The sequence below is a fragment of the Bubalus bubalis genome, chromosome 23, assembly GCF_019923935.1.
Source record: "Bubalus bubalis isolate 160015118507 breed Murrah chromosome 23, NDDB_SH_1, whole genome shotgun sequence".
NCBI lineage: Eukaryota > Metazoa > Chordata > Mammalia > Artiodactyla > Bovidae > Bubalus > Bubalus bubalis.
Genome location: NC_059179.1, coordinates 49,711,536 through 49,783,333, shown reverse-complemented (window position 1 = coordinate 49,783,333; position 71,798 = coordinate 49,711,536). Strand labels below are relative to the sequence as shown.

At 51.3% G+C, this 71,798-nt stretch overlaps 2 long non-coding RNA genes and 1 other non-coding gene across 3 annotated transcripts; all 3 read left to right on the top strand.

Moving 5' to 3' along the window:
* The first annotated feature begins 8,927 nt into the window (after positions 1-8,927).
* LOC123331361 lies at positions 8,928-9,469 on the top strand. Its single transcript, XR_006547944.2, has 2 exons — positions 8,928-9,023; positions 9,318-9,469. It is a non-coding gene; the product is annotated as an uncharacterized LOC123331361 (long non-coding RNA).
* Positions 9,470-29,828: 20,359 nt separating this feature from the next.
* Positions 29,829-44,785, top strand: LOC123331391. The gene is made up of 3 exons (XR_006547999.2): positions 29,829-30,049; positions 39,246-39,406; positions 43,693-44,785. It is a non-coding gene; the product is annotated as an uncharacterized LOC123331391 (long non-coding RNA).
* Positions 44,786-55,432: 10,647 nt separating this feature from the next.
* On the top strand, positions 55,433-55,504 carry TRNAF-GAA. Its single transcript has one exon. It is a non-coding gene; the product is annotated as a tRNA-Phe (tRNA).
* Positions 55,505-71,798: the final 16,294 nt, after the last annotated feature.

Genomic DNA, 71,798 nt, shown 5'->3' with positions numbered 1-71,798 from the left:
TGCAACCCCCAACCCAAATGGACAAGGGGGTGGAAGGGGTGCGCGACTCTGAGGCAGGGGGAGGGGGGAGGGAGGAGGTTCTCCACGACACGGAAGGGGCCTGAGAGGCCCTATAGGCACCCCCACACGTTTCCCAGAGGCACCTGCCAGGGAGCAGCAGTGGACACCCGCCACTCAGAGGGCAGGTGCCAGAGAGGCAGCCACAGCCTGCAAACCACACTGACTGCAGCAGGCGGCTGGGGACGCTGCCCCGCTGCAGCCTCGCAAACCAGTGGACAGAGCCTGGGGCCAGAGCGGTTGGGAAAGCCTGGACCACGCTTCTCCCCGCGAGGCTCCCCGGGGCCTCCTGGAGGTGGGGAATAGTGAGACTGGAGCTCAAGCTGGGTTCGCTCGGGCTTTTCATAAACAAAGTGACCAGAACGCCTGCAGGAGGGAAACGGGGCAACACACAGCTGAAGACGGTTCTTAGAGATGGCCGTTCTTGGAAAACGTACTTAGAAAAGGACGTTTCATGGCCGTACTCCACGGAGTTGGTCAGCCAAATGTTAGTGCTCAGATCACTGGCAGATGGAATTGAAAACAAACAGAGTCAGACAAGTAACGTCCACCTGTGCTGGGAGCTGGGAGGCCAGGGAAGCCCCGAACTGAAGACTTTCTCCAGCAAAGCACAAAGCCCAGGTTGGACACAGAGGAGCAAATAACACGCAAGATTTCCTCGTGAACCAAAAGCCACCATAGAAACAACCTATAATCAGGCCTGTTTTCTTCTAAGTGTCGTAACTCAGTGGTTTACATGCTCATGTCCAGTGTCGACTTTCCACAAGCCCCACCGGGGGCAGTTTTAACGCCATCCTGTCCAAGGTGTCAGAAGTCCAGGTGAGTGAGGACCTCTGCAGGTGCCTGCCTGCAGCTCTGGTCCGTCCATGGGTTTGGAGACAGGACTGTTCAGCAGGCAAGGTGTTGCTGGAGCCAGATCACTACAGTTCAAATCACGTCCATCATCTACTCACTGAACGCCGAAGAAGAGATGTTTTTGAACTGTGGCTCCAGAGAAGACTCTGGAGAGTCCCTTGGACTGCAAGATCAAAGCAGTCAATCCTGAAGGAAATCAACCCTGAATATTCATTGGAACAAATAATCCTGAAGCTGAAGCTCCAATACTTTGGTTACATGATGCAAAGATCTGACTCATTAGAAAAGACCCTGATGCTGGGAAAGACTGAGGCAAAAAGAGAAGGGGGCGACAGAGGATGAGATGGTTGGATGGCATCACCGACTAAATGGATGAGTTTGAGCAAGCTCCAGGCGATAGTGAAGGACAGGGAAGTGCTGCAGTCTATGGGGTCGCAAAGAGTCGGACGTGACTGAGCAACTGAACAACAGCAATCCACGCACTGCAGGCTAGAATGGGTTATACATCAACACCAGACCACCTGCACTCTCTCTCCAATCATGAGTCATTATTGGCGCTTTCTCAACTTCATATGATGTTGATACAAATGCAGCTTCGAGCCCTCACCCACTGGATCACCGCTCACATGGTGCTTAGGAGAATTCCTGGAGCTGCTCCGAGTCCCAAAGTCAGGTTACGCTGCAGGGGAGTGGCAGGTGGAGGGGTGAGTGCCGGAGGGGGTCTTCAGCCACCTGCTTCCCCATGCAGGGCTCCCACACATCCATCTCAGTGTCTCTCCCACGTCTGCACGAGCAATTAAATTAATGTCACTTCACCCTGCTGGGGCATCCCAGTCTACACCACACGCCAGCCTGATTAAGCTCAGCGGGCCCAGAACCCCCTGGGATGACATACGTTGGGTGGGTGAGTACACACCCTAAGGTCTACACTTCACAAAGCCGGCGACAGAGTCTGCAGACCTGGCATCCATTTGTCAGCTAAAACCTGCAAGGCGGAGGAAAGACAGAGCATGTTTTGCTCAATTTAGAGCCTACTTGAAATTAATGGAGAATAAATGCTCGAAATTCAAACCTTTCAAGGGACAATTTCCATTAAGCCCGAGCTCAGCTTCATTTCTGATCCACTGTTGCAAAGAGTAACAGCTGTTTGGGGCACTATAACTGTAATCGAGCCACTGAGGCCATAAACTTGAAAAAGAAAACTCTCTCTCTGATGGTCATCAGGAGAGGAGGGCAGTCAGCAGCACACTGGCTGAAACCCCGTCCCCGGCGAGTGGCCGTCACATCTGCTGCGGTTGCAGGCCACTGCGTAGAGATGCGACTCATCACAGGGCTTCCCATCCATGCGGAGGGCAGCCCTGGCCACAGAGAGGGCCCGCGAAGGAGGGCCAGCCTGGCAGGGAGGAGACGCTGTCCCGACGCTCTGGTGGGCTGGAGGAGGGGACAGAAACCGCCTCCTTCAGCTCGTCCACCTTGCAGGGTCTGGCTCCTCCATCCAGGACCCGGGGACACGGGTGCAAACAAGTTCATGCACTCCTTCCAGCAAGTTTACTTCACAGCAAGGGAAGTAAATACTTCACAGAGGGGAAATAAATACTTCAACACAGTAAGGCTTTCCTTTAACAGCATTCACATCCACGAGGCATCGAATGCAGGCTTAGGGAGAGACTCTAGGGTGCAACTTACGGGAGCCAAGGCGGGCAGGGGTGGTCAACACGGAGACCTCCAGGGAGAGGGTCTCCCAAGCACAGCAGCTGGAGAGCACAGGGTGCTGGCGGGAAGTACTGAGTGGAGGAGAGACGCCTGGAGAGGCAGGAAGGGCTGGAGTGTGGGCCAGGCCATCAGGGCGATGCCACACATCAGAGGGTTTGGGCAGGAGAGGGGCCCTGTTTGGTCTGTGCTGTTAGAGATGCCTCGTTGTGGTGCCCCAGGGCCCAAGAGGACGGGAGGAGAGCTGGCAGGAGGCGACCGGGATGGCCCAGGGGAGCGTGATTCAGGGCTCGGATAAAGGAGGGTGAAGACCCCCAGGCCTGGAGCTGGACCAGACGTGGGCGAGGGTTCTGGACTCAGCTCTGCATCCTTGGTGCCCCCTGCCTCCCCCCAGAATGGGCACTCCAGGGGAGGAACAGGCTTTGCCCATGGGCTTGCTCGCTTCCAAGTTTGGGGTGATAATCATCAAGAGAGGGACACAAGGGGAGGAGAGGGTGAGTGGCGTCTGGGAGGTGTGTTCAGGTTATGGCTCCTGGAGACTTTTCAGTGGAGGTATCGGGAGGCAGGCGGAGGGGAGCTCGGCTGGGAGGACGTCTGAACGGTGAGGGAAGCGCTGCTGTCAGAGTACCTGGGAGGCACCGGGACCCCGAGGACGTCTTCCACCCACGGGACACAGAATCAGGGAGAGGAGAACAGGATTCTGCCCAGTGTCCAGCGGGGGAAGAGCAGAGGCCGGAGAGGACCAAGGCAAGAGCGCAGGGAGAGGAAATCCCTCTGAGAGGAGCCCCGTGAACTCCCTGTCGAGTTCCCCCTGCGATTTCCTCCCAGCCCAGGAGAGTCCACTGCCACCTGTCAGTCTCCTAAGAAAGCATGACGTTTCCTGCCTCTGACACAGTCCCTGCCCTGCACCAGGAGTGCAGACACAGGGGGATGGCTGTGTCCAAGGGGGATGGAAAGTAAGATAAAGACTAAAGTGTTCTTTTGGATGGAGCATCACAGAAAATATTGGTTTCCTTAAGAAGGAGGTCTGCACGATGTGACTGGAGACATCCACCGGAGAGCCCCTTTGTGGGGGAGGGGAGAAAGGATGGATACAAAGATGATTCTTTCAGAAAGTCTGGCACAATGAACCTCCCTGAGGACAGGGCCTGTAAATTACCAAGTGCCTAATAGTGAAAGTTGCTCAGCCATGTCCATCTCCTTGCAACCCCATGGACTGTATCCCACCAGGCTCCTCTGTCCATGGAGTTCTCCAGGCAAGAATACTGGAGTGAGTAGCCATTCCCTTCTGCAGGGGATCTTCCTACCCAGGAATGACCTCGGGGCTCCTGCACTGCAGGAAGATTCTTTAACTCTGAACTACCAGGGAGGCCCAGGGCATAGCAGGAGGTATGCAAATGTTTGATGGCTGAATGAATGAATGAATTTCCACGCAGGCTCACAGCAGAGAGAGGTGAAAACAGGTGTCCAAGTCAGAAGGGCGTGAGAATGAGCAGGAACGTAGGCCCCGAGGGGAAAGCCCTGGAGACAGGCAGGATTCCCCAGGTGCCTGCGGCAGTGGGTGGGGGGGGGGAGTCCACGTGGGGGACGAGGCTGGACGCACAGACTCAGTCTACGCTGGTGAGACCCTGCTGCCACTCGTGAACTCTTCTGCTGAATTCAGGAGGCCGTGAGGGAATGTCCAAGGTCCTGGCAGAAAACACCATGGTGGGTGGAACACAGATGGCTCCGGGGAGAATATGAAACGGAGGACCTCAAATCTAAAGCCAGAAACTATTTCTCGTTGCTGTCTTCAAATAGCACGTCACTTGTCTTCCAGATGGAGGTATACAGATAAGAAATGTACAGAAATCACCCTTCTGGGCCCCACGACGAAAACGTACCAGTGACTGGCTAAGGAAGTAGCCTGAGAAACGTGGCCGCCCACCGTGACTGAAGCACAGGCTCCAGGGGACACACGGGCTCGACTCCAGGCCAGGATCGTAATCTAGATGGAAGCCTCGGGACCGGCACTCAGACACCGTGGTGGCGGTTTAGTCTCCGTCGTGTCCGACTCTTTGCGACCCTGTGGACTGTAGCCCGCCAGGCTTCTCTGTCCATGGGATTCTCCAGGCAAGAACACTGGAATGGGTTTCCACTTCCTTCTCCAGGGGATCTTTCCAACCCAGGGATCAAACCCGGGTCTCCTGCATTGCAGGCAGATTCTTTACTGACTGAACTACGAGGGAAGCCTGGGGTCCCTTTGAAATAAAAATGCAAACAGCCTCATCCACAGTTTGGTCTCTAATCAAGCCAGACACGCTGGTCTTTAAGCTGAGAGCCTTGAAGACCCACCAGATGCCTGGACCGATGGAAACGCAGGTGGAGACTTGACCCTACTGTGTCGCATGGGTACCCACAGTGGGTGGGCACCCTCCGGGGCTCAGGGGCCCTTCCGCTGCCTGGCGCTTCCGGGAGCTTCACACAGTCCCCTTCCTGCTCTATCCGAGATCCCAGGAAAGAAGATGGAACCACTGTGCTCGTCTCACCTGCACACTTTGCTGTTAGAACCCGGTCTCAGGCTGGTCGAGTCAGAGACCATCCGTAAGACTTCCTGCCATGGAGATCCTGGTGTGTTAAAAAGCAGCTCACTCCAGTCAAGGGAAATGCAACTTCAGGAACGGAAATCTCAGGTCAACTTCACTAGCCCTGCTCCAGTTCCACGTCTTCTCTTTGAAAGCCAGCATCAGAAGAAAATTAAAGTGTGGCTTCCCGTGGGGCTTGAATTTGATAGAAGTAAAAATAGTTTGGTTAATTTCAAGAAATCCAGCACCAGCCAGCTCAATTCTAGTATCACCCACCGGAGTTTCTTTGGAGGTCCCTACAAGGTAACAGTGATAAGGCCGGTGGAAACACAGCCAGAAGGCCTGGGAGCTGTCTCCCAGGAGCCACAGTGGGGCGCGGCAGGGGTGACGGAGGACGTGGCCCGTCAGCCCGAGACTAGCGTCAGCACGGTCACAGCCCATCGTGCGGGCTCCATGCCCCAGATGGACTATAAACGGGCTGTGACATAGAGTCCCCCCTCTGTCCACTGTGGAATATTTTCAAGTTCAAGTTAACCTCTACTGAGATTCCGAGTTAATATCACGGATCAAGTCTGATGATGGAAACTCAGGAGGAGTTACTGCCTCTGCAGAGCTGTCCACGTGAGAAATTCAGGGCAAGGTCCTGCTGCATAAACATGGTGTCTCACCTGATACAAAATCACTCAGATCAGTCAGAGGGTGGAGGCATGTGATGGGGAGAAGTGAGACCTTGAGAGCGAGACTCCCCCTGCCCGGGACACCCCTCATCGCCGCAGAGAGGAGGGGGTGACCCCAGGAGTCGCATCTGACTGGGGCCTGTGGCACCACCTCCAGGAGATCTAGCTGCCCCTCAGCTCACACTCCCAGCACCCTCTGCAAGGTGCTGCGGGTCTGGAGCCTTCTCTGTGGGTCAGCCGTCGAGCCCCTGTGCCCGCAGGGCTGATGCAGAGCCAGGAGGGAAGTAGAGAACCGCCAGGGTCTGCTGAGGGTGCCCTGGGGGCGGGGTTGGCAGTGAGGCTTGTGTGGCCTGGGGACTGGGGTGGGCTTCCTAGGGACCCCCGATCTGTGCCTCAAATCACTCTGCTTGTCCCTGTAGATAATTCAGATTAAACCTCGCTTTAAAAGTAGAAAGGAGATTTTAGAAGGAAGTGACTAAGAGACTTGAGCACAGCCAGAGGGGAGGAAAGTGACGGGCCGGAATTGCCACCTCTCATCCACTCACCAACTTTGCCTCCCGGCTTTTCGGCCGAGATGTGTGGGAGGAGAGACTCACAGGCGATGGTCTCCACGTGCTTTCCAGCTTCTAAAAACTCCCCGTGATGGCGCTGCTCTCTGAAATGAAAACAGGATTCGTTCGTGGCCTGGAAGCGGCGTTTGAAAGGTGCCACGCTTCTTTATAGCAAAAGCAGCTCTTAGTCACTTTGGAGGAGGGCTGGCGGCTCAAGGACCACCTTCTCTTCCCCCAAAGCTTCGGCTTCTCCGCCAGGTGCGGGGGGTCTGCAGCCCTCAGCCAGCGTCCCGTCGCCGCTCAGCCTCCGTGGGAACAAGTGACCGCATCCACGGCACCTGGGCTTCAGGGAACACCGTCCCGGTACATTGTCAGCGTCAGCTTCACCTTTCAGAATGAGTGACAGGATCAGGACGTTCTCAAATGCTCTTCCAAAAGAACTCACTATGGAAATAAATGCTCTTTCTGCTACAACGCTATCAGCTGTGATTTTGAAGCTGGCGGCAATCAGTCCCTGTTAACTGGGGGAGAGCAGCTTGAACTGGATGCTGTCTGCTCGCCCCCCACGCCCTCCGAGGAGACACCTTCAACTTCAGAGTCTTGCTGATGTTATTCATTTAGAAGAGCCACCTCCGCTTATCAGTCTGATTGGAAATCCTACAAAACCTGACGTGCTCTCACAAGGGAGATCCTCAAGCTGAGGTCTGCAAGCAGCCCCAGCGTCTGGGAGCAAACCCCGGCTTGCCCCCAAGTCAGCATCTCCCAGCACCTGCCTCCCAGCCACTGCCCCTGGTGACCCGGTAGACACGGTCCTGCTGGGATGCCCAGCTCCCTGATCAGGTAGAGACATCCTGCTGGGATGCCCAGCTCCCTGACTGGGTAGAGGCAGTCCTGCTGGTATGTCTGGCTCCCTGACTGGGTAGACATGGTCCTGCTGGGATGCCCAGCTCCCTGCCAACCCGCTGCAGGTGTGGGGGTGCTCTGCAGGAGATGGTTCTGGTGCAGGGGCCTCCATTTTCAGACAACTCAGAAGATATCCCAGGATCTCTGTACCTTCAGGATAGTTTCCTCTTTACACTTCTCTCAACTACAGTTAAACTATGACATATGAATTATTTGATATAATGTCTGTCTTCTCCCACCAGATAAAGGTCTGTTGAGGCAGCGACCTGTCTCCTTAATCTCATTCTCCTCGTGGGAGGAAGCTCGGCATCTGGCGTAGAGCAGACATTTAAGTGAATGGACCAACCGATCCATCGCCGAATCAGCCCGTAAATCTGGGTTCCGCAGTGAAGCCCATTTTCTCTCTTGGCAGTCTGGAGGTGAGCATCACTGGAGCTGTCAGAAAGAGCAGGCATGCACCCTGCATATCGGGATGATAGCGTGATGGATTCTTCCCACAATTCAGCGGGTTTGGATCCCACGGCCGACTCACCCCCACGAGGCCCCATGACGTCCCAGACTCGTCTCACAGGGAGAATCCGCACCCAGGACAATCCCCTTCTTTGCTCATCCTGGGGCGGGGGGACACATGTGCGGCCCACCTGGGCCAGTATGGACAGGCTTCTTCTGGACTGCACTGGTCCACGTGGCCTCTCAGCCCACAGGTGCATCACACACACACACACACACTCACACTCACAGACACATACTCTCACAAATCACACATACACTCACACACATGCTCACATACACACTCTCACACTCACACACAGTCACACACACACACACACACATACTCTCACACACACACACTCACACTCACAGACACATACTCTCACACTCTCACACATACACTCACAGACACATGCTCACATACACACACACTCACACACACATACACACTCACAGACACATACACACACACATACACTCACATACTCACACTCACATACACACTCTCAGGCACTCACATACACACTCACATACTCTCACACACACACACTCCCACATACACTCACAGACACACTCACACACATACTCACACACTCAAACACACACTCTCACATTCATACACTTACACACACGCACTGAAACATGCACACACACACACACGCTCACACACATGCTCAGAAATACGCACACACACTCACACTCACACACACTCGTACACACACATGCTCACACACGTGTGCTTGCACATACACACACATGCTCACACACATGCTCACACACACACATACAATGCACTCATACACACAACACACACGCACTCACACACACATTCACACACATGTACTCACAGACACACACACACACGCTCAGACACATGCACTCACACTCACACACACATACATGTGCACTTGCTTTCTGGGCAGCTCAGTGCTCCTCCAGTTCACAAATCTTGGAGAAGTCACAGGTTTCTGTGGGAAGGCCAAGATGTACAGAGTCGGACACGACTGAAGCGACTTAGCAGCAGCAGCAGCAACAAGATGTATAGCTTAGTAGCAGAAAAATGCAAAAAGACCTTCTGTTACCAAAATAGGAAACTAAATGTTAATTCTTTTCTCAAAAGAGGAAAAGTCATTTCCCAGAGATCTCAATCCGAGTGAAAAGGTCACCTTTGGATGAGCAGCTGGAAATGGCTCCCGTCTCAGGAGGCTTGGCAGGTAACTCACCCCCGGTGATCACTCAGTCACGTGGCACCTGTAGGGGCTGTTTTGCTGCTGCTGGCAAAGGACCACACCTGGGACGCATGCCCATGGGCACCTTTCACATGCTCGGGGAGCAGGAGGAGCTGAAGAGCAAGGACTCAGCCCCGGTGTCAAGCAGGGAAAACCCCACAGCAGCTGGACGCAGCCTGGAGTTGCAAAGTCTCCCCCACACCACTGCACGTGCCCTCCTGCCGTTCCACTGTGCCTGCGGTCACGGGCTGTCTCATTCCTGCCCCTCACCCTCTGCAGGAATGCCAGAGCTGGCCCCCGGAGACCCCAGGAGGACAAGAGACAGGCTCTGGCTGACCACCTCCAGATGCCCTGACCTCTGCCTGTGTGACAGCTCACGCCGGAGCCCCACGCCCTGCCACCCTTGCCCAGCGGCTGGAGGCCCGCAGTTCCATGATGCTCATAAAGAGAAAAATATGTTCTCAATAAGGGCAACACTTAATATTCACTAGTAACAAATCACAGCACGGGTAGCACAACAGCACTGAGAACTTAATAACGGGAGGTTAATAACCATAAAATACTAGGGCCGTTCTCCTGCGGGACTGGGAGGCAGCTCCAGCTGTTCACAAGAGCAGCCTGTTTAGGGAAGAAGCCTTGACAGAGTGAAGCACCTTGGTGCCTACCTTGGCACTGACGTGTGTCCAGGCACAGACCTCTAGGGGAGCTGCGAATGGGCATGGATTTGGGTTTTTAAGTTTTGCTTCGGCTGAAAGACAGATTAAACACAAAAGATGACAAGCTAGAAGAATGTTCATAATTTATCATAAAGTCAACCTCAAAAATGGGCTTTTGTTAAATTGCATTATTTGCAGGTTTGTAAGTATTTTCAGCAAGAAAGCGCCTGGGCTCTTCACCAGCCCTCTCGACCCTTTGTCTTGACTACCAGCTGATGAAGCCCAGCTATCGCCCTGACCACTGTGCTTGCCAGCCTCTGTGTGCTGGAATGACGGGGATTTCTTCCTCACTGGGGACATCTTTTCAAATATTCGAGCACCAAGCCTATCCTGTCCACCCCACTCGTGGAAAACTAATTATCATAGTTAAAGTGAAACACAGCAATGAAGAAGCAATTGATCCATAACAAACGGGCCAGACGCTCATTTCCAAACCACTGATGCTCCTGATGCGGCTGTCTGCGGAGCTGCGGTCGGGTCCTCACAGGGGACAGATCTCATTCTCAGAGGGGGGCTGGGAGCTCCTGACTGGGTATGGACAAGAAGGAGAGTGACAGTCGTGTGAAGAGCATGTGCGCTGAGCTATTGAGGCTGGGACCAGTGAGGCTGTAAATTCCTCCCAAGGTCGTTCCACAAAGACGTGTGTAGAACGTGACACGGCCTTCAACATTCAAAACCTTCTGCACTGTAAGGGCTCAGGTATATTTGAGGAAAACAGTCTTGTTTCGTTACGGGGTCAGAAGGAAATTGTTGGGGGCAAGTTTTCTTTGCACACCCAAAGAGCTTACACACACACACACACACACACACACACTCCAAAGAGAAGCTCAAATCAAAGTTGCTTCCCACGTGGATTCCTGCAATACTCTGGGCAGAAATTTATAGCATTTTCCTGGGAGAGCTCGCAGGAGGTTGCCCTTTGACAGCTCACCACTATATTGAAGTCTCTGTTCAAGGATCTTGAAGAGGGCGGCACCCGGATGAGCAGTTCGGAGCATGCGTTGGCAGTGAGGGGGCCTCACAGGGGCCGAGGGGACGTCCCTCGCACAACAAACAAATCTGAGGGTAAGCAGGTCATTTAAACAGGGGTTTGCCCGGCGGTGCCCAGTCCCAGGCAGAGGCAGGGCTCAAGGCCACCAGGCACCACGGCTGCAGCCGCAGAACGGAGGCCTGCCCAGCACTGACCCGGAAGGTGCAGACAGCAGCCTCTGGACTCACCACTGGGAATGCAGCCCTCAGGCGGGCACCGTGCCCACACGCCTCAAGGGCGGCCCCTCACAGACACCGCAGGCTGAGCAGACGTTCTTTGTGAAGTTGGACCATGGTATCTGGAACAGCCTCCGCCATGGAAAGGAAGCATGGAGGGGACAAAATGGAGTGGCCGTGGGCCTTCCTCAAGTCCTGTGTCCACAGATTCAAGCGAGTGGACGTCTGAGGGGAGGACTCAGGGGTCTGAGCCAGACACGGGGGTCCAGGAGAGTGCGGGCCTGAGGGGCTGCAGCGGGAAGAAAACAATTCCTCAGGAGGGATGCTCTTCAGAAGCCCCGTCCCACACTCCTCTGGTCGTCAAGTCACCAAAAGTACAGAAAGACCGAGAAACTCACAGCGACAGGAGCCAAGGGGGACGCGAGACTGAACGAGTGTGGTGTCCAGGGTCCCCTCCGGGGTGGAAAAACGACATCAGGCAAACGCGAGGGAGGTAAGAGTGAAGCACAGATGGTACCTGATAGCGACACGTCTGCACTCTGCGTCAGGTGTGACAGATGTACCGCAGGGACGTGAGACGCTGGCAGTGGGGGATCTGGGTGTGGAGTATGCTGAATATGTCTACGTATCTCAGCCGCTTTTCTGTAAGTCTAAGATTACTCTAAAACAAAAAGGCTGTTAAAACTTAAAGTATAAATCCATCACACCTGTGTCTGCTGTGGGTGGTTTGGGAGGGGCGCCTCTCACCCAGGACTCAGCCCCCAGCTCTGCCTTCTCAGTCTGGCTGAAGCCTGGTACCCACAGGGCATCCTCACCTGTCCACTCATGGACCTCTTGGGACATGCAAGTTGATCTCTGAAAATGCTCATTACAGGTTCCAACAGCAGAAAAGGATGTAAATTCTGGCATATTAAACTTTACAGTGAAACTGTTTCTCATTATTAAACGCAACACATGGAATCTGAAAGGCAAGGCTTACCTACCCACTGTCTCCCCAGCTCAAAAATTCACAGACAAGCTCTTCTTCACAGCCAGAATTTTCCACAAGTCCGTGTTCTCCCTCTTAAACTCATATGTCCATCCCCTTCTCCCACGGACTGTTATCCGCACGGGATGCTGTCTACACTTGGAGCTGTGCTGCCCCTCACCCTCTCGCTCTCCTCGGCCCGAGAACATTGATGCGAATCTAACTTTTCCTTTCCAGTGACCGTGAGGCTCTAATGTCAAAAATAATTTTCTTCCGGATTGAATTTTGCTACTTTGTTACGAGTACACAACTAATCAGAACGAAAGTGTTATCTGAATCTCGATGAACACATAGCAAGCATAAAATACATCTTTATTAGAAGCGCCTCACTGAATGAAATGGACGGGCTGATTCTTCCAAACGGTTCATTTATCCTTGGGTGACTCCATACTGCTAGGAGGGGGCTAGGGGCGAGGACCGATTCTGCGTCCATTGATTTTCTGTAGCTGTATGAGCTGAGAAAACGTGAGGATGAGGGTGGAGTTCAGACCCAGGGTCTGCTCAGCTGGGCTCCCAGTCACCTGGCCCACACAGCTGCTCAGTGCGAGACGGGCCCCGGACTCGGGTATGGGCACACCGCTGCCCCCCACCTCCACATAGAGCACCCCAGGGAGGTGGCCTCGCTCTGAAACTGTCACCAGAGGATCCTGGCACACATGCGCCCCCGCCCAAAAGATGTAGCCCCCACCTCACCCCTGAGAAACAGCCCTTCGGCTGTCGGCGTCAAAAGACCGATGTTGTCAAGTTTCTCCACTCCCCAGGCATAGACGGCAGCCCCTGCACATCCCGTCTGCACTTCAGGAGGAGACAGCCTGGAGGAGGTCAGTGTCAGACCCACTCTGTCCTGCGAAGGGCTCTCCTTACAGCCCAGGTGACCTCTGGTGCCCAGCATCCCAGGGGAGGGTCAGCCCTGGGGCAAACGCGGGCGTCTGGAGGGAACCAGGCGGTAGGCCAGGTGCCTTCATGGGGCAGAAGGAGTCCCAGCACATAGGGACGGGGGTCTTCCCAACTGTGCATGGCCAGGATGTCTCCAGGCACGGTCAGAGCTGCAGAGGTCAAGAAGGAAACAGCACAGCATGCCTGGGCATCTAGAACTTTCTCCCACAGGCCCTCAAGGCTGGGGGGCAAGGGCAGCCTAGGCTCCTGGTCCAGCGGGTGAAGGGACCACGAGTGAGAAGGTCAGGACACTGGGAGGCCTCGGCAGAGGGGCTGGGAGAGGTGGTTACAGCGTAGAGCGGCTGAGCCCTTACCAACCTGGGTCCTGGACCCAGTCCAGCTCCGAGCCTCGGTGAAGGCTGACGGTGAGCCTGTCTGAGCCTGGCGTCCTCAGCCCCAAATGACAGGCCCCCTGCGTAGACTTTCCAAAGACGAAACCCTGTTAGGCAGGGGCAGTGAAGGTCAGTGCCCTCCTAGACTCACTCACCAGCCCCAGAAAGGACCCTCACACACCCCGACCTGCATGGCGAGCCCGCACTGGGCAGCCTGGGGGCACAGCAGAAAGTCAAGTGCAACTTCACAACTTCACAAGGGTCCCCGACACCAGCTTAGGGCCATGGTCAGAGCAAGACGCAGGCACATCCTAGTCCCTGCGGGCAAATGTCCCTGCCTTCTGCAGCCCTGGATGCTGGGCCAGGAGGCAGCCACACCACACCAGGGGCAGACACGTGCCCAGGGTGCCCGAGGGTGCCACCCAAGGGTGGCCACCGCCTGCTCCCACCCTTCCAGGACACACCTAAGGACACCATGGCAGAGCCCCAGGCCTCCCGCCTGGAGGTCTAGAAATCCAGCCTGCATTCAAGTCCCTCGGTCTCAGTACCCCTTCCACTTTTGGTGGCAGCACAATAGTTACTCACAATCGTATTAATAGATTTGGGCTTCCCAGGTGGCTCAGTGGTAAAGAACTCGCCGGCCAATGCAGGAGACGCAGGAGACGCAGGTTCAATCCCTGGGTCGGGAAGATCCCTTGGAGGAGGGCATGGCAACCCACTCCAGTGTTCTTGCCTGGAGAATCCCGTGGACAGAGGAGCCTGGCGGGCGACAGTCCACATGGGTCGCAAAGAGTCAGACACAGCTGAGGGCGCACACCCAGACACACAATCGCAGATCAGTGTTCTGCCTCTGAAATCAGAGGCAGTAGTGAGGCTGGCTGCATGTGACGGCGGAGCGGGCACCATCTCGCTGGGCAAGAAGGTGCTGGGTGGAGGCCAGCACCCACCTGGGGCCAGCCAGAGGACCATGCCCTCGCAGGCCCCGGGCACACGCTGACCTGGCCTGACGCGTCCAGTGTAGCAGAGACCAGAAGCACCACGCGCTGCAGAAGCCACTGACAGCGTGGCGCAGGCCTCGGGGAAGTCCTGAGGAGGCAGTCCAGTGGGTTCGGGAAAGGCTCCTAGGCTGAGAAGTAACAGCAGCCTAATGTTTCTTACATCCGATAAGCGTATTTTTGCAATCTGAAGCAACCGAACACAGATTTGCATTTGCCATTTTAGCTGAGCTACAAATCCCATAACTGCTCCTTTAAAAGAGACTGAGGGTTTGTGCTACGGCCTTAAAGAACCAAAGGACAATTATTGGCAAAAAAACAAAAAGCCAAAAAGCAATCCTAGGCATACCAGTCCCTTGCCACAGAGGTCTCTCAAATAAAAGGAGCCGGGACAAGAGGAGACTGTGGGCTCCCATTGCCTTCGTCCTGGGTCCTGACTCCTCTCACATTTGCAACCCTCCGTCTGTGCCAGGAACGTGGGTCTGGACTGCTAACAACGCCCGCGGCTTCACGGGGCTCCCTTGGAGTTGAGCGTCGTAATTAAAATTCACAGCAGATGCTACCAAAACAGCATAATCTGTGCGTAGAGGAAAAACAGAGAAACACACCAGCCCCAGTAAACAGCGAGAGAGAATTTCAGATAACGAAACAAACAAGCAGAAAGGGAACAGCAGAACAGAATCACCGCGCCAATGGAAGGAAAAGAACCGTCCTGGGAGCGCCTCCCGGCTCCCTCCCTCACCCAGGCTCTGCTCAGACGGGCAGGACCGGCCCAGGGGAGATGCCACAGGTGCCGTGTCTTTGTTCCTGGAAGGGACCGTGTGCCCTGAAAGTCTTGCTCTTCTGCCAGTCATCTGCCTAAATTCCAGAAGAAGATGGAAAGACTGGGCAATTTCCTATTCTCTGCAGCTGCCGGACAGTGGGCAAGTCGCTTCTGTGACCACCAAGAACACGAGCCCTCAGCCCTGTGTCTCGGGGAGAAGGACCCTGAGCCAGGTGGGGCCCCCAGGGTCTTCCTTCGAAGGCTCTGCTCATAGGGCACCTCCTTCACGGCCCTAACCCAGCCCCGTCCCCTCCCAGGTCCTTCCAGCTCCGCAAGGACACCTGCTGAGTGGGCATGGGCAGGGCTGGTGCAACGGCGGGAGTGAGAAGTGAGAACCTCGCAGGGGCTCAGGACAGCCGTCCATCGGCAGGCGCTGACCCGGCCGGCGGTCACCCGTTCTCTGCTCTGGAACCATCCCCAGGGACAGCCCCTCAGCATCACTGGTGCTGTTTCTACTTGGAGCCCCTCCCCTCCGTTCCCAGGTGGCCCCGCCCCGAGGAGGGAGGTGGCAGAATGAGAGACAAGTTCAGTCCTTCCGAAAACAGTATATGATGGTTCTTAGTGCTTCCACCATGCCAGTTAGATGAGTGCATTCATTTGGCTTAAAGTACAACCATTTCATTTTGCAAACATCTATTCAAATACATGCTCCAAGATCACCTTATCAAGGAGACCAGGCCCGTGTTATGGGTGAAAAAGCAGCTCCCCACACCCGGGCCCTGCCACCTGCCCCCGCTCCCCTGCAGACCCTCAGCACTGTTGGGCAGAGGATACGCTGACGGATAGGAGTCCATATGTCCCCGTCCACCGGGGCTCTGCTGGGCTTGTCGCGGGGCGCTCGGCATGGAGAACAGAGCTCAGCAAGTGTTTGCGACGTGAAAGAGAAGAGGCAGCCATTGAGCACTGCTGTCCGCTGCCCCTGAGTCCGCGAGGATTTAAGAGGTTCAGTCTGGGTTTGCTTTAAACAAGAGCAGCACACAGATCTTCGCAGAGATGCAGAGCTTCTGGGAAGCTCAAGATCCTTCTGTGCTTTCGAGAACATAAGGCTGCCGATGTCACAGTTCTGAAGATCCACCAAGACACTGATGAGCCAGGCTCTGAGTCACAAGTACTACCTTTAAGGCTCACCAAGGTGGGCTGCAGGTGAGCTGGCCCGTCCAGCGCCCACACCCCAACCCCGAGCAGCTTCCAGAATGCCCGGACCCAGCACAGGGCTGGGATCACAGCCAGGTTGTTGCCCAAAGAACCACCTCAGGCTCCCAGAGGGCTTCTGCCTTGCTCCGGCTTGCTCTTGGAAAGTGATTTTTCTCAAGCAAACATCGGCCTCCTCCTCTCACTGGAGGTTGAGATAGCTCTCCTCACTTCAAAAGTCACTGCTGTTTACCACCAGCTCCTACTGCATGCAAATGTCTCTGAAAACAGAGATACAATCACAGCAGATAATTGAAATTTCAAAATACCAAGAACCCAGGGTTTTACGGATTTGTCTTTATAACAGAAACAAACAAAGGCCCGCCACATTGGCAAATAAAAGCTGACGGTTAAGAGAATTCGATTTGCATACCAAATATTTCATATTGATTGGCAGTGGATTAATTGGCAGTCAAGTCTGCTCTAAGTCGGCCGTACCTGGGCAGAAGGCAGGGATGGACCCACCAGCCCTTCTCCACCCCGCGGCGTGGAGCTGAGCACCAGCCCCCAGAGCTCACCCGCTCGCCGGCCGCTGCAAGCGCAGAACCTTCGACCCACAGGGAGGCGGAGAGTGAAGCCACGGCACCTACCGCCCCACCTGGGTCACGTCCAGCGGGACCTGCCCCCCATAGGAGGGAAAATTCAGAGCATTCACCCCGCCACGTGGCTCCCGGGGCCACTTCAGAGCTTAGGTGGTGGGGACACGGCCAGGAAACCAGAAGGATTTTACCATAAGGGAAGGGCTTGCTCGTGCATCTCTAAGACCACAAAGCGGGGGTGTCTCCTCTCGGCCGCCTCTTCAGCATCCCCGCATCCTCCCCCTCACCTCCTCCTATTGTCCCCTCATAGGGGCAGCTGCCCAGGCCCTGAGCTCTGGGCACAGTGTGGGCTCCCACAGGTGGTCAGCATGACAAGTGACCACTGAGAAGGACTCTCCTCCCCGCAGAGTGGAGCCGATGCCACTTCTGTGCACAACCCCAGGGGGCGCCACTGTTCTCAAAGCATCCACCACCAAGGGTCCCACCTGGAGAATCCCACCCGGACCAAGGGGCAGGGCTGTGCCTGGGAGGAGTGAGGGGGAAAGCAGGCCGCCAAGCAAGTGGAGGGGAGACAGCGTCACAGAGTGCACCTTGTCTCTGCAGACGTGGGATCAGAGGACATGGACTTGGGACTCCACGTAAGTGCTCTGGGCAGAGGTGTCCTAACCTACCAGCACCTGAACCATCCACCCGCTCCCAGTCAGGAGGCAGCCAGACAGGGTTCCAGAGCCACCTATGCTGCTTCCTGGCGACCTGAGCTCACAGCGCTCTTCCCTGTGCCTTGGGGGACCGGGGGTGGGGTCCTCTCCGGTCATTTACTGACTGTGGAAAGAAGAGCCTCTTCATGAATTGTTGCACCATGGACCAGGCGACCCTCCTGGACAGAGCAGAGAAGCAGAATCCCATCTTTGTGGGCTCTGTGGACAGGATGACTCTGGGGAATTCCACAAAAAGGAGAGCAGCAAGACTTGGGTCCTGGCTGGGGGCAACGGTGGCAATGGAGGGGAAGGGGTCCTCCTGGGATACAGCCCAGAGCCCCAGGCACAGACACCAGGGAAACTCTGAGATCAAAAAATAAAATGAAGAATAAAACTTTGCAGAGAACAGCATGACCACACCGTGCAGTGAGGCTGGGCTGCTTCCATCTGGCTTGCGGCTCCCAAGTTCTCATCGCCACAGTCCTGCTCAAAGCAAAATGTGACGTTCATATTAATCAGCTGTCAACTTACTGCAGAGGCAATTATGATAGAGTTGATTATCACCGTCCAACATGTCTTTGAAAGAGTTGCCCCACGCCAAAGTAGCCTGGGAGATTTCTCTCCCTCTGATTACCTTCCAGGGCTTCCCAGGTGCTGCAAATGGTAAAGAACCTGCCTGCCGACGCAGGAGACGTAAGAGACGCAGGTTCCATCCCTGGGTAGGGAGGATCCCCTGGAGGAGGGCATGGCAACCCACTCCTGTATTCTTGTCTGGAGAATCCCAGGGACAGGGGAGCCTGGTGGGCTATAGTCCATGGGGTCGCCAAGAGTCAGACACGACTGAAGGGACTTAGCACGCATGCACGCAATCACTTCTGAATGCAGCCCACGACTTCACTCCCTGGAACACTGATGTTCTGAAGCCACCAAGTGAAACCAAGACATGATCTTAAGAATTTCCTGGAAACAGGACATGAAACCAGGATTTAGCTGAGCAAGCTCGAAATGAACCTACCTTAATTCTCTTTTTCTGAAAAGTTCTCAAATATCTTTAATTAAAACACACTTCCTGAAATAGTTTTAAAAACAAATATGTTCTGGAAAAAAAAAAAACTTGAGCCTTAATCTAACTCTTATATCTCAGAGGGAAGGAAAAGCCATGATCCCCATCACTCTAGAGAAGGGTAAAGACTGCCCGCAAGACCAATCCCAGAGTGCCTCTTCCAGGAAGCCTTCCCGATTTTCCCCAGGCACAACTCCTCTCCCCAGCCCACTTTGACCCAGACAGCATTTTGCCTTTCTGAGACATGATAGAATATGCTTTGGAAAATATTAAGTGCTCTATGAACACCCCATGTGGTTGCCAACTGTTCCCTGCCATCCCGCTTCACCTGAGGTCAAATAACAAGGGGTATTAGCCAAGAAGAAACCTCCCCCAAAGGAGGTCAGTAATCGTAGGCAGGCTGGCACGTGGAAAGAGAGGTTCTGGAGGCTAGCTGTCCTGCCTCTGCAGCCAGTGGTCCCACACCTGGGCAAGGCGGGCAGGTGCAGGGAGCAGCGGTGTGGCCACGGCTGGGACATCCCTCCGTCCACTGGATGCAGCATTCTTATTTAGGGCAAGTGACATGAAGTGGCAGGCTCCCTCCTCCCGCCAGCTTTTCTGGGACCAGAGGCAGAGAGAGGGGGCTCGGACGAGCCTCGTGTGTCAGGACGACAGAGGGAGACCACCTGGGGGTGAGGCGGCCTGTGGGCCCCGTTGCACCAGCGAACGCTGTGACCCTGAGCAAGCCCCAGTCCCCAGCGGTGGGGCCACAGGAGGCCTGCAAGGTCCGACCCGCTCCGACAGCGACGGATCTAAGCAGGGCCCGCAGGAGGATTCTCTCACAATAACATACATTGTATTTATTTGAAGTAAAATCAAGATAAATAACCAGCAGAGCTGTCTCTAGGGGCAGAGAGCCAGGTACAAGGAGGGTTTCACAAGTATTTGCTACCTTTTACTCTATTTTTTAAATTCTAAGTTCTATTTCCCACAGCAAGCATATTTTGGGTTTCCCTGGTGCCTCATACAGTAAAGAATCTTCCTGCAATGCAGGAAACCCAGGTTCAATCCCTGGGTTGGGAAGACCCCACCCCAGAGAGGGGAATGGCTACCCACTCCAGTATTCTTGCCTGGAGAATCTTACGGACAGAGGAGCCGGGCGAGCTACAGACCACGGTGTCGCAAAGGGTTGGACATGACGGAGCGACTTACACACTCTAAGCGTATTTTACATTTATAATCATAAGACAACACAATTTTAAAAACCATTCATTGAGGCACAAGACCAGTGACTTCTCTTGAATTTACTATGTAATATTAGCCATAATGTTCCAATCAAACCACAGGAATGCTTGGCGCTCTACTTGCTGGGCACAGGGAAGACCACGGGAATGTTTTGTTGTGATAGAAGTTTGTTCAGACCCCCAGGTCAGTTTCGCATCCTTCTTGCCTCCCCCTTCTTCAGCACGAGGAGTCGGATTCGAAGTCTGAATCGGAGCATCCGATCGCTGCAGACGTTGCCTTCTGACAAGGCTGGTTCACGGGGAGGCCGCCCCAGGGGCTGAAGAGGGAAAGCAGTGGTTCCCCTTCCAGGACCAGCCCAGGACCCGCCAGCATCCACGCACCCTGCATCCCTGCCCGCCACAGATCACTGCCCTCAGATGCCTTTGCTTGGGGTTCAGGGAAAGCTCCTGAGGGCAGGCAAGGAGAGAGAACAAGGCGAAATACCTGAGCCCAAGTGATCTCTGCTCTCACACCTTCCCAACAAAAGCCCAACCCCGGGCACTGTGCTCAGGCCGAAGCCCCTGGTGATGCTGCCAACTGGGGATGCTGTGAACACAGCAGGCGATCTTCACAGAGCACCTAGCCGGCTGCGGGCCCAGGATAAGTGTCCAGGCAGGGATTCATCATCAGGCCCTTCAGACACAGGGGCCCAGGCTCCCTGGACCCCCAAGAGCGGCCCCAGGGCTCTGTCTCTGGTGCTGGAGCCAGGCCAGGAGCCCACTCCCCTGCCCACAGAGGGTGGAGCTGAGAAAAAGGGCATCGGATCCATGTACCCACTTTAAAAAGTTCCTCCCTGAGTCCCACAGCGAGCGTCACCATCGCCGTGGAGGAAGACCTGGGCACGCGGACCACAGCACACCCTCATAGTTTTGAGTTAAAATCCTGGCAACGTGAGCTGCCGGGCCTCTTGGCATGTGTCAGAGGACTTGGGCATCGATCCTACTAGTTTAAACGTCATGGACACCTGCGGTGCTTTCAGGCATTTAATTCATGTTACAGGTCAGACCTGCGGTTACTGGGAGACCGTCCTTAAAAGGGTGATGAGCAATGAGAGAGCACAGTCAAACCGGAAACACTTGGCTGCTTCCGAAGGTGATAAATGGGGCAACGTGTCACTTCACTTTCATTGTGTCTAATGATGCTCTGACTTTAAGTAAACTGTTCTTGCAAATATGATCATGTAATTGGGGCATCTGTCTTGCTCATTATTTGGCAAACGTGTCCTTTCAGCACCAGTCCAAATGAAATTTGGGGAATTTGGCTAATCACAGTCTAACAGATGTTTCGTCCAGTTCTACACAATCTTAATTTTAACAGACACAAATCCCTCCACTCCTTGTTGCTCTAACTGGCATCTCTCCACGCCAATATGGAACAGAGACGATGAGAAAACAGGAATTTTGTCACATTGAGTCTTGATCCAGTAGCTTTAATTAATTTAACCAGGACCCCACTAGACCTTGATAGCAGCATTTATTTAAAGTGAACCTCGAGAAACTGTTTCTGTACTGTACTCAGCAGCCTCCCAAAGCTGACATCTTAAATATTCTATAGCAGAAGTTCACTGCTCACCCACATGGGCTCTGATGTAAAAGTCCCATGAACACACAGAAACTAGAGTTTATTCCAACACACAGGAGATCCAAAAGGCAAGCACCCTTGCAAAAGACACTCTTCTAATCCTTACCAAGGACAGTGGGAACCTCATCGAAAGGGCAATAACATCAGAGCCCTGCCGTGAAGGCTCAAGGTAAAAACCGAACATTTCAATTATCCCTTTCGGCAGGAAAATCGGTTCTCTCTGCTTCGGACTGTAATTACCCAGGTGTCGCCAACTGCCTCTCTCCCAAGTGCGGGCTTTTTATCGGAGGGGACTGGCTTCTGGAAACAGAGTGTCCACCCCACTTTGCTCTGAATAAAAGTGAGACCTTTTTAAAAGGACACGTGCGAGAGAAGTTAAAGGGAGCTAATAACACTATCACATCACGAGATGAATGGAAAACATTTTGACTAAGAAATGAGACACTTCGGGCTCTAAGAAAAGCTTCGAGCACACGTTGTCTCGGCTTATCCTGTAACAAAATTAGGCCTCTTTTCATGCGTAAATTGGAAGCGTTTTCTATCATTTTGCTCGAAAAAACACACCAGTTTTCTTGGTTTCCTGATTTTTAACAAGGGGAATGTCCGCCCAAGCCCGCCCCAGCTCTGTGGACAGCGGCAGTGACAGCCAGAGCCCAGGCCTGGAGGCCGCAGGCCGGCCCCGGGATGTGGGCTCGTCAGAGCCCAGGCCTGGAGGCCGCAGGCCGGCCCCGGGATGTGGGCTCGTCAGAGCCCAGGCCTGGAGGCCGCAGGCCGGCCCCGGGATGTGGGCTCGTCAGAGCCCAGGCCTGGAGGCCGCAGGCCGGCCCCGGGATGTGGGCTCGTCAGAGCCCAGGCCTGGAGGCCGCAGGCCGGCCCCGGGATGTGGGCTCGTCAGAGCCCAGGCCTGGAGGCCGCAGGCCGGCCCCGGGATGTGGGCTCGTCAGAGCCCAGGCCTGGAGGCCGCAGGCCGGCCCCGGGATGTGGGCTCGTCAGAGCCCAGGCCTGGAGGCCGCAGGCCGGCCCCGGGATGTGGGCTCGTCAGAGCCCAGGCCTGGAGGCCGCAGGCCGGCCCCGGGATGTGGGCTCGTCAGAGCCCAGGCCTGGAGCTCCCCGGCCGCAGGCCGGCCCTGGGATGTGGGCTCGTCAGTAACCCTGCGACTCCTCGTCTCTTTATCCCAAAATGGGGACGGTGGGACACCCACCTCTGCGGGTGCTGGGAGGCGCAGACGAGGTGATGGATGCTCGGGGCCCAGGGAGTGTTGCTGTTATTTCCGTGGGAGGACCCTCCTGGGAGGAACCGCCAGACAGGTCACGCCGGAACCCACAGCCCTGGCCGCCCCCTACCCCATGCTTCCCTCCTCCTCTCCTCCAGTAGCCTCAGAGCCCCCAACAGTCCCTTCACCCCCCACACGCTTCCCCCACCATCATGAACGAAGGACACCCAAGCGTCCACGGTCATAGCACCCAGAAGGGAGAGCAGCCAGCTGGGGACTTCATCTCTCAGCTCCACGGAGATGCCCTGTCGGCCTCAGCCACGTCCACGGCCCTCTGGAATCGAGCACAGACAGACATTCTGCCATGTCGGTGCCCTCGCAGGTCAGCCTGGTACACAGCGATTGACCCATCAGCCCAAGACGGACACACCCGCGTGTCTCCACTCCCAAGACACTCAAAAAAAAAAAAAAAAAAAAAAAGCCTTCTTGAACCAAATTATATTCATTCTGATTTTTAAACTATTAATGTGAAAGCTATCTGAGTTGATATATTGAAATGATTTCTTAGTCTGCTTTAAGTAACCATGAAAACACACAAATGAAAAAGAAATTTGCTTCTGCCATGGCACCTAGGAAGCATTTAGTGCAAAGAACCCAGGCTGTGGAGGCCAGAATGTGCATCCCAGCAGGAGCCCGGGACCCCACCCCACAGAGGGGCATTCTGGTGACAGAGCGAGGACACGGGCATGGCGCGGGACACTAATTTTATCACTAATTACTGACCCAGTGCTTTTCAAAAGAGGATGTGAAGGGCACAGTAAGAAGCAGCCCTGCAGGGCTTCCCTGGTGGCCCAGCAGTTGAGACTCTGCGCTTCCAGCACAGCGGTGTGGGTTCTGTCGCCGTCAGGGCATTGAGACCCCGCATGCCTAGTGGTTGGGCCGAAAGAAAGAAGTGGCAATGGTGTCCACTGACCAGTCCCCTTCCAGTCCCTGACATCAGAAAGGGCAAAGCAGCACCTCAGAAGGCCTGCCACTCAGCCCCAAGCAGCCCACACGTGGTCTCCAGCAGAGCCAGGCTGCCCGGGCCCCAGGGCTGGGCGATCAGCTGCCCACAGCACCCCGGACCTGCACTCCAGGAGGCCCGAGGGCCCATGCCGGGTGAAGGGAAGATCCACGGCCCTCACAGCCAGGCCTGAGAAGCCTGAATCCCTGGGTCCCAAACACACTGAAGCCAAACGTCACATAAACATTCTTCCATGCTCTGGGCTGCAGTGGGTAAAGCGGAGAAGGGGACGAAGCAGGGGTCCCAGCTTAGAGTCCATCTTATGACCCTGAAAGTTTCTCCAGACCCTCTTGGGATACACAGGTTCCAGCTGAAAATCCATGACTGAGGACCAACCTAACAGAGAGCCACGGTAACCCAGCCCCGCACTTCACGACCCGCTGCAGAGGGACGAACGCTTACAGCCTGTGGCCTCGTGTTCCCAAGCTGAGCCTGAGTCAGGTTCTCTCTCCTTAAGGGAAACGGGAAACAGTTTGACATGTGGCTCAGGATGAAATTCTGAAGCCTGAAAGGGTGACAGTCATATCCTGGGGACTAGGAAGAGAAGTCCACTGAATTGATGCTCATGACAAAAATGCTTTGTGAAACATCAGACTCAGGCCACCTGAGACTCAGGCTTCCCTGGCAGCTCAGACAGTAAAGCGTCTGCCTACAATGCAGGAGACCCAGGTTCGATCCCTGGGTTGGAAAGATCCCCTGGAGAAGGAAATGGCAACCCACTCCAGTATTCTTGCCTGGAAAATTCCATGGATGGAGGAGCCTGGCTACAATCCATGGAGTCAAAAAGAGTCAGACACGACTGAGTAACTAAACTTCACTTCAGCTTACCTGATCTCAACCCATGAAAAAGTTATAATAATTAAAATAGTGCAAAGTTGGTATAAAGATAGACAATTAGATCAACTGAACAAAATAGACTCTATAGATACATGGACAACACAACTAAATCTTGACAAAGATACAAATGCAAATAAGGAGAGAAAGGCAGTCTTTTTAAAAACGGTTCTAGAACAACTGGGTAGCCAAGTACAAAAAGTAAAAAGAACTTCAATTCATAATGCAAACTATATACAGAAATTAATTTAAATTGGGTAAAAGAGAGGTATAAAACCCAAAATTACAACACTTCCAAAGAAATATAAGATAAAATCTTAGTGGCCTTGAGTTAGACAAAGATGTCTTAGATATAAGACATCTATAAAGCATCTATAAGCACATCTATAAAATAATAAATCAATAAATGGGACCGCATCAAAATTTAAAGCTTCTGCTATTCAATGGACCCTGTTAAGGAAATGAAAAGGCAAAGCACAGCTTGGAGAAAACACTTCAAAGTATTTGCTGCTCTTCAGTTGTTCAACATTGTGACCCATGGACTGCAGCACACCAGGCTTCCCTGTCCTTCACTATTTCCCAGAGTTTGTTCAAACTCATGTCCATTGAGTTGATGATGCCATCCAGCCATCTCATCTTCTGCTGCCCCCCTCTCCTCCTTCTCTCAATCTTCCCCAAAATTGGAGTCTTTTTCAATGAGATGGCTCTTCACATCAGGTGGCCAAAGGATTATAACTTCAGCATCATTCATCCAATGAATATTCAGGGTTGATTTCCTTTAGGATTGATTGGTTTGATCTCCTTGCTGTCCAAGGCACTCTCAAGAATCTTCTCCAGCACCACAGTTCAAAAGCATCAATTCTCCAACCCTCAGCCTTCCTTATGGTCCAACTCTCAAATCCATACATGACTACCAGAAAGACCATAGCTTTGACTATATGAACTTTTGTCAGAGAAGTAATATCTCTGCTTCTTAATATGCTATCCAGGTTTCTCATAGCTTCTCTGCCAAGGACAAGAATCTTTTAATTTCATGACTGCAGCCACAGTCCACAGTGGTTTTGGAGCCCAAGAAAAGAAGTCTGTCACTGTTTCCATTGTTTCTCCATCTATTTGCAGTGATGGGACCAGATTTCCAAATTTGTTGGCATATTGAGTGCAGCACTTCAACAACATCATCTTTTAGGATTTGAAATAGATCAGCTGGAATTTCATTAGCTTTTTTCATAGTGATGCTTTCTAAGGCCCACTTGACTTCACACTCCAGGATGTCTGGCCCTGGAAGAAGATGAAGTTTAACAGTTCTATGAAGACCTACATGACCTTTTAGAACTAACACCCAAAAAAGATGTCCTTTTAATTATAGGGGACTGGAATGCAACAGTAGGAAGTCAAGAAACACCTGGAGTAACAGGCAAATTTGGCCTTGGAATACGGAATGAAGCAGGGCAAAGGCTAACAGAGTTCTGCCAAGAGAACGCACTGGTCATAGCAAACACCCTCTTCCAACAACACAAGAGAAGACTCTACACATGGATATCACCAGATGGTCAACACCAAAATCAGATTGATTATATCTTTTGCAGCCAAAGATGGAGAAGCTCTATACAGTCAGCAAAAACAAGACAGGGAGCAGACTGTGGCTCAAATCATGAACTCCTTATTGCCAAATTCAGACTGAAATGGAAGAAAGTAGGGAAAACCATTAGACCATTCAGGTATGACCTAAATCAAATCCCTTATGACTATACAGTGGAAGTGAGAAATAGATTTAAGGGACTAGATCTGACAAACTATGGATAGAGGTTCGTGACATTGTACAGGAGGCAGGGAGCAAGACCATCTCCAAGAAAAAGAAACGCAAAAAAGCAAAACAGCTGTCTGAGGAGGCCTTACAAATAGCTGTGAAAAGAAGAGAAGTGAAAAGCAAAGGAGAAAAGGAAAGATATTACCGTCTGAATGCAGAGTTCCAAAGAATAGCAAGGAGAGATAAGAAAGCCTTCCTCAGTGATCAATGCAAAGAAATAGAGGAAATCAACAGAATGGGAAAGACTAGAGATCTCTTCAAGAAAATTAAGGATACCAAGGGAACAGTTCATGCAAAGATGGGCTCGATGAAGGACAGAAATGGTAGGGACCTAATAGAAGCAGAAGATATTAAGAAGAGGTGGCCAGAATACAGAGAAGAACTGTACAAAAAATATCTTCACGACCCAGATAATCACGAAGGTGTGATCACTCCCACTCATCCAGAGCCGGACATCCTGGAATGTGAAGTCAGGTGGGCCTTAGGAAGCATCACTACTAAGAAAAGTAGTGGAAGCAATGGAATTCCATTTGAGCTATTTCAAGTCCTAAAAGATGATGCTGTGAAAGTGCTGCACTCAATATGCCAGCAAATTTGGAAAACTCAGCAGTGGTCACAGGACTGGAAAAGGTCAGTTTTCATTCCAATCCCAAAGAAAGGTAATGCCAAAGAATGCTCAAACTACCACACAATTGCACTCATCTCACACGCTAGTAAAGTAATGCTCAAAATTCTCCAAGGCAGGATCCAGCAATATGTGAACCGTGAACTTCCAGATGTTCAAGCTGATTTTAGAAAAGGCAGAGGAACCAGAGATCAAATTGCCAACATCCGCTGGATCATCGAAAAAACAAGAGAGTTCCAGAAAAACATCTATTTCTGCTTTATTGACTATGCCAAAGCCTTTGGCTGTGTGGATCACAATAAACTGTGGAAAATTCTTCAAGAGATGGGAATACCAGACCACCTGACTTGCCTCTTGAGAAACCTATATGCAGGTCAGGAAGCAACAGTTAGAACTGGACATGGAACAACAGACTGGTTCCAAATAGGAAAAGGAGTATGTCAAGGCTGTATATTGTCACCCTGCTTATTTAACTTATATGCAGAGTACATCATGAGAAACGCTGGGCTAGAGGAAGCACCAGCTGGAATCAAGATGGCCAGGAGAAACATCAATAACCTCAGATATGCAGATGACACCACCCTTATGGCAGAAAGTGAAGAGGAACTAAAGAGCCTCTTGATGAAAGTGAAAGAGGAGAGTGAAAAAGTTGGCTTAAAACTCAATATTCAGAAAATGAAGATCATGGCATCCGGTCCCATCACTTCATGGCAAATAGATGGGGAAACAGTGGAAACAGTGACAGATTTTATTTTGGGGGGCTCTAAAATCACTGCAGATGGTGATTTCAGCCATGAAATTAAAAGAAGCTTGCTCCTTGGAAGGGAAGTTATGACCAACCTAGACAGCATATTAAAAAGTAGAGACATTACTTTGCCAACAAAGGTCCGTCTAGTTAAGGCTATGGTTTTTCCAGTGGTCATGTATGGATGTGAGAGTTGGACTATAAAGAAAGCTGAGCAGCAAAGAATTGATGCTTTTGAACTGCGGTGTTAGAGAAGACTCTTGAGAGTGCCTTGGACTGCAAGGAGATCCAACCAGTCCATCCTAAAGGAGATCAGTCCTGGGTGTTCATTGGAAGGACTGATGCTGAAGCCGAAACTCCAATATTTTGGCCACCTGATGAGAAGAACTGACTCATTTGAAAAGACCCTGATGCTGGGAAAGATTGAAGGCAGGAGGAGAAGGGGACGACAGAGGATGAGATGGTTGGATGGCATCACCAACATAATGGACATGGGTTTGGTTGGACTCCGGGAGTTGGTGATGGACAGGGAGGCCTGGCGTGCTTCAGTCCATGGGGTCGCAAAGAGTCGGACATGAATGAGTGACTAAACTGAACTGCTGTCTGGCTCTAGGTGAGTGACCATACCATCATAGTTATCAGGGTCATTAAGACCTTTTTTGCACAGTTCGTCTGATTCTTACCACCCTCTTCTTATTATTTTCTGCTTCTGTTAGGTCCCTACCATTTCTCTCCTTTATTGTGCCCATCTTTGCATGAAATATTCCCTTGATATCTCTAATTTTCTTGAAGAGATCTCTAGTCTTTCAAAGTATATATCAAAAAAAGTGACTTGCATCCAGAATGTATAAAGAGCTCTCAAAACTCAACAGAGAGAAAATATTTGCAAATGATGTGACTGTCAAGGGCTTACTTTCCAAAACATACAAATAGCTCCCACAACTCAACAACACAAAAAAATAAACAACCCAATCAAAAACTGGCAGAAGGCTTAAACAGACATTTCTCCAAATAAGACATACAGATGACCAGCAGATGCCCAACATCACTAATTATTAGATAAATTAAAATCAAAACTACAGCGAGCTATCACCTCACACTAGTTAGAAAGATCACCATCAAAAAGTGTACAAGTAACAAATGCTGGAGAGGGTGTGGAGGGAAAGGAACCCTTCTACCTACTGGTAGGAATGTGAGTTGAGGCCCCCACTATAGGGTTCACTGTGGAGGTTTGCCAGAAAACTAAAGATAGAATTACAACATGACCCAGCAATCTCACTCCTGGGCATATATCCAGACAAAACTCTAGTTCAAAAAGAAACACGCACCCCTATGTTCAGAGCAGCACTATTCACAACAGCCAAGACTTGGAACCACGTAAATGTTCACTGACAGATGAATGAATAAGGAAGATACAGTACATATAGACAAGGGCACACTACTCAGGGATTTAAAAAGAAAGAATGCCATTTGCAGCAACATGGATGGACCTAGAGATCGTCATACTAGGTGAAGTACATCAGACAGAGAAAGACAAATATCATATGATATCACTTATATGTAGAGTCTAAAACTAGGACACAAAACTCAGCAGTCAAAAAGAGTGGGCAGAAGATATACAGATACTCCACCAAACAGGACATATTGATGGCAATTCAGCACACGAAAAGATGTTCCACATCACGGATCATTGAGGAAATACAAACTAAAACCACAGTGAGAGCCTATCAGAGCTGCTGAATCAGTCAGACTGACTCTTGGGAGACTGTGGAGAAACAGGAACAGAAAATGGTGCAACCACTTTAGTAAACAGTTTCTTGAAAAGTTAAAGTTTAAAGGTGTGGCAACCTAGGATTCAGCTGCTCCACTCACAGGTGTTTTTATTCAGGAAATGAAACCGCTGCTGCTGCTAAGTCGCTTCAGTCATGTCCGACTCTGTGCGACCCCATAGACGGCAGCCCCCCAGGCTCCCCACACATCCATACAAAGTCCCGCACGTGAGTTTTCAGGGCCATTTTATTTGCAAGAGCCACAAGCTGTACACAACCCAAATATCCCTCAGCAGGTGAATGGATAAGGTAATTGTGATGCATCTACACCATGGAATTCAACCCAGCGGTAAAAAGGTTGGAGCCTCAATGCTCCCAGCGGCACGGAGGAACCTGACAGCGCTTACTTGATTGAAAGAAGCTGGACGAGAAAGACACACAGCCTAGAGTTCCATCCGTATAAATTCACAAGATTCCAGCTATGATACGGTGACAGAAGGCAGGTCGGTGGCGGCCTAGAGACAAGAGGGGGTTCAGAGCGGGGGGTGCGATGGATCTCCAGGGCCACAAGGAAGCTTTCGAAGGTGAGGCTGTTTTTCCTGATAGCAGGGGTGGTTTCAGGAGTATATACACCTGCCAAAACGTCAGACTGCACGCTTTAATTGTGTCGGTTTATTGCATATCAATTAGACCTCAAAAAACTGTGAAAACCATGCTTGTGAAAATAACAAATACTAACTTTTAAATAACAGTCTTGTAAACTCTGCAAGAGCTTTGTAAAATGTTTATGATAAACTGTTACAAGATGAACAGAAATTTAAATCATATTCCTTAGTTATTTCTATGAAATAAAACAGCTTTGTTGGCTAAGAAATGGCTGAAACAGCTGAAAATGTAGACCATGCTTACATCTGCATGGTTAGGTTGGGACAATATTTTTCCCAAATTCTGATCATTTCTTGATGCCTATTTTAGTCCAGCAGCACCTGCTTCTCAGGAGGGTAAGGCTGGGGGAGGAGGGTATGTTTCCACATTTCGGACACAAAGGCCCAATGGGGGGCAGGGGGAGGTGATGCACAGAGCAGAGGGAGTCTGCAGCCCCCTGCTGATGGCTGGTCCCCATGTTTCATGACCAGGAAAACCAGGCCCAGCCCCCACCCCCGGCAGCCCCCCCGCCTGGTCCTAACCCCATTCTGCCCGCGGCATTGCAGCCCAAACGCACTCAGGATTTGCTTGTCAGCTGCCAGGCCCGACGTGTCAAATTTACCTCCTCACTCAGCCTTTTGAGAGATTGATGTGCTCAAGGAAAATAGAGTCTTGCCCTTCCAAACCACCATCAGATTGAGCCGTGACTCCAGACTCCTGCAAGCAGCTCCGCTTAGACGTCCCAGGATCCTGGAAGGAACTGAGTTAGGGTGCCAGAGGTAACAGTTTGAAAAGAGAAAAAGCAGAGCTGGCCTCCCACTCAGCAACCCAAATGCCAGTTCTTGCCCTTGAATAATTAAAAAACACTGATTTTAAAAAAAAAAAAAAAGGAAAAGCAATAATACTAAAAGCTCATTAATGAAGAACTTCACCCTGGGCCAGGCACAGTGCTGAGAGTCTCAGGCCTGTCTACCCACTTATTCTCCCCACTTGTCAAGCCCTGCATCCAGAACACAGGCAAGCACAGAGGTGCCAACGGTCTCGTTACAGCAGGAAGGCGGGAGCCAGGATGTGAGCCTGCGTCCTTGCAAACACCCAGAACTGCCATCACGGTGACCCAGACCACGGACAGAGGGGCCAGCGCCTTTGCCCTGCTCATGGAGCATCAGCATAGATTCCGCCTCCCCCCAGCCCCCCACCCCCTGAAAAGGGCTGGGTGATGCTGTGGCCACAAACACCACAGGCAAGCACCAGCTTCGCCGCTCAAAGCCCACCTGTCTACATTTGCCCAAGCTGCTCCCAGTTCCTCCCGCCCCCTCTCTGTCTCCTGTTTCTCTTCTCCAGCATCAAGCCCCATGGTATATTCCCTGATGCTTATCCCCAGAACTTAAGAAAAGTAGCTTTAGAATTGCTGCTGCTGCTGCTGCTAAGTCGCTTCAGTAGTATCCGACTCTTAGCAACCCCATGGACTGTAGTCTACCAGGCTCCTCCACCCATGGGATTTTCCAGGCAAGAGTACTGGAGTGGGGTGCCATTGCCTTCTCCTGCTGCTGCTGCTGCTGCTAAGTTGCTTCAGTCGTGTCCGACTCTGCGACCCCATAGACGGCAGCCCACCAGGCTTCCCCATCCCTGGGATTCTCCAGACAAGAACACTGGAGTGGGTTGCCATTTCCTTCTCCAATGCATGAAAGTGAAAAGCGAAAGTGAAGTCGCTCAGTCTTGTCCGACTCTAGCGACCCCATGGACTGCAGCCTACCAGGCTCCTCCGTCCATGGGATTTTCCAGTCCTTCTCCTAGTCCATGCTAATCCTCTGTGAGAAATAAGCCCACCGACTTAGAGGTCCAACGTGGCAGGTTTTTGTCCTTAAGGATGGAGAAGCCAGAGGCTGTGTTCAGAAGTCACCGGGCGAGTCTCCCACATGCCCCTCGCCCTGCCCTGATGGGGGTGTGCGCTTCCTCCTGCAAAGCAAATCAGTTTATTTTTCCTGTGTTCCGTTCCAGATTGCCCCACCCGCTGTCCTTGTTGATTTGACTGCTCCCTTACCCGAGTAGCGAAATACAACATGGTTCCGAAGCTGGCAACAGTGAGATGGATGCGCAGACACAGCAGTCCCCGCCCCCCTTTCTTCCTGTGCTTTCGCCCAATCCCACCCACTCAGGGAGGCACCAGCTCGGGGCTCTCTGCATTACCCTTCTTTGCGTGTGTGTGGCTGGTCTGTTTCACAAATGAACAAACACATGTATGTTTTCCTAATTGCCCCCTTTCTTTCTTACACAAACAACGGCATACTGCATTCTGCCCTTTGCTTTTTCCCCACGTAACAGTGTATCCTGGATATGATTCCATACCAGTTTATAGACACCTCTCTCATTATTTTTTAAAGCTGTATAGTAAATGCTTCATGGTTTGCATATGTCTGGGATTATTCAGCCACCCTCCTATGTAGGAGCGTTTAGGTTGCTTTCCATATTTTATAATTGCAAACAATGATTGTAGGGATTGCATTGTAAATGTGTGCTTTTATATTTTTGGAAGTGTATCATCAGTGTAAATTTCTAGAATGGAGATTACTGGGGGAAAAAAGAACATGAATTTTTTTTTTCAGCTTTTGCTAAATTCCCTTTCATAAAAGTACAAAAACTTACATTCCCATCAGCAAAATATGTTTCCCACAACCTCGCCAGCAGAGTGGGATATTTATTTTCACATTTTGGCCATCTATTAAGAGAGAAATGTACCCCCAGTGTAGTTTTAATTTGCATTTATTGCTTTACAAGGTTGAAATCTTTTCATATGTTTAAGGGCACAGTTAATACCTCACCTCTGGTCCAATGTTGAACAGTGGTGGAGAGTGTGGGTATCTTTAACTATTCATTTTGGGAGATCTCTCCCTATTTAGTAAGTTGCATGTTGTAGGACTAAAGTATACATATTCTATCATGTTAATAAAGTGCCTGTCAATTTCTACTTTCTTGAGTATTTTTACCAGGGCAAGTTATGTGGTCCACTGGAGAAGGGAATGGCAAGCCACTTCAGTATTCTTGCCTTGAGAACCCCATGAACAGTATGAAAAGGCAAAACGATAGGATACTGAAAGAGGAACTCCCCAGGTCAGTAAGTGCCCAATATGCTACTAGAGATCAGTGGAGAAATAACTCCAGAAAGAATGAAAGGATGGAGCCCAAGCAAAAAAAGTGCCCAGTTGTGGATGTGACTGGTGATAGAATCAAGGTCCGATGCTGTAAAGAGCAATATTGCATAGGAACCTGGAATGTTAGGTCCATGAATCAAGGCAAATTGGAAGTGGTCAAATAGGAGATGGCAAGAGTGAACATCAACATTCTAGAAATCAGTGAACTAAAATGGACTGGAATGGGTGAATTTAACTCAGATGACCATTATATCTACTACTGTGGGCAGGAATCCCTTAGAAGAAATGGAGTACCCATCACGGTCAACAAAAGAGTCCAAAATGCAGTACTTGGATGCAATCTCAAAAACGACAGAATGATCTCTGTTTGTTTCCAAGGAAAACCATTCAATATCACAGTGATCCAATCCTATGCCCCAACCAGTAACTCTGAAGAAGCTGAAGTTGAACGGTTCTATGAAGACCTACAGGACCTTTTAGAACTAACACCCAAAAAAGATGTCCTTTTCATTATAGGGGACTGTAATGCAAAAGTAGGAAGTCAAGAAACACCTGGAGTAACAGGCAAATTTGGCCTTGGAATACAGAATGAAGCAGGGCAAAGGCTAACAGAGTTCTGCCAAGAGAACGCACTGGTCATAATAAACACCCTCTTCCAACAACACAAGAGAAGACTCTACACATGGACATCACCAGATGGTCAACACCGAAATTAGATTGATTATATCTTTTGCAGCCAAAGATGGAGAAGCTCTATACAGTCAGCAAAAACAAGACAGGGAGCAGACTGTGGCTCAGATCATGAACTCCTTATTGCCAAATTCAGACTTAAATTGAAGAAAGTAGGGAAAACCACTAGACCATTCAGGTATGACCTAAATCAAATCCCTTATGATTATACAGTGGAAGTGAGAAATAGATTTAAGGGACTAGATCTGATAGACAGAGTGCCTGATGAACTATGGACGGAGATTTGTGACATTGTACAGGAGATAGGGATCAAGACCATCCCCATGGAAAAGAAATGCAAAAAAGAAAAATGGCTGTTTGGGGAGGCCTTACAGATAGCTGTGAAAAGAAGAGAAGCAAAAAGCAAAGGAGAAAAGGAAAGATATAAGCATATGAATGCAGAGTTCCAAAGAATAGCAAGGAGAGATAAGAAAGCCTTCCTCAGCGATCAGTGCAAAGAAATAGAGGAACACAACAGAATGAGAAAGACTAGAGATCTTGTCAAGAAAATTAGAGATACCAAGGGAACATTTTATGCAAAGATGGGCTCAATAAAGGAATTGTATGGTCCTAACAGAAGCAGAAGATATTAAGAAGAGGTGGCAAGAATACACAGAAGAACTGTACAAAAGAAATCTTCATGACCAGAGAATCATGATGGTGTGATCACTCACCTAGAGCCAGACATCCTGGAATGTGAAGTCAAGTGGGCCTTAGGAAGCATCACTATGAACAAAGCTAGTGGAGGTGATGGAATTCCAGTTGAGCTATTTCAAGTCCTAAAAGATGATGCTGTGAAAGTGCTGCACTCAATATGCCAGCAAATTTGGAAAACTCAGCAGTGGCCACAGGACTGGAAAAGGTCAGTTTTCATTCCAATCCCAAAGAAAGGCAATGCCAAAGAATGCTCAAACTACCGCACAATTGTACTCAACTCACATGCTAGTAAAGTAATGCTCAAAATTCTCCAAGCCAGGATCCAGCAATACATGAACCATGAACTTTCAGAAGTTCAAGCTGGTTTTAGAAAAGGCAGAGGAACAAGAGCTCAAATTGCCAACATCCTCTGGATCATCAAAAAAGCAAGAAAGCTCCAGAAAAACATCTATTTCTGCTTTATTGACTATGCCAAAGCCTTTGACTGTGTGGATCACAATAAACTGTGGAAAATTCTGAAAGAGATGGGAGTACCAGACCACCTGACCTGCCTCTTGAGAAATCTGTATGCAGGTCAAGAAGCAACAGTTAGAACTGAACATGGAACAACAGACTGGTTCCAAATAGGAAAAGGAATACGTTGAGGCTGTATATTGTCACCCTGCTTTATTTAACTTCTATGCAGAGTACATCATGAGAAACATTGGGCTGGAAGAAGCACAAGCTGGAATCAAGACTGCCAGGAGAAATATCAATAACCTCAGATGTGCAGATGACATCACCCTTATGGCAGAAAGTGAGGAGGAACTAAAAAGCCTCTTGATGAAAGTGAAAGAGGAGAGTGAAAAAGTTGTCTTGAAGCTCAACATTCAGAAAACTAAGATCATGGCATCCGGTCCCATCACTTCATGGCAAATAGATGGGGAAACAGTGGAAACAGTGTCAGACTTTATTTTTCTGGGCTCCAAAATCACTGCAGATGGTGATTTCAGCCATGAAATTCAAAGAGGCTTACTCCTTGAAAGGAAAGTTATGACCAACCTAGATAGCATATTAAAAAGCAGAGACATTACTTTGCCAACAAAAGCCAAGGCCATGGTTTTTCCTGTGGTCATATATGGATGTGAGAATTGGACTGTGAAGAAAGCTGAGCACTGAAGAATTGATGCTTTTGAACTGTGGTGTTGGAGAAGACTCTTGAGAGTCCCTTGGACTGCAAGGAGATCCAACCAGTCCATCCTAAAGGAGACCAGTCCTGAGTGTTCATTGGAAGGACTGATGCTGAGGCTGAAACTCCAATACTTTGGCCACCTCATGTGAAGAGTTGAGTCATTGGAAAAGACCCTGATGCTGGAAGGGATTGGGGGCAGGAAGAGAAGGGGCGACAGAGGATGAGATGGCTGGATGGCATCACTGACTGGATGGACATGAGTTTGGGTGGACTCCAGGAGTTGGTGATGGACAGGGAGGTCTGGAGTGCTGTGATTCATGGGGTCACAAAGAGTTGGACACGACTGAGTGACTGAACTGAACTGAACTGATTAAATTTTCTAAGACTCGTCCAGCATCTAAGGAAAAAACCGTATTTTCCCTCTTAGATCCATTAATATATACTGTGTTGTATTAATGGATTCTTCAGTATTACACCGACATTGAATTAATGGGAAAAAGTCCTTAGAGTATGATATCATTTCCTTAACATGATATTTGTGTCTGCTTATTTCTGCCTTCTTCTTCAATGTTTCATTCAATTTTTTGGTTTACTTTGTGGTTCCTTTCCTAGCTTTCTGGAAAAAAAACTGATTCATTTCTTGTCATCCTTTTATTTTTATCTACAAAGATACTTAAGGCTTTATGTTTTCCTCTGATCATGATTTTAAATATAAACCAAAGATTTTGATACAGAGTGTTTTCATCATCATTTTTTATGAATTTTATAATTTTGGTTTGTATTCTCCTTTAACTCAAGAGTTAATCCAGTTTTAATTGCTTGAGGGAAGGGTCTCTTTCTGTCTGCTAGCACTCTGTACTTTTATTTCATTGTCATCAGAGAATGTTCTTTGTGACACTCCTGCTCCACGAACTCACTACTGTTTTCTCCGCAGCCTGATAAGCGGTCAGTTTTTGTTAACATTTCACCTGCGTTTTGTGTGAATATGTGTTGATGATTATAAGAGTATAAATTACAATACAATATATCCAAAAATCTACCTTGTTGACGACGCTGTTTAGGTCCTCTGCATTCTAACTGTGCCACCACCTCTTTATCTCATACTAGGAGTGACATCTCAGCATCTTCCTTTTCCATGTAAGTCTCCTTGAATCTCTTCTACCTTTTGCCCTTTAAAGGTAGTTGTTTACCTGTTCAGAAAATGAATACTCATAATGATTATGACTTCATTGTGAATAGTGACTTTTAGCAGTAAAATGTTTTTTTGGTTTTTTTTTTTTTACATTTAATGCTTTGTGTTTGGAATTCTCCTAGGTCTAGGACTTTATTTCCAATGACCGTACATGTCATTACTTTCATCATCCTTGAATCTTTAGGTATGTCTCTTGCTTTCAGCTCATATTTGAGACTTTCTTTCTGAAGCAAATTGAAAATCATTTTCTCTTATATGGTGAGTTAAACCCATTCACCTGTGTTGATAAGACTGATATATTTGGTTTAAATTCTGTCATATTATTTTTAGCAGCTTTATTGAGATATTAGTTGCACATCACATATTCACACACTTGAAGTGTAAAACTCAATGATTTTTAGTGAACTTACAGTGCTATCTTATCAATGCCACAATCCAATTCTCAAATATTTCCATTACCCTCAAAACTGCATGTCCATTTCAACTCACTCACTATTTCCACCCTTAGCAGAGGCAACTCTGCTAGTGAAAGAAGAGACTGAAGAAGCTGGCTTAAAACTCAGTATTCAAAAAACTAAGATCATGGCATCCGATCCCATCACTCATGGCAAATAGATGGGGAAACATTGGAAACAATGACAGACTTTATTTCCTTGGGCTCCAAAATCACTGTGGATGGTGACTACAGCCATGAAATGAAGACGCTTGCTCTTTGGAATGATAGCTATGACAAGCCTAGACAGCATACTAAAAAGCAGAGACATTACTTTGCTGACAAAGGTCTATGTAGTCAAAGCTATGGTTTTTCCTGTAGTCACACATGGATGTGAGAGTTGGACCATAAAGAAGACTGAGAGTTTTCAAACTGTGGTGTTGGAGAAGACTATTGAGAGTCTCCTGGACTGCAAGGAGATCAAACCTGTCCATCCTGAAGGAAATTAATCCTGAATATTCCTTGGAAGGATGGATGCTGAAGGTGAAGCTCCAATACTTTGGCCACCTGATGAGAAGGAAGGGCTGACTCATTGGAAAAGAGTGTGATGCTGGGAAAGATTGAGGGCAGGAGGAGAAGGGGCAGAGGATGAGATAGTTGGATGGCATCACTGACTCAGTGGACATGAGTTTGAGCAAACTCCGGGAGATGGTGAAGGACAGGGAAGCCTGGTGTGCTGCAGTCCGTGGGGTTACAAAGAGTTGGACACAACTGAGTGACTGAGAAACAAGAATAAGCAGAGGCATCTACGAATCTACTTCCTATCTCCATAGATTTATCTTTTCTGGATACTTCATATAAATGGGGCCACCTGTCTTTTGTAACTTAGAGTAGTGTATTGAGATTCGTCTGTATTGTAGTAAGGACCAGTGTGTCTTTCCTCTTTCTTTTTGAACAAAGAAACACTGTACACATATCACACTTTACTTGCCTGTCCGCCAGTTGGTAGAGATTGGGGTCACCAGCACTTTCTGGCTTTTATGAGTGATGCTTCCATAAACATTCGCGTACAAGGCGTCGCGTGGACATGTGTCGTCTCTTCTCCTGGATGGACACGGACGAGGAGAACTGTGGGATCTTACGGTGGATACACGTCTGACTTTCTAATCAACAGGAAAACCATGTCCCAGAGCAGTGGCAGCGCCGCCTTGCCCCCAGCGGGGGGGGGGGGGGGGGTCCTCCTCTGCCTCCACACCCCCATCAGCACTGCACCATCTGCTGTGCTGGGGTCACGGCGGCGTGTGTGGTCACTCACTGCCGTGTTTGAGGCGACTTTATTAAAAGTCCAATGTTCATTTCCTCTTTCAGAGGTTGTGTGTACGGCATTTTAACCAAGAAATCTCTGCTTAACCCAAGGTCATGAACACATCTCCCTTAAAATTTTCTTTCAAAAATTCTGAAATTTTAGATCTGACATTTAGCTCTATGATCCATTTCAAATTGCTGTAAATGATGTGACAAAGGTCTAAACGTGCCTTCGTGCACATGGACATCCCATTGCCCCAGCACCACTTGCTGAAATAGTACATTACTTGAAACTCTTAATTACTGTACATACTATGTTTGATGTTTTGTTATTTAACTGATGTGTTTTCTTTGCTCTTTTACTTTTTATTTTATTTATTTTGGCAGTTACGACAGTCTACATTTTTGTTTTAGAGGTTATCTTTGCTCATATCTTTTTAGCTGGTCTTATTTTCATTGATTGTTTGAAGTCCCATGTTTTATTTCCTTTTTATAGTACCTTTGTACAGATAAAGATAGTCCGTGCTTCCGCATTCATGAAGCCAGGGGTGAAGATTGAGAGGGGTTTACAAGACGCCTAGCTGCCTCTCTGTTTGCTGTCAGCGTGGTGAAGTGCGGGCCTCTGCTGAACAGATTGTCTTCTCTTTGTGGAGAAAGGTACGCGTGCCCTTTTATTTATTTTTTTCACGCAGGATCCCAGATTCCCTCAGCTTCCTTCTCCCTTCATGTGTTGTATTCACAGGGTGCCTCTCCTGTTAACCCCTCACCCTTCCCAGAGCATTTACCTTTCGAGGCTGCTTCTGCACATCCAGGGCACACTTTTAAGTCTCTTCTCTGTCCCAAGTACCTTGATCTAGCAAAAAGCTTTGTATTTTCATACTGAGAGTGACTCTGTTTCCAGCAGTGGCTTCAGATCAAGTTCAGACCCACCACCAGGTCCCTCTGCTCTGAGAGCTGTGCTTACTTTTTGCAAAGGCATGAAGAGCATGGGAATCAGCTCACTGCATTCAGGGATTCTTTTCCTAATTATGGGGATTTTGATAGTCGACCCCTCTCTATCTTCTAGTTATGCTGAGGACACTGGTTTTGCATAGCTTTGTTTCTTATTCTTCTTTACTTTTCTCGAGGCACACAGGGATTTCTTTACTTTTCTCGGGGCACACAGGGATTTTTTTACTTTTCTCGGGGCACACAGGGATACATTGGATGTTTTCAATTTATGCAGTCATCATTGCCTCAGCTACCCAGAATTACCCAATCAATTTATTCTTTAAAACTCCAAAACCTTATACTGGAAACGGAATACAGGCATTTAAGCATTTATCTAATATGTGTGAATAAATTTAAGACTATTAAAAGTAAAAACTGTCTTTCCTAAGTAGACTTTCCTCCAGAGAAAATATACAAATGGCCAACAGGCACATGAAAACATGCTCAACTCAGCATCATGAAAATAATTGTTGTTGTTGTTCAGTCACTAAGTCGTGTCCGACTCTTTGCCACCCCATGGACTGCAGCACTCCAGGTCCCCCTGTTCTTCACTGTCTCCCGGAGTTTGTTCAGATCAATGTCCAGTGAGTGGGTGATGCCATCCAGCCATCTCATCCTCTGTTGCCCCTTTCTCCTTTTGCCTTCCATCTTTCCTGGCATCAGGGTCTTTTCCAATGAGTCAGCTCTTCGCATCAGGTGGCCAAAGTATTGGAGTTTCAGCTTCAGCATCAGTGCTTCCAATGAGTATTCAGAACTGATTTCCTTTAGGATGGACTGGTTGGATCTCCTTGCAGCTCAAGGGACTCTCAGGAGTCTTCTCCAGCACCACAGTTTGAAAGCATCAGTTCTTCGGTGCTCAGCCGTCTTTACGGCCCAGCTCTCGCATCTGTACATGACCACTGGGAAAGCTCAGCCTTTTTTACGGCCCAGCTCTCGCACCTGTACACGACCACTGGGAAAGCTCAGCCGTCTTTACGGCCTAGCTCTCGCATCTGTGCACGACCACTGGGAAAGCTCAGCCTTTTTTACGGCCCAGCTCTCGCACCTGTACACGACCACTGGGAAAGCTCAGCCGTCTTTACGGCCCAGCTCTCGCACCTGTACACGCCCACTGGGAAACCATAGCTGTGACTAGACGTACCTTTGTCAGAAAAGTGACGTGTCTGCTTTTTAATATGCTAGGTTTGATATGTCTAGGTTTGTCATGGCTTTTTATTAGAGAAATGCAAATCTAAACCATCTCACACTGATCAGAACAGCCATCATTAAAAACACTGCAAATAAAAGTGCTGGAGAGGATGTGGTGAAAAGGGAACCCTTCTACAACATTGATGGGAATATGAACTGGTGCGGTCACTGTGGAGCACAGTATGGAGGTTCCTCAAAAAAACACTGAACATAGAAACACCATGTGATCCAGCAACCCCACTCCTGGGAAGATAGACAAAATCCTAATTCAAAAAGATACACACACCCCTGTATTCACAGCTGCACTATTTACAATAGCCAAGACGTGGAAGCAACCTAAATGTCCATCCACATTGGTGTTTCCAAAAGGAGGTTCCACAGTGGAGTCTGAGGCAGATTTTTGGTCATAAACTAACCATAATTTTTTATTGAAATATAGTTAATTTACAATGTTGTGTTAATTTCTGCTGTATAGCAAGGTGATTCCCTTGTACACGTATATACATTCTTTTGTGTGTTCTTTTTCCTGATAGCTCATCACGGGATGTGGAATATAACTCCCTGTGCTCCACAGGAGGACCTTGTGTCTGCCCATCCTACACGTAAAACTCTTACATATGCTCAGCCCACACTCTCAGCCCTTCCTTCCCCACTCCCTCCCTTGACAACCACAATTCTTCTCTGTGTCTGTGGGTCTGTTTCTACTTTGCAGATAGATTCATTTTGTGTCATATTTTAGATATCACATGTAAGTGATACCAGATGGTGTGTATCTTGCTCTTTCTGACTTTCTTCACATAGTACAATAATCTTTACCATGTTGATGCAAATGCCATTATTTCCTTCTTTTATGGCCAAGTAATATTCCACTGAATATATATATATATATGTGTATGTGTATATATATATATATATATATATATATCTCATATCTTCTTTATCCATTCATCTGTCAATGGACTTTTAGGTTGGTTCCATGTCTTGGATATTGTAAATAGCGCTGCTGTGAACACTGGCGTGCATGGATCTTTTTGAATTAGAATGTCTGTCTTCTACAGATATATGCCCAGCAGTGGGATTGCTGGATCATACAGTAGCTCTACTTGTAGTTTCTAAAATATTGCTTTGTTTGCTCTTAATTCCTTTCTGTATCCCCAAACTCCCACCTGGGATCACTTTTCTCTGCTTGGATAATAATAGTTTGTTTTTCTTCCACTGGTGTGTCTGTTGATTTTTCATTTCTCTTAAAATCTTCATTTGCCTTCATTTTTCAAAGATGTTGTCACAGCTTATAGAAGTCTAGGAGGAAGCTATTTTCCTTGAGTACATTAAACTTTATTTTTTGCTGTTATCTGAGTTTCATCAGTTTGTTTAAAAGTCAGCTGTCAATCTTATCATTGGTTCTCTGAAAGTTATGTGTTGGGAGGGGGAGGTCGTTTTTGGCTCCTTTTAAGATTTTTCTCTTTTTTTATTTTAGCAGTTTTGCTATAATGTGCTTAATTGTGGTTGTTTCTATATTTATCCTAAGTTTGATAATGTTCCCTGAATTCATCACTTAGCGTCTTTTATTATTCCCACTCTTGTCTCCTGAGCCCCAGTTTTATAATACTCTCTCTTCAGCCATGAGGAAATGCCAATATTCAACCATTCTTTCCTCCCTTTCTCCTATAGCTCCTCCTAATATTTTGCACTTTGGGAATTACTTTTTTCCACCCTTTTGTCTCTCAATGACTCAATCTGGATGTGTTCTTCTGACCTATCCTCGGGGTTAATGGTTCTTTCCTCATGTGTCTGATGTGCTGTTAAACTCATCCACTGATGGTTAATTGCACTTACTGGACATTCTGGTTCTGGAATTAATCATTTTCTTTTTTTTCAATAGTTCCTAACCCTGTGTCAATTCTTCATTCCTATCTTTTATTCATGCTAATACATTAAGCATGGCTCTTCTAAATGTTGCGTCTGATAACTATTTCATTTCTGATCGTTCTGTTTCCTGGATACCATGCACATCTGCTTTACTTGCCTTCCATACTTCTGATTTTTCATTATGTCTTATCTCCTCACACGCTTTGTGTACGTGTTTTTTTATGAAATGTAAAATTCTGCACATGAGGAAACAGCAGAGAGCACTTTAATGATGTAGTTTCCGTTGCAGTCTGCCCTTTCCTTCTTGTTTAGGTGGTCATTGTTGGTCACCTGATATCCAGTCAGAGGCTGAGGTGGTTTAAAGCTAGTCTGCGTGGACTCCTCTTTCTCTTGAGTTGTAAACATTTCAGGGTGGCAGATCTATCTGGAACGAATGCACAGCCCCACTGTTGGCTTTCTGAAAGTGAAAGTGAAGTCGCTCAGTCGTGTCCGACTCTTTGCGACCCCATGGACGTAGCCCCCCAGGCTCCTCCGTCCAGGGGATTTCCCAGGCAGGAATACTGGAGTGGATTGTCATTTCCTTCTCCAAGTGATCTTCCCGAGCCAGGGATCAAATCCGGGTGACCCACATTGTAGGCAGATGCTTTACCATCTGAGCCACTAGGGAAGTTCAATTGTTGGCTTTCTCTCTGTCCTAATTCTTTCTGTATCCCTTCTGTGCCATCTCTTAGATTTGTTGTGTGCTCCGACTCTGTGCAACCCTGTGGACTGTAGCCCACCAGGCTCCTCCATCCAGGGGATTTCCCAGGCAGGAATACTGGAGTGGGTGGCCACGTCCTTCTCCAGGGGATCTTCCGACTCAGGGACCGAACCCATGTCTCTATGTCTCCTGGCAGGTGGGTTCTTTACCACCAGCCCTACCTGGGAAGTCTCCATAGTTTCATTTGATACTTTCATGCAACTCTTTTCATGCTTGTCCTGGAGATCATGACTTGATTCCTCTGCTATCAAAATTGGACTTTACGCTTTGGTTTCTGAGCCCACAGGACCCACTGAAAACTCGCTTGGCTTCTTCCCAGCAGCTGCGACCACACATCCAGAAACTGCAGACACCCCCAGGTCAAAGCGGCCCTAGACCGCAGGTTCATCTTTCTGAGTCTCTGTCCTCCCCTGGACCCGGACAGTCCCCCGTGCTTTCAGATGAAATTCGCAGATCCCTCCTCCAGCTCTGTAACTGTTCTCGGCGGCCGGTCCAAGCCTCGTCTGCCACCACCAGGTGTGGGGACGCAGTGGCATCGCTGCGGTTGCTGTTTGGTTCACCTCCAAGCTTTCAGTTTTCAGACGTCAGTAGAGAGAATCGTATGCATGATGGGGACTTCTGACCCGTCCTAATGGTCAGGATTTATCGTTGCGTCCTCGCCGTGTTGGACACCGGCCTGAGCACTCTGCGCGTGTGACTTCACGTTATCCTCACAGTAAGGCTTTGAGTCGCAAGTATGAGTATAACCGCACTGCACAAGTCACAGATGGGAGGCACAGATGGACGCCTGCCACGGCCACGTGTCGGGGTTGGGTAGGGGTGGCAGGGAACCGGAAGAATCTGACCCCAGAGTCTCCCCTCTAAACCAGCACGCTACATTGGTGACTGGGAGACAGCTAAAGATCTTTCAAAAAGCCACAGACCCTGAAGTGCTGGGTAAATGGAGCTTGTGGTTCAGGGAGACGGGCGTGTGGTGAGCAGCCTCTGACCAGACCAGTAAAGACGCGTGTTAATAAGGTGGATCCTAAGATGCTATATTTTGCATTTCCTTAAGGTTCATAAGGACTGATCATCGTCTCTTGTCACTGACAAAGTCATAAACCTGAGCTCAGAGATGGGAACTATGTCAAGAGAGGGCTTGGTGCTAGAATGTATGATTGGTCATCGTTAAGACAGTCACATAATTGTAATCAGTTTCCTGGTGCAAAAATAAAATAAGACTTTACTTCTGAATACACTGAAACTCTAAATTCTAGAAATTCTACTTGAAGAGTTCAATTGTTATCCTGCTAAAGAGCAGTAAAGCCATATTTGTCCAGGTTTCACTCCAATGCCATACTCCCAGGGGGAAGGTACCACACTCCCTCCTCCAGGCCCAGAAGCGTGTGGCCCTGGGGGCCAGGTTAGCAGACTGCCCCTGTTGTCTGCTACCAGGAGTGGGGAGGATACAACCCACGCAACATCCTGGGAGGCTGTCCTTCCTTGGCCATCTAGCGGTCACCACTGTCCCGGGACGATGTCTGCTGGGTCCCTCCCCCACAGCAGCCCCGGCCAAGGCTGGCTCCCCACACCTCCTCCCACCGTGAAACACAAGCACCCAGCCCCCTGGAGCCCCACATGAGCCAGCCTCTGAGCCAGGACATGCAGAGGGTCCCAAGAAGGCAGACCAGTGAACAGGACAAAGACATTAACCAGGAACCCATCGCAGTCCCTCAGAATCCCCAGTCCAAACTTCCCCGAAAACGTCACCAATCAATCTTGAATGCAGTCCAGCATTCGCTCCAAAGTGAACAGCTGAGAAATGAGTCCGCTTGCTTAAAGCACAGGGGCCTACGGCCATGACTGCATCCGGCCCACTGGCTCCTGGGGCGCGGCGCTGGGGCGGCTGGGGGATGGCCAGTCCACTGCCTCCTGGGCAGGGCCTGAGCGGGGAGGACCTGAAGAGGAGACCAGCCAAGTCCCGGTCTGTTGCCAAACAGAGCGGCTGCTCACAACACACAAAGGAGCCCCGATCGGGAAGGACGCAGAGCCCACCAGGGCAGGAGCCCGCGGGCTCGGGTTTAGTTCCCTGCATCGTCCTGTTGAGGGCCAGGACAGCCTGCTCTCACAGCCCCAACCCCAGGGCAGCTGGAGAAGTCACGCCCCAGTCCTGGTGTTTGCTTTTGCACAGAACACACAGACACACACGAGAGCTGGGGGTTCAAGGGAGCCCACTGTTTGACTTGCTAACGGCTCCAGCCTGCTGTGGGTCAGGGCCCTTCACCGCCTGCCACGGCAGCCCTCTGCCGAGGGCACAGAGCAGTGCTGCTGTTCAAATAAAAGCGTGAACGCTGCATTGAAACTGAAAATTGAAGTAATCAACGTAGAAGCCCCGATGGAAGCAGACCGGGCGTGCTTTTCACCCACAGACGCTAGAGAACAGCTGGTTAAGAGACTGGGGGCCAGAAGACCAACCCGGCTATTTTCTGTCTTCATTCTCATTCTAATGCCTCACTGTTGGGAGGTGGCCCGAGAGGTCAGAGGGCACGCTGCGGCCTTGTTTCACGGGCCGCAGGTGGGCCCCAGCTGGACCAGAGCTCGGGAAGGCGCTGTGTCCGTGACTCTGGACGAGGCCAGCAGGCGCCAGGGCTGCAGACAGAGCCCCTGCCTTTCTTGGGGCCAAGCATAGGCCAGGCTCCACTCCAGAGAGAGACAGAGCAGAGGCTGCCGGGCCGTAATGAGGTGAGCCCGCAGACCTGGTGCCACCCAAGGGCACCTCACGGGTTTGCTGGAAGGTCCCCAGCAGGCAAGGGTCTGCAGAGACCACCCTCCGTGTGCCCACACCTCCGCGCCCGTCTCCCCCAGGACCCGCCAGCCGCCCCAGCCCCCTCAGCAGCACCCGCCCGTCTGAGCAGAACCACTCACCCTCCTTCCCTGCCCACCAAGGCCTGCAGCCTGCAAGGCCAGCCACATCCCACGGGCCCAGCGGGGCAGCCGGATTTCATGTCTGGTGGCTCTTGTAGTGGAGAGGGGCTGGGCTGGGGAGAGATGTCAGTCACAAGCCCTTAAATGAAGCAAACGCCGCAAAGAAAAAGGGGGTCAGCAGCTTCCGGCAGGTGAGCCTGTGAAGTTGGACTCTACTGTCTTTAATGGGAGCAGAGTTGATTCGCAGTACTCTGTCAGCGTCGGGTGTGCGGCAGGGTGGTCTGGGCACACGTGTGTGTCTGTGTGTATCTGCGTTCACTCTCTCCGTTGTGGGTCACTACAGTAAGCAGTGTACAGTAACCAGATAGTTTCCTGCTGTGCTTTGTGCCAGGTCGATTCAGGCGTGTCCGACTCTGTGGGGCCCCCCGACTGCAGCCCAACAGGCTCCTCTGTCCAGGGGATTCTCCAGGCAAGAATACGGGAGTAGGTTGCCATGCCCTCCCCCAGGGAATCGTCCCCACCCAGGGACAGAACTCCCGTCTCTTTACAGCTCGTGCGCTGACAGGCGGGTTCTTCACCTCCAGCGCCATGTGGGCAGCCCGTCGTCCCTGGGCTACGCAGTGAAGGCCCTTGCTTGTGGGAAGCCCGTCGTCCCTGGGCTACGCAGTGAAGCCCCTTGCTTGTCTGTTTCACATACAGTCATGTGCCTCTGTCAGTCACACAATCCCGTAATCCTAATTTATCCCCCTCTAGCATCCCCTGTGGCAACCATAAGCTGGTTCTCTCTGTCTGCGAGTCTGTTTCTGTTTGATAAACAGGTTCATTTGTACTATTCTTTAGATTCATAATTTATGAATCTAAGATAATGAATCCAACCTAAGTCGTTCATTCATGTCACAACTCAGGACATGCACGTGGTGTCACATGGAATTTGTCTTTCTCTGCCTGACGTACTTCCCTTAGAATGATCATCTCTAGGTCCATCCACGTCGCTGTACATGGCGCAATGTCTCAGTTTTTATGGCTGAGTCATGTTCCATCATGGAGAAGGCAATGGCACCCCACTCCAGTCCTCTTGCCTGGAAAATCCCATGGACGGAGGAGCCTGGTAGGCTGTAGTCCATGGGGTCGCTGGGAGTCGGACACGATTGAGTGACTTCACTTTCATTTTTCACTTTCATGCATTAGAGAAGGAAATAGCAACCCACTCCAGTGTTCTTGCCTGGAGAATCCCAGGGACGGGGGGAGCCTGGTGGGCTGCCGTCTATGGGGTCGCACAGAGTCGGACACAACTGAAGTGACTTAGCAGCAGCAGCAGCACGTTCCATTGGATTACTCGGGGAGGAGTGGGGAGAACCGTGGGGAAGGCTTCCTGGAGGGGCGCTCAGCTCTTCCCTTACTGGAATACACTTGCTCCCTCACTAGTCTGCTGCGCCCAAGCCTGCCCCAGGGAGGCCAGCCCCTGCCCAGCTAAAGGTGTGAGGCTGGCCTTACAGAACCACAGCCCTTCCCAGGCACCACCCGGTGCCCTGGGAGCCCCCTCCCAGGGATCTCATCAGAAACAACTCTCTCTGCTCTCTGAGCTTCCCCGGGGGTAAAGGCACCTGCTGGTCAGGAGCAGTCAACTTGCGCACCTGAAGAGTGCTCCCTGCCCCAGGGCCTTCGCCCTGACGACCAGCGGCGGGAGGCAGAAGCTGCTCCGGGACAGCGCCAGCACTTTCCACACCTGCCGCCAAGCAGGGCCAAAGCCAGCGCATGGCGTCACCAACATCCCCGTCTCCTGTATTCACAGAGGTTGTAGTATCTACACGCCTCTGCTGCTGCTGCTGCTGCTGCTAAGTCGCTTCAGTCGTGTCCGACTCTGTGCGACCCCATAGGTGGCAGCCCACTAGGCTCCCCTGTCCCTGAGATTCTCCAGGCAAGAGTACTGGAGTGGGGTGCCATCACCTTCTCCATACATGCCTCTTACCTTCACATAAAGCACTTCAGAAAAAGCAAATTGCCCTTGACAGGGGAATTCTAGCTTTTGAAAAAGAGTCATCCAATAATTCAACCCCAAATAGCAGTTCGGGGCTTTAAAAAAAAAAAAAACATCACTTTTAAATATGTATTGAGTTTTCGTAAAGGCTGCTTACTCTTTTACCACTATTTTAAAATTATTTCTCCCTGAAGCAGGAAGGGAAATTTCACCAGATGCAAATGTCAGGACACCTGAACTCAATAAATTCTTTCCTATTATCCTATTCCCCACTTCCTCCCCTCAGCCTGGCCATCACTCCAGCTGAGAATTAAATAAAATGAGAATCATCACTTCCTTATGCAGACTCGCTGTGGCAGGAAGCTTCTGGTAAGTCTAATGTATTATACCTTGAAAAAAAATCTTACAAAAAGCAGCATAACCATCAGAGCTGCTAAATTTTCCCCTGGAAAAGGAAAAACACGCATTTCAGAGTAAGTGGTGTATTTTCTTCCTTCTCTCTAGCTTGAGATCCCCCTTGGTAAGAGTCAAGGGAACAGAATTCGTGCACGCACACCGCTCAAGGATCAGTCGATTTTCTGGAGGCCTTTTCCTCTATAAGAGAAGACGACTGTTTGCTCTAATCATTTTGGATTTTTGCCTGACATAACGCTCATTTCCTCAGGACAAACTAAATAACCAAGTTCCACGAGCTGAGCGCGTTTCATAGCGCACGAACTTGACAGGGAAGGGCACTTACGCCTCGGAAGCCTCGCTTCATCCATCAGTGGACGACGTTTTAGAAGCAAACCAGCAGGAAAGGCTAGAAAAAGGATGCACAGTTTACTTACTCTACGGGAGGAACGCAGAAGGCTCTTACGGATCAGGAATACTGTTAGTTTTGGGACGTGCTTAGAAAGCCGGGCGAGCCTGTCCAGAAAAGCTGGGGTCTAACCCAGGGGTGGACGGGAAGACCCCGGCCACCGCAGGCAGCACAGCGCACCCCCCACCCCCACCCCACCCCCAGGCTCCACACAGGCCGTTCTCAGGGCACCTGCAGCCCTGCCTGGAAGTGACACCACCTCCACCAAACTACGGGCCAGACCTGGTCACACAGCCAAGGCTAACTGCCACCAGCCTAGGCAGCATATTAAAAAGCAGCGACATTACTTTGCCAACAAAGGTCCATCTAGTCAAAGCTATGGTTTTTCCAGTGGTCGTGTATGGATGTGAGAGTTGGACTATAAAGAAAGCTGAGTGTTGAGAAATTGATGTTTTGAACTGTGGTGCTAGAGAAGACTCTTGAGAGTCCCTTAGACTGCAAGGAGATCCAACCAGTCCAGCCTAAAGGAAATCAGTCCTGAATATTCAAAAGAAGGACTGATGCTAAAGCTGGAGCTCCGATCCTTTGGCCACCGGATGCAAAGAACTGACTCATTGGAAAAGCCCCTGATGCTGGGAGGGATTGGGGGCAGGAGGAGAAGGGGATGACAGAGGACGAGATGGTTGAATGGCATCACCGACTCGATGGACATGAGTTTGGGTAAACTCCAGGAGTTGGTGATGCACAGGGAGGCCTGGCATGCTGCAGTCCATGGAGTCACAAAGAGTCGGACACGACTGAGCTACTGAACTGAACTGAGGCTTCCTCCGTCCTCTGCCCCTGGAGGGCACGATTCCACAACGTGAAGGAGATGCTCCTCCTCGAGGTTCTTTTCACTTGAACTGAGAAGCCTGCGTGCCACAGGGCCCAGGTTGTCCTCCATTTCCTAGTCTCCAGACCTGGGAGTGTGTTTCATCGAGGACTCTGGAAACCGTCCATCACGGTGAAAAGTTACCCAAATCCTGGGGAGGGATGTGTCCCCGGCACTCACTGTCTCGTAACTACAGCATAACGGTGCCAGGTCCACTGCCTTGAAGCGGGCTGGGGCAGTGGGCCAGCCCAGGTGGGGGCCCAGGCAGCGGCTGTGCCCACTGCTGCACCCAGATGGCCAGCTGGGGAGCGGGTGCCCACACGGCCCCACTGGACTAGCACACGTGGACCATCAGGAGCTGGGTTCACTGGAATCCAGAAGAGGTGAGGTCCCGCCAGGCCACAGGTGCCTCCCCAAACCGTCTCGAGGTCTCGCCCCTCATAGCAATGGACTCCAGTCATCTGTCCAGCAGTCAGACAAGCTCGGGAAGCTCCGGTCACGGCTCCGAGGGCAGAGCCCACCTGGTCCTGCTGGGAGTTTTCCCTCTCCCCCAGCCACACACCCCGTCACGAGGATGACCATGTCCCCAGCCTGCCCTCCTTGGCCTCTGGTTCTCCATGTCTTGCACAGAGAGGAGAAGGACTTGGGTTTCATAACGGGGAGACAGGAAAGCCAAAAGTTAAAAAAAAAAAAAACACCTTGGACTCAAGGTCCAAAAAAAGGAAATCCAAGGGGGCCCACTCCTGGATTCCTCAGGGACTGCAAGTCCCAGGCAGGTGGGGAGTGACATGAACAAGCTTCCAAGATGAGGCAGAGGACAGACAGAACCCAGCCCAGGGCTGGTCCACAGACGCAGGTGTGGGTGGAGAGCAGGGGATGGCCCTGCTCTCGTCCTCCACTGACCCTATGTCTGGCCCCGCTCGGAGAGGTGGAGAGGGGTGGTGTCCCACTGCACAGTCTGCAAGGAGCCCGCTCCCCCTTGGAGACAAGACCACCTGGCCTCGAGCTTCACTGTGATAGGGGGTCCCCCCCAGCCCATCCCCTGGGGTCCTCACCTCTCTTCCAGCTCTAGAGCACTCCCTGTCAACTTGGTTAAACCCCCAGAGCATGTTTCATCATTTCCATACATCACCAGTGCAAACGGATGCCTCTCACCCCATGCCTACGCAGAGTGAAGTCTCCCCCCAGGTTTTCTTTTCCTGGAAGATGTGACTCACCCCGCCCTCCCCCGCCTCCCCCCACCGCTTCGCCAGACTCTCGGAGCTGCCTCTGACAACATGTCACCCACTGTTTAACCACCTGCTCAGTCCCCATCACTCCTGTGTCTGCACAGCACCTCCGACCTGGTCCTCCCTTCCTTCTCCATCTCAGCACCTCACCCGCTCCCACCCAGCTCACTCTTCCATCGGCACTTCCCCACTGACATCTACCCAACCCTCACCCCCCAGTCCCCGCCTGCCTCTCTGGGCCCTCCGTCCTATGAAGAGTCTCCAGGCTCCCCCTCCTAGTCTCTGAGCTTCTCTCCGCTTTTCCCAGGCTCTCATCTCAGAGCAACACCAAGAGGCCCGGCCAGGTTCCCTGGATGGCCCCACACTTCAGGCTTTGCTCAAGACACCCCTGAGCCTGCAAAGTCCACCTCTGACATCCACCACCTGCCAGCCCACCTCCAGCAGCGTGACAAGACAGGCACTAGCTTGGCCTTGTCTTGGGAAGACAATGGTGCTCTGTAGTTGTTCTTCAATTGCTAGTGAATTTGCTCAGTCATGTCCGACTCTTTGCGACTCCATGGACTGTAGCCCGCCAGGCTCCTCCGTCCATGATTTTCCAGGCAAGAATACTGGAGTGGGTTGCCATTTCTTTCTCCAGGGGATCTTCCTGACACAGGGATCAAACCCAGGTCTCTCACATTGCAGGCAGAGTCTATACCATCTGAGCCACCAGGGAATCCCCCTTCTTTAGTTGCTAAGTGGTGTTCAATTCTTTAGCGACCCCATGTACTGCAGCCCACCAGGTGCCTCTGTCCATGGGATTTCCCAGGCAAGAATATTGGAGTGGGTTGCCATTTCCTTCTCCAGGGGATCTTCCCAACCCAGGGACTGAAGTGTCTCCTTGGTTGGCAGGTGGGTTCTGTACCGCTGAGCCACCAGGGAAACTCCAGAATGGTGCATGCTGCTGCTGCTGCTGCTAAGTCGCTTCAGTCGTGTTCGACTCTGTGCGACCCCATAGACGGCAGCCCACCAGGCTCCCCCGTCCCTGGGATTCTCCAGGCCAGAATACTGGAGTGGGTTGCCATTTCCTTCTCCAATGCATGAAAGTGAAAAGTGAAAGGGAAGTCGCTCAGTCGTGTCCAACTCCTAGCAACCCCATGGACTGCAGCCCACCAGGCTCCTCCATCCATGGGATTTTCCAGGCAAGAGCACTGGAGTAGGGTGCCATTGCCTTCTCCAGGGGATCTTCCCAACCCAAGGACTGAAGTGTCTCCTGGGTTGGCAGGGGGGTTCTGTACCGCTGAGCCACCAGGGAAACTCCAGAATGGTGCATAGATGATGTTATTTTGACATGTTGGCCAAACAGGAAACCCAAGGACCACTGGAGAATCTAAAGAGAGCTTCTCAGGTGAAGACAGGGCTCTGGAGGACTCCGTCCACCTGAAGTATAAGCAAGAATCGCCCTTCACATGCAGAAGACGGTGGGAGTATGCTTGTCTCCGCCCTTACACGGGGGAAGGAGATTTTCCCTGAAAACCATAGGCCAGTCTGCTTCTATGTCTGCTGCCTGAATTGCCTCTATTCTTCATCCAAAAAACTTCGAGCAGAAAATTTAGATTAAGTTGGTGCCTCTTGGCAATGCTGCAGACAAGAGGAAGAGGTAAATGTGGAACCTCTCTGGAGGAAATCAATCTCGACACACCTCTCAAAGAATCCCCCAGTGTCGAGGGAGAGGAGCGGCTTGTCTTCCAAATAAGGAGATCAATCTCATGAGTGAGAACCATCCAGACCAATGGAGGCAGGCGGACAAAAGCTGATCACAGCTGATATTTTAAAGAAAAGAAAGAGAAAGACAGAAGCAAAGAGCAGAGTTGGAAAAAATAGAACCCCTAGAAGTGAAAAATAGGTGCTTAAAATTAAAAACTCAAGGATCTCCACATCCAAAAAGATGTAGAAGACGTGCAGGTCCTCCTGCTAAGAGTGACCACAGCCCTGGCCACTGGGTTTGAGGCCAGGTGAGGAGGTGCCAACGGGCAGGGCTGGCCGGTGCAGGGCTCTAGGAGATGAAGGGCATCGGGGTGATGCGCTGCAGCCCCTGTTTGCTGCCGACATCCAAACTCAGTGCCAAGCGAGCCAGTCTCCTGGAAACGCCAGCCAGGGGTGACGGGGAGCCCCATCCAGGGCTGCCCTGCAGGTTAAGGGCCAGGAAGAGGGCCCTTCAGGATGGAAGACAAACTTCTGGTTATCAGATGGGGGGCAGCGGGGAAAGGGGTAAATGAGGGGTTTGAGATTAGCAGATACAAACTGCTACATACAAAACAAACAACATGGAGCTACTATGTGGCTCATTCAGTGTCCTGTAATAACCTGTAATGGAAAAGAATCTGAAATGGAACACACACACATACACCACACACACACCACACACACACACACCACACACACACACACACACCACACACACACACACACACACACACACACACAGGAGGCTTCCCTGGTGGCTCAGATGGTAAAGAATCTGCCTGTGATGCAGGAGAGCCAGGTTTGATCTCCGGGTCAGGAAGATCCCCTCGAGTAGGAAATGGCAACCCACTCCAGCATTCTAGCCTGGGAAACCCCATGGACATAGGATCCTGGGGGGCTACAGTCCATGGGGTTGCAAATAGTCAGACACAACTGAGCAACAAACACTCACTTGGATTGTGTGCGTGTGTAACCGAATCACTTCACTGTATACTTGACACTAACATGACATTGTAAATCAACTATATTTCAGCTTTTTATTTTTTAAAACAAGCAGAAAATGGTTAGACAATAACAACTCTTCTCCAAGCACAGGAAAGACCCCCACCACCTCCACCCTCACTCAAGCCAGCAAAAGCCAAGGGGGGGATCAACTTCCGCCCACCCTGGGCAGTAACCTTCCCTCCCTGCCAAGAGCATCAGAGGAGACCCAGGAGAGCTGGGAACTCTGGCCAGCATCCAGTAGCTACCCTCCCCCAGCCTGCACTCCCATCCTCTGCTTTCCTCAACCCTCTGTGGTCCTCTCGTGGGGACCACACAGGGAGACATGATGAGGGTCCCCCACAGTCCACCCCTCACCTAATGAAGCATCAGGGGACACCCAGTCAGGATCTGGAACCCCAGCCCCACGCCACAGTCAGGAGAAGTGGTCCTGGGAGTGATAATGGAGGGGGGAACCTGGGGTTCCTTCCCCTCCTATAACAGGACACCTCGTCCCATGGAGTTGCCTGTGGTCATTTCAACTTGACTCTTTGGAACTAAATAAGTAACCCAGCTCACACTAAGGGGAAGGGGAATTAAGTCCCAGCTATTAAAAGGAAAATCAACCCTGAATATTCACTGGAAGGACTGATGCTGAAGCTGAAGCTCCAATACTTTGGCCACCTAGGTTGGGAAGATCCCTTGGAGAATGGAATGGCAATCCATTCCAATATTCTCGCCTGGAGAATCCCATGGATAGAGGAGCCTGCAAAGAGTCAGACATGACTGAGTGACTAACGCTAAGAATAAATATAACCAAATATTCACATCTCTTGTGGGGAAAGTTATAAAACTTCATTGAAAAGAAATAAAGAAGACCTGGGAAGTGGAGATGCAAAGCATAGCCTTAGAAAACCTCAGAGGCCCAGAAGACTCAACTCTTCAAATAGGTCTACAAGTCTACCCAAAACCCCAGGAAGCCTGCCCCTAACATGGGGTTCGGAGATTTATTCTAAGTTGCATATGGAAGAATAAATGAGTAAGATGAGCCAAAACACTCCTGGAAAAGGATAATATGGTGATCAGGAGGAGGGAAAAGTTTATTGACCAAAGAATAAATTCTTGTGGTTCTAAGCCACCCAATTTGTAGTCATTTATTTCAGCAGCTCCAGGAAATTTATACAGGGGCATGTATGTCTTCACATCCTGCTTTGTATGCATAACATGTTAAAATAAAACGAACCCTGTGCACCCCTCCTGTCCTTCCGGTCAGCGGCCCAAATGCCGCCCTCTCACCACCACCAGCGCCCTGTACTCCACAGTCACTTTTTAGCCCATGTTTGAAATGCCCCTATTTTGTCTTCCTCTATGAATATGAATAGGAGTTCCCTGGTGGCTCAGATGGTAAAGCATCTGCCTGAAGTGCAGGAGACCCGGGTTCAATCCCTGGATTGGGAAAATCTCCTAGAGAAGGAAATGGCAACTCACTCCAGTATTCTTGCCTGGAAAATCCCATGGACGGAAGAGCCTGATGGGCTACAGTCCATGGGGTCACAAAGAGTCAGACACGACTGAGCGACTTCACTATGAATATGAATAAATGCATTTAATCTTCCCTCCTTAAAAATACTGACCAAGCCCTTGGCAGCCAACACATCACTGAGAGCAGCAGCGCTCAGTCCATATCCCCGGATGAACGGATGTCAGCAAAACCCGACAGGAGCGGCCCTGGGTCAGCTGAGGCCCTCGTGCACATCAAAGCGTCCAGCAAGCCACCGCCTGACTTCCAACTGAGCCAGAGGGAAGAAGACATGGGGGTTTTCTGGGGCCCTGTCCAGCCTGGGTGCCCACCTGACCCCACAGAGCAAGATTCCTACTGGAAACTCGCAAGTTCCCCTTGGGAAATCTACTCTGGGGAAATGGGCAGATCTGGAATCAAAATTATTTTCTGCTCAAATTTGGCGGCATGTTTCTTGGGCCTGAAGTCACCGTTTGTTAACACAGGTCAGACAGGGAGCCCGATTTCATGGCAAGACTGACGGGCACCATGACTTCGTTTCATGAGAGAAAAATCTCCCCAACATAAGTGGTGAACGTGAGTCCAGCGCTCACCCCCTTTCCCTAAGCAGACGGGTCACGCGGGCCCCAGCGTTCTGCATCATCTCGAATCTGCCGCAAGCTCACGTTTGGGGTTCCAGGCATTTCTGTCACTCGACAGTAACTGTGCTCAGTCTTCGCAGGGACTTAAACAGCGAGGAGTGACTGCATCTGAACACCCTTAGGAGATGATCCCAAAGTTTAATCATGCAGAGTCAGCCAACCAAGGAGCACCACGTTTAGCGAAATCTCGATGGCTGCACTTACTGCATGTTCTGGTTTTGACCCACTTAAAGAAAAGAGTAACAGGAGAGAAGCGTGGCTGCGTCCATACAGGGAAATGATACCCCAGAGATTAACATCTGCAGTGGAGATGATGATTTTCAGCAAGAGAAGAGAAAGAACCAGAGCACTCAGTGGGCAGTGGGCATCTGCTGCAAGTGCTTCACGAAATGTACTTCATTTCAGCCTCGGGAAAAACCCATGAGGCGTGGGCTGCTGACGTTCCAGCTTACAGCTGAGGAAACCGAGGCAGGGTGAGACAGACCCCATGCGAGGGACTGAGCCGGGGTCTGACGGGGCATCAGCCCTGAGCCCTCACGGGTCTGACCCACACTGGGTGCTGCCAACAGCCTGGGGCACCACGTCCTCCCAACGCGCCTCGGGCCCATGGCACCGGAAAGCCTACGGCCATTGGAGGAGGAGGCAGGCCCAAGCCAGCCGAGCGGCTCAGGTTGAACCGTCCCCTCCTGGAGTCTGAACCACGACTGGAGGCATGGCAGCCTCTTCCTGGACCCAGTCCCAGGGCAGTGCCTCACTCTGGACTCTTCCACTCACAGAACACCCCCACTGGGAACCACCCATCACAGCCTCACACACGCAGATGCAACTCCTCCAAGAAAGAGCAATCCCTCCAGACCTGGGCCCAGTCTTGCTCATGAGCAACACAGACACCACTGGACCACCGAGCTCTGACTACTGCAGTCTCGTCACTTACACTGGCCCTTCCTGGGAGCAGAACTCCATCTCACCCAGGACAAATGAGTCTTGTGAGCTTAGGACAAGTCTTGGCACAAAGAAGGAGCTAAATTTACCATCTTGAATGAACAGGATCTCGTTAAATTCTTGCTGTATGAACAAACTATTCCATGGCTGATGGAGAGAACAGTGGAGAACAATGGAAATAGTATCTCTTTCCTCAAGATCACTTCAGTTCAGTTCAGCAGCTCAGTCTTTGCAACACCATGGACAGCAGCATGTCAGGCTTCCCTGTCCATCACCAAGTCCCAGAGTTTAATATACATTGAGACAAAAGCCTCAGCTGGGGGCTTCCCTGGTGGTCCGTTGGTTAAGAATCCACCTGTCAATGCAGGGGACAGGGGTTCAGTCCCTGGTTCAGGAATATCCCCCATGCCATGGCATGCCTAAGCCATGTGCCAGCCACTGTGCGAGGTGCCCTAGCTCCTGAGAACCACACCGCTGAGCCCGCACACCCTGGAGCCTGTGCTCTGCATCACGAGAAGCCATCACAGTGAGAAGTCCTCCCACCGCAGCTGGAAGCAGCCCATTTGCTGCAACTAGAGAAGAGCCTGTGGGCAGTGACAAAGACCCAGCGCTAAAAGCAAAAATAAATATTTTTGAAAAGTCTTGGCCTGGCCGCCAGGCTGTCACTGGGGCAGGGCGCACAGGGCGAGTGCCGGACGTGCCACAGACCCTTCCTGAACCCCTTTGCAACCCTAAGCTGGACCCAACTGCGGTTCTAAAGGCAGTGACTCCCCACAGCCTCCCGGGGGCCTGACCCCATGCAATCCTTCATCCCATCAGAGGTCACATCTCTGCTCTACCCCCAGGATGCCCTCAGCGCTCCCAGAAAAACCAGGAAATCACACCACTGCCCATATCCCAAGGGCGCTCACCAGCCGGTGTCCACCCACCAGCCCTGCCTCCCGCCCACACGCCCCACGCCCCTGCCCACCCCCGCCCAGCTCAGTGAGGCCACCTGGGAAGCAGAGGTGCCCTGGGCTGGGCAGTGGCCACCAGCCTCCCACTCCCGACACCTGCTTCCAGGCCTCTCTGAGCCGCAAGGAGGGGAGGCGATTAGGTCAGCTGGGCCAAGGCAGCGAATGCTCCAAGCCCCACTTCTGTCACAGGTTTGGAAAGAACCGGGCCCCCAGCCTCCTGAAGTGGACAAGAGCCACGTGCCCTGAAAACAGCGTCCTCTGCACGGCTGACCTGGAAAGGGCAAAGTCGGGACCAAGTGCCCAGTACTCACGGTGGGAGTGTGCATCTCCGCAGCATGGTGGGAAGTCCACAGGAGGCATTGAAGTGTCCTGCAAAATGAAACAGAAAATCGTTCTATCATCCAAGCAAACCACTGTCATAAACAAATTGTAATGACCTAATATGTTTATTGAAAGCTGAATTTCCTGCCTCTTCAGCAAGCTCTCCTGCCCTAGGATCTATCATACGGTTCCAACAGGCTGTGCTCTGTCCCCGCCAGCAACAAAGTGGTAATAGACACACATCATCGGATTGCGTGACTGTGCGAGTGATGTGATTTACTTGGATAAGATGCCATCAGTAACTCATAAATGGTACCGTGGAACACAGTATTGCTTCAATTCCTAGACCCAAAATCTAAGGAAACTCCGAGGGAAGTTCTGGATGGCGGTTTCTGGTACACGGGGATTCTAGAATCGTGGGGGGAAAGGCACAGGGGCTGAGATGTTGCAAATTGATTTTAAAAATCCCTCTTTTCCACGCAGTGTGCTAATGAAGCTGTAATTCAAAGGGTTGTTTTCTAAATGAATCTGCAGAAGATACCTTTCTCCCTCTTTACCCTCCTTTGACCACAGATGGAATGTGAGTGGGACAGGGTCCAACACCTGCCAACAGGCTCCTCTGAGAGCAGCGAACCTCTGCAGACAGGCCAAGGCCCAAACATGAGCAAGTGGTGAATGAGGGTCCAGCCAGCAGAGGCCAGGGCTGCCCTGCTGGCCAACGCCAGCAAGCTCGCGAGCCAGGCCCCGTGTCCATCATGAACCAAAGCCGGGGCTGCTCCCGGGGCTGGAGCTGGGCCCCAGGACCACACCGGGCGGGAAGCGTCTGACCAGGGTGGAGCTGCCGATGAAGGGGTCTTGGGATTGTTGCTGTTGGAGAGAAGCAGCACTGAATGGCTGGTGGTCATCGCATTTCACGGTGACACTTTCAAGGTGGGCACGCCAGCAAATAGTTGATGGCGGAGCAGACCGCCGTGGAGCATGTACCTGAAGGGAGGGCTCGCCAACGGTCCGACCTTTTTTGAGTCAGGGCTGCCTGTGCCAGCCCAGGGGTGGGCCTGGGTGGGCTCACTCTGAGCAGCACCCCAGCCACTCCCCTGGGCCTGGAGGCTTCACATAACTACAGAGGGCCTTCTGGGCTCCAGATCCAAGGATTTCAGTCCCTGCAGCAAGGAACAGCGTGAATGTGTGTGCCCAGCCCTGCCCACAGGATTCCTGACAGCTATCGGTCCAGACTCTGAATCCCACTGATCAAGGAAGAAGCTGCCTTGCCACTGCCTTCCAGAAAGTGAAGTCAAGTGAAGTGAAGTGAAGAAGTCTCACAGTCATGTCTGACTCTTTGCTGCCCCATGGACTGTAACCTACCAGGCTCCCCGTCCATGGGATTTTCCAGGCAAGAGTACTGGAGTGGGTTGCCATTTCCTTCTCCAAAGTGAAAGCGAAGTTGCTCAGTCGTGTCCGACTCGTTGCAACCCCGTGGACTCCACCAGGCTCCTCCGTCCATGGGATTCTCCAAGCAAGAGTACTGGAGTGGGGTGCCGTTTCCTTCTCCAAGAGCCCCTGCAAACACGGCCAGCTCGACGGCAGTGCAGAGGGGCCGCTGCTCCCCAGGAGAGACGACACCGAGGGTCTTGGCAGCTGAGAACGCAGCTGAACGCGCCCCCAGGGAGAAGGCACAGCAGGGCCTGACCACACCCAAAGGCTGATCCAGGACCCTGCTGGGCGCTGCAGCCTTGCCCACACGTACCCATCTGACCTACTGCCCGGGCCACCTCGGCCTCCTCACTGGTCCTGTCGGGGCAAGCCGTGTGCTTCCCACAAACCCCCATGGGGTCCTGCTGCAGGGAAGTGCTTCCAGGTCAGTGGCCCGACCCCAAGAAGCCCACCCACTAGGTCTCCGTGATGCTTGGTTTGCCCCATGGGGACGCCTGCTCCTTCAGGGGGTACCGAGCTGCTGGCTCTATGGGGTCTGAGCCCTGCCCAGGGCCAGGCATGCAGCAGGCGCTCAAGGAGCAGCAGCCACACAGGCCACCCTCCTGGGCGATGGGGCAGAGGCAGGGGCAAGCTTACTTCTCCGCTGTGCTTAACATGAGGAAGGTAATCAAACGTAGAGAGATAGATGAGGACCACAGACCGCTGTCTCCAACTTAAATCTTCAGTTGCCATTTGTCAGAAAAGCACATTTGTCAAGTTCATAACGAGTTTGCCCTTTGGAGCCGGTCACCTAGCAAGCCTGGCTAGCTCTCTGATGGCCCTGGAGAGCAACCGTACTCCTGCACATGTGCACGCACTCATGGATACAAATTCACACATGCACACACACGCACAAATGCACACATATACAGACACGTGAGTGCATACATAGACATGCACGTGTACACACGTGAACACAGATAGTTATCCACACACACACAACAGGCATCACACAAGGATTCATGTAATGACACACAAATACATGGACCTGCACGCACAGTCACACACAAGCTTATGTGTGCATGTACATGTGCATGCATGAACATGTGTGTGCTCACTCCTGTGCCTGCCTAATTGTGTTCCCATGGCTGCACACATAAACACACAAGTGCACATATGAGGTGCGCAAACATACGCCTACACAGCTACACGTGTGCCCATGTGTACACACAAATACAAGCGCACGTGTGTGCTTATACACATCTGCACACCTGTGTGCATACGCACACACACACAAAGGCCTCTGGTAAAAGTGCCTTCTTGTGACACAACTGTTGGGATCGCGCTGGACAGGCTGGAACCCAGGAGCAGGTGCAGGCTCAGAGGACTCTCCTCTGCCCTCCGCTGAGCCCCCCGGCCCGCCTGCCCTCCGCTGAGCACCGAGGCCCGCCTGCCCTCCGCTGAGCCCACCCTGTACCCCACAAAAGAAAAGCAAAGCGCATCGAGGTGTGATTCAAACTAGAAAACGCTTCTCCTTTGTTATCTCCAGGCCAGGCTCTATTTCTCTGTCCACATGGTAATCTATCTCAGCTCTGCTTCTCATAGAAATATTCAAACCCACCTGAAAGGGGAGAAAACAGCCTAAGGCCACGGGCAGACCCGTCCCTCGCAAACTCACCGCCTCCCTGGGGTCCCCCCTCCCAGCAGGTGAGTCGGCTGGGGAGCAGAATGCAGAGGCACACACCACGCCCAGCCCCTCACGACATTTAATTAACAATGGTCATTAGCTGACACCTGGTCCAGATGAACCCTGGACTCCAGCTACAGCGGGTGCACAGCCGGCCCAGGCTCTGCCTCTTGCCCTCTGACCCTGTGAACAGGGGACGCAGTTCTCATCGGCTTCGGGCACCCCGCAATGCCTGGCTTCATCAGAAGCTTGAGGAACAGAATCACTGGTATTTGGACTCCAAAACATCACCCTGAAAAACAGAAACGTTCTGCAGGCATCGATCTGTGAGTTGAGCGAGCAGCTCTTTGAATAGTACCTTCCATTAAGTCTGAAAGTCTCATTTTTCAAACTCTTGTTTTTTTTAAGCTCTGCTTTTAGCTCTAAAGGACAGCACTTTGCTTCTGGAGTCGGAAGCAGCCTTGCCGCACGGGGTGCTTGCATTCCCCAGACGGTGGACGGTTCTGCCCACCCCCGACTCCAGCCTTCCTTCCCCACCGTCCCTCCTCCCCCCAGCCCAGAGGAGAGGCTCTGGGGACAGGAGAGGCTGCGGGCTTCAGGACCCAAGGCCAGGAGGGGCCTTGCTCTGAAGTGTCGCCTGCAGCCTGCTCACCCCACGCACGTCCACTCTGATAGACGGGAGGACCTGCTTTTCCCTCGAGCCCACCGGAGCTGCTCTCTCAGAATGGGCGGGCACCTGCCACGGCTGCCGGCAGCACAGGGATGTGAAGGAGGACAGCTTGCACACAAGGGAAGCAGGGGGTCTCTGGAGACCCCCAAAAGGCCCTGCACGAAGCGGAGCATCGTCTCCATGCGTGGGTCAGACACACGCCCCCGACCGCCGGGAGGCTGGTGGTGGAGCCAGGGGCAGCCCCCCATTTACAGATCAGAACCTGAGCGCCAGAGAGCACACTTGCTGCTGTTTAGTCCCTAAGTCACGTCTGACTGTTTTGCGACCCCATGAGCTGCAGCCCGCCAGGCTCCTCGGTCCATGGGATTTCCCAGGCAAGGATGCTGGGAGGGGGTTGCCATTTCTTTCTCTAGGGCCTCCCCCCCGTGTCCTGCTCTTCCTTCTCTGAGTCACACCTTCTGTGATGTTTTGCTCGTCTGCATAATTTGGAAAATGACAAGGGAGTGGCTGGGACGTGGGGTGAGAAGAAGGGCGGGGTTTCGGTGCTCGCGGGTTAAACCAAACAGGGCTCAGTGTCGCGTTCGCTGTTGCAGCCTGAGGGCCCTCTCGTTCAGGGCGGGGGCAGCTGCTGCTGTCCTGGCTTTACTTGTCTTAGCAAATGCTTTGCCACGTGAGCCGCCCAGCCCCGACTCCGCCGCCATCAGCTGTGACCCAGCGGTAGTTGACCTTCCAGCATGAGCCGCAGGCACCACAAACAATTCCTCGGACAAATTAAATATTCAATACACCCTGGGTGCCCTGAATCATAATGCTGCTCTCTGCGACGGGGCTTTACCTGGCTCCGAAATGGTTCCTTAACCACAAATTCATTCCGAGTGACGCGTCGAATGAAATGAACCTTCTCCCAGTGGCTGGAGATCACCCCTCATTCACCACTGTGTCCCTCCACTTAATGGCACGCTTTAAAAAATGACGTCGCTAGTTAAATCCGTGTGGTCATTTCATCCCCAACTCATCTCTACAGCTTTCAATGAATGCTTAAAATTCCTTCCGCCAAGCCTCGGGCAAAACGTGAATTTTTTAGGAAAGTAAACAAAAATCACGGTTTCCATCTGGGAATTAGTGAGGAATGAACAGTTCACAGCTTGGTTTTAAAGTAATGGCTCAGGCACTGGCTTTGGTAGAAGCTAGAAAATGTAACCAGTGCTGGCTTGGGAAAAGATGTTGTTGTTTTTTTCCTGCAGATGAATTATTGGAAACAAAGAGAGGTGTTTTGCAAAGCAAGTACCTCCTGCATCCCACGCAAGGCCTCCAGGCCGCAGGAGGACCTCAAGAAGGTCCAAATGGTCCATTTAACAAGGAAGACTGGGAGGGAGAAGAACGCCCTCCCCCCACTGCCGCGTCCCGCCCACACCATTGCTGTGCACGAAAGGACATTCACCAGTCCCTACAGGCATGTCCCCAACTCAGAGCATTTCCTACCTGGTTATCCCCTGTGTGCTGTGTGCCAAGTCACTCAGTCATGTCTGACTCTTTGCAACCCCACAGACTTTAGCCCCCCAGGCTCCTCTGTCCATGGGGATTCTCCAGGCAGGAATACTGGATAGGGTTGCCATGCCCTCCTCCAGGGGATCTTCCTGACTCAGGGATCAAATCTGTGTCTCCTGCCTTACAGGCAGATTCTTTACCACTAGCGCCACCAGAGGGTTAACCTTACGTGATTGGTTATTTTCTTATTTTCCTAGGGACATCAGAGTAGCAGTTCTCAACCTGAGCAGCACACTGGAAACAGCTGGAGAGATTTAGAAAGACAGACACTCAGACTCACCACCGACAGTCTGACCTGGTTGGTCTTGGGCGCGGCTGGCGTCAGTACTGCACTTCAAATGTGCAGCCCAGGAGCCCAGCGCCAGCCAAAGGCAGGAGTCTGGAAACAAAGGACAAGGGAGGGAGGCTGGGAGAGAGGCCGGGGAATCAGGAGAGTGAGCGAGGAAGCAGGGGGTCCGGCTTGTGAAGGACAGGCAAACGGCCTGCACAGGAGCACCCGCCCCCCGAGGAACGGAGAAGCTGTCCCGGGTGTGTCCTGCCTGAGAAGGGCATTACAAGAACACGAATTCAGTGGAAACAGTGACTCAAAGGCAAGATTCCGAAACAAGAAAAGAAGATGAGAATGGAAATTGCAGGCTCCAGGAAACAAATTGACCAAAAACACCATCATTACAGAAATCCTATATAAAGTCGGAACATCAAGAAGGAGGTAACAACTAACACCGAATCTGTGACACGGAGAAAAGACTGACCGGCGAGGGAGGCAGGGGAAGCGGGGAAGGGAGCAAAGATAAAAGGGCCAGCTGAAGAGGAGAAAGCTTGTGAATCTACCGCTCAAAATCTCATGCGGTGTTTCAGGATGAAAGGACCCGAGCGATCTACGCCCAGACACGTCCTCGTCAAGGCGTTGGTTTTCAGGCTTAAAGAAACGACACTGGATCGTGTAGGTAGATAACTCACCAACTCATCGAAAGTCACCAGACTGGCTCAGAGTCCTTCTCTGCCAAAACCAGCGCTCGGGAGACGCGGGATCACCAGGCACAGAGCTCTCAGGGACAGGAGGCAGGGCCAACATGGCTGTCCAGGGCGGAGACCAGAGGCCAACCCCCAACCTGGAGAGGACCAGGGAACGTGCCACCACCCAGCCCTTCTGGGGCACCTGCTTCATCACCAAGTCCAGCCAAAGGGAAAGGTAAAGGAAAGGTCTTCCTCGCTCCAGTCCCTGGAGGCTAGAGATGATGAGAAATCGCCGAGGAGTCTTGGGGGAAGAAAAGCAGCCCACCCTAGATGCAGAGTGTAGACAGAGAGAGACAGACAGACACTCCAAGCGCCCAAGACCTTGAGGAATACGGGAGCGGGGTTCTTCTAGGAAAAGAATCATTGACGACACGTCCTGCTGATCAGAAAACAAGTTTAAATAACCTGGGGATGGAACAGCCTTCGTGGACAGGACCACACAGATGTGGGGGTCCCTTCCAGAGTGAATGGATGTGACAGCAGCTTTGATGATGTTAAAAGCATAGCTGACGAAAGTCTGAAGGCGGGGAAAGGAGAAAGGAGGTTCAGCACCCCGTATTCATCATCTTACCTAACAGACGCAACTGATACACGGAAAGGTGAAAAACTGGGCTTTCATCAAGAGGCTCCAACCCTAGGAATCTCACAATTATTTTTCACCACCTCAAGGCATCACTGTGTATTAAATCTCTTTTAATTAGAAACATTCATCTGAACCTCAGCAGTCCCTCCTATTTTACTTCTTTTATCTTCAGGCAGAGTTAAATTTAACACCTATCCTAATAAAAGCACATGTGGCAGAATCTGGTTCATCACTGACGCGATTGCCCTATGCGAGTCACACGACTGAACGCACATCCCCCTCCTCACCTGAGCACAGGTGCAGCGGCCCCGAGGGCCTTCACAACATCCACTGGTCCCTCCAGGTAGTGGGAGCAGAGAGAGTGCTTTTTTTTTTTACTTTCCCATGCAGACCTTGCTTTAAGATGTAAGTTTTAAAAGCGCATGTTCCAAACCAGAGAAGTCCAAAAATAAAATAAAAAACGTTACATGCTTTCCCACTGGAGAAAATCTAAAAAGCCCCTGCTGCCCAGGGCAGTTCGTTGTCTCCAAGCCAAGCCCCCCACTCTGCCTCTTGTCCCCTGGAGCTCACTGAGGCTCATGAACAAACACTGAGTCAGAGACCAGAGGCTCCTGACATCCTGAGCCTTGCAGGTGCACGACACAAGCAGAAGTGACAAGTTCAGGTTCAAACACATTCACGTGGGCATCTTCACCACCTTGAGGCATCTGGTGAGAGCCAGCTGATCTGCTAGCTTGGCATAGCCGTGCTCCCCACCCCACTATGAATCGGCTCCTGTGGGGAGAGAGAGCCAGACAGATTTGTAGGTAGGCGGAGAGGAGTTGGACTCCCTCCAGCCTGGAGCCTTGTCCAAGGAGCACGTGTGAATGCACTGATCCGTCTGCCCAGGTTTTCCCCCAGGGCAGCACACCCCACCCTCCCGAGCCCCGAGGTTGAGCTTTATCTGGGATTTGAGCAGCATCTGTGTCCTTAGAATAAACCCTCCTCCTCACGAGCTGCCTCTGCAGGTGTCTGTTTCTTGCAATCAGATAACTCTGCCCAAGAGACTCCACTCAAGCCAGGTTCCTTTTCGGGGGGGATGGCACAGTCCTGGCCCCATGCTGCCCAGGCACCATTACTGAGCCTTATGCCTCCTTATGGAGGAGGCGGTGACAGGCAGCAGCCCAAGTCACTCAGTCCTGGCTGTCGTGCTTCCGCAGATCAGACACGCCATCAGAGGGGGCAGTGTCCAGGCCAGAGAACCTGGGGACGGTGAGCCTGCCTGGACCACCGGGCATTGTGCCTGGACCACCGTGTGGTCCACTGCTTCTAAGGCTGGATCTCCAGTTTGCCGGTTCTCAGGGAAACCTCCAACAACCACTGTGGCTGAGTCTCCATAGCCGGGTGCCCCAGGGAAACGAGCCCATTTGGAGCCCACACAAACAGTAAGAGCAGCAGGTGGGGTGTGGGGAAGCCCACTCACGGGGCGCCTGCATGTGTGGCCAGCACAAAGAGGCTCTGCAGTCACCCGGCCCCAGTCTGGCAGGACCTGCGAGGTGGCATTGACTTCCTCCCGGGGGCCATCGGTCATTGCGCAGGGCCTTCCTCGTGCCAGCCAGGCAGAGCTCTCCAAGCCTGGCACAGCTCTCAGCACTGAGGCAGGGCCGCCCCACTGGCCCAGCAGCACTCAGAGAGCAGAGAGTATCAAGGTGTCCCAGGCGGTGCTCTGAACAGCCACACGCTCTCCAGCAAAGCCTGGAGGAGAGAAAGAAGCAGGCGAGTCTAGAGCAGGAGCACCTGGCCAGGCTGCGAAGAACGCAGAGGTGATTCTGCAGGACAACGGCATGGGAGACGCCTCGGCGGCCAGCCTGGCGCCCACGGGCTGGACGGGGCCAACGCTGCGGGTGAGCCCCCTGTTCCCGGGCGCAGTCTGCCACCATTACGCTGGGGCTGGGCTGGAAGAGGCTTGACATCCTTCTTTCCAAATGTTTCCTTTTTCCTCTTCAGTCATACTTCCGGGAGGCCAGCGTCTAATTCAACCAACCACTTTGTCGTCGCTCAGTCGTGTCCGACTCTGCCACTCCATGGGCTGCAGCACGCCAGGCCTCCCTGTCCTTCACCGTCTCCTGGAGTTTGCTCAGATTCACGTCCATCGAGTCGGTGATGCTTCCTGGTCATTCTTGCCTCGCTGGAGGCACGTTGGGTTTCTTCCCTGCTGGAGTCACGCCCCACAAGGACCAGGCCCACAAAACCCCGTGGTGACACCGAATGAGGAATCCAGGCAAGAACGAAGCACAGCCAGACACAGAGCCCAGAAGGGATTTATGCCAGACAGAGCAGATCAGCGTGGGGAGGCCAGACCCCCACGTCAGAGGGTCACTGCAGGTGGGTCACACGTCTGCCTAGGTCCCAGGCCCACAGACGCAGCCCACAGAGGACAGGGCAGGCCTGTGAGACACGAGGGCAATGCCTCCTCCCTCCTCGGCCCGCGGGAGCTCAGGCAAACGTGCCGGGACACAGGACGGGGTACAGGGCCCGGGCATCTGCTGAGATGAACAGTCACTTGAGAGACGTGCAGAGCCTCACAGCTGTCCCCCGGAAAGAGTCCTCCCTGCAGAGCAGACACTCGCCGTGGTCAGCCCAAAGGGGCGCTGAGCACAGACTGTGTCATCTCATGTGGAAGCCTTCCTGGGATGGCCATCTGTTCACGGCCCCTCGAGAGATGGAAACTCTGAGGCTCAGGATGGCCCCTGGACTTGCTCGGGTCCTGCAGATGGCCAGCGATGTCCAGGCCCCTTCCAGGCCAAACCCTATCGCCACATCAGGTTAAGTCTGCAGGGGCTGTTCTTGAGATCATGGCTGTAATTAGACTGTAAGTGTGGTTATGCTCACATTCGGAGGGAGCGTGGTGGACGGCATGAGCTGGCACAGAGTCACAGAAAATCGGGCAACGCAAAGCTCTGCCCTAAACCCGGCATCAGGACGAGACCAGCACTGAGGAGAACCCTGCCACCTGCTGCTCCTCCTGGACCTTCCAGGCAAAGTGCTTCCACTTAGGTAAGGTTTTCTGCATGAGATCTGGAGGTAGTGTTGGGCTTCTCTGATGACTCAGATGGTGAAGAATCTGCCTGCAATGCAGGAGACCCAGGTTCCATCCCTGGGTCAGGAAGATCCCCTGGAGGAGGAGATGGCAACCCACTCCAGTACCCATGTCTGGAGAACCCCATGGACAGAGGAGCCTGGTGGGCTGCAGTCCACGGGGTCACAAATAGTCGGACACGACTCAGTGACTAACACTAGAGGTAGTACTGAATGAAGGAACAGAGTGAACAGCAAAACAAGCCACGAGCACTGCGGCCAGCTTCCATGTTCCTCCCCAGGGCACCCTCGCTCGGCTCAGTCTGAGAAACAGATGGTAGAGATGAACGTTTAAACCAGATCAGCAACACGTTCTCCGAGTGGCCAAGATCTAGAGCTTAACGGTGGCTTCTGTAAATGTACGACTACAAGCCCCTGGGGACAGATTTCCCACGTTCAACAACAGCCGGCACTTAAAGAAGCATCGTATGGGGAACAGTATGGAGGTTCCTCGAGACACGAAAAATAGAGCTGCCATGAAACCCCTCTCCCGGGTGTTCACCCAAAGACAGGGAAATCGGCACCTCAAAGAGATGCCTGCACTCCCGTGTTCCTGCAGCATTACTCACGATAGCCAAGGGAAGGAAACAGCCCATCAAGAGGTGACTGTGGGTACACAAGGAATATTAGCCAGCCAGGAGGCAGGAGGCCCTGCCATTTGCAACATCAGGGATGAACCTGGAGGATACTGTGCTCAGATGTGCTGCACACAGAAAGAAAACATCTGCTTGGTCTCACTTATATGTGGAACCTTAAAGAGTCAGATCCAGAGAACGGTAGCTGCCAGGGGCAAGGAGGTGAAGGCAATAGGAAGATGAGGTCAAAGGGCACAGAGCTGCAGTTCTCTGAGATGACCAGTCTAGACATTAGTGGCCCGCATGGTGACTGTAGTTGATGAAACCGTGCTGAACGCTGGAAATCTATTGGGAGAGTAAGTTTCAAGTGTTCTCGCCACACACGCAAAAAGATAACCATCTGAAAAGACTGTTCATTAGCCTGACTGTGGTAATCGCTTCAGTATGCATCTTTTACCAAATCGTTGTGTTGTAAAACTTAGATACATACACTGCTTATTAAAAATAAAAGCTAATGGATTTCCCTGGTGGTCCTGTGGCTAAGATTCCACACTCCCAAAGCAGGGACCCGGGTTCAATCCCTGGTCAGGGAAACAGATCCCACATGCCACAACTAAAGCACCCATGTGCTGAAACTAAGACCCCATGAAGCCAAGCAAATAAGTAAAATAAACTTTAAAAAAAAAATTTAAGTTAAAAAAAATTACCCCCAAGAAAAGAATGCATCAACCTTAGGAGATACTAATTGAATGAATAAATGAACAGAAAGAAGAACACTGACTCCTCCTCATGACATCATGACCATGAGGGGTCTGGCCTGAACTAAGTCGGAATTCCCAAGCATCTTTGCTCCTCTCCCATAACTCAGCATTCTTCCTTCTCCACATTTGCTCCTAAGAGGTGAAGTCCACTGCCAGTGAGCAAATAAGAATTATTTCTACAAATCAAACTGCCAAAAATAATTTGCTTCAATTCTCATCTAATACTAATAAAAATGCAAAGTATTACCATAATACAAGATATAAAATTAAACCAAAATAAGTTGAATAGTTCCCATTACTCACATTATTGTTCAGGCTGATCTGAAAGATAATGTTTATCAACTAGTAGTCATAATGAAAATTAATCTTTTAAGTACTTAATGGGTTTTCTGGTACAACTCACCCCCCTCCCCACCCAATTATCCTCAAGCAGCTAGAATTTTAAATGCTGTCCTGACTCTAGTTAATATCAGGAACTCCTAGAAGGCGCCAAGAGGACAAAAAGGACTTTAGGACCACCGATGAGTATCAGCACTAGGGCTAGACGCTCCTCAACCAGCTGAGGGAGCCTGCCTAAGGCCGGGACACCACCTGGCTTCTCAGCATCCTCCCGGCCCAGGGAAGACTCTTGTCCAACCGTCCTCCACAGAGATGCCCCAACTCAGCTCACTCTGCCTCTCATGGTTGGGTACCATTAGCGTGAGCACAGGTGGGTCTTAGAACAGGTTTCCCCAAAGTAGCTCAAGTTCAACGCCACCCTGCCAGAAACAGCCGCTGGGTTCTCCCAGGGAAGGCAGCACCATGGCGCGGCTGTGAGCTCGGGCCTAAGGCCACGCGGCAGCAATGTGATCACACTGCTGTCTTTGAGACCAGTTCTCCCAGAGGATCGAGTCAGGAAAAGAAGTGAGGCAACAGGACCCGGAGGCTTCCAGGTGGCACAGTGGTAAAGAACCTGCCTGCCAGTGCAGGAGATTCAAGAGATGTGGGTTCAATCCCTGGTCCGGGAAGATCCCCTGGAGGAGGGCATGGCGACCCACTCCAGCGTTCTTGTCTGGGAAATCCCAGGGACAGAGGAGCCTGGCGGGCGACAGTCCATGGGGTCGCAAAGGTCCGGACACGACTCAACGACTAAACACACACAACAGGGCCTATAGCAAGGAAAGCTAATGTGTATTTTAAATTTGAATTTTCCTTCCAACATTCAATAAGCCACTAACTGTGTGTTGCAGCAGCCCTAACTCCACACCAGATCAAGGGCATTATTCAGTTTTATTGTTTTTCTCTCGATTAAGCATTGCTCACTGCAGCTGGTTTCGCTTAGGAGGGAAGAAAGGGTTCGAGGCGCAGCCCCAGGTGACAGCTCCAGCTGCATGTGACACGTGAGGAGCTTCCACTCGGAAAACCCACAGCTGCTAAAAGCAAGACCCAGTGTGACTATGATGAAGCAGTATGGATTCTAAAGGGAAGGGATTAAATTTGGCTGTGATGCTCTATGGTTTTATCCGTGCATTTGAATAAAAGTTCAGGATCTGTATGGGCCTTTGCCCCACTCAGGTATTCAGTGTTTCCATCTTGTTATAGAGCCAGGTACGGGCCTATCACATTAGAAATCAAGATGACTTTGGGGAAATCTCCCGGGGGAAGGAGAACAGAGAAGCCTGGGTGTGGGTCCCTCTAGACACCACCTAGGTCCCCTCTCCCTGCCCACGACCCTGTAGTCTCCTCCTGTGCTCCGTAATAACCTCCGCCGTGAGCGAGCCGCACACTAGCCTGAGCCTGGCAGATCTCCAGGCGTGGGAGTGGTCCCAGGGCCCCCCACAACGGCCCTTTCTGCTAACCTAAGTCATCTGTGTGCTGGAGCATGCTTCCTCCAGATTTCATTCTCGGGGTGGGGGCCCTGAGCAGAGCTGCCCCTGGTGTGAACCTGCCGGCCCTGGCTGGACCTGCCCTTCAACCCCGTCACAGAGAAGAGTGGCTGGGTCAGGAGTCCTGCAGGAAAGGCAAA